At 42.4% G+C, this 72,089-nt stretch overlaps 1 protein-coding gene across 4 annotated transcripts; it reads right to left on the reverse strand.

Annotated features, from left to right (window-relative positions):
* Positions 1–1,051: 1,051 nt before the first annotated feature.
* LOC138442697 (placenta-specific gene 8 protein-like) lies at positions 1,052–37,548 on the reverse strand. Of its 4 annotated transcripts, none has more exons than XM_069594560.1 (6): positions 36,216–37,548; positions 34,603–34,947; positions 13,318–13,446; positions 10,704–10,828; positions 3,426–3,540; positions 1,052–1,263 (listed from the first exon to the last, which is right to left on the reverse strand). In XM_069594560.1, exons 3-5 carry the CDS (start codon positions 13,415–13,417, stop codon positions 3,436–3,438), a joined length of 330 nt encoding a protein of 109 aa, XP_069450661.1. In that variant the 5' UTR covers positions 13,418–13,446; positions 34,603–34,947; positions 36,216–37,548; the 3' UTR covers positions 1,052–1,263; positions 3,426–3,435. The 4 variants fall into 4 exon arrangements, with proteins under 4 accessions (XP_069450661.1, XP_069450663.1, XP_069450660.1 ...); XM_069594562.1 differs by lacking the exon at positions 36,216–37,548 and adding an exon at positions 20,544–20,701 and having other exon boundaries at positions 34,603–34,698; XM_069594559.1 differs by lacking the exon at positions 36,216–37,548 and adding an exon at positions 31,217–31,302 and having other exon boundaries at positions 34,603–34,656.
* Positions 37,549–72,089: the final 34,541 nt, after the last annotated feature.

Here is a 72,089-nt window from a genome sequence, read left to right on the forward strand (position 1 = left end):
ATAAAGTGGAGTCCCTGTGGCTGGTTTGCTACCAGAGACGACTTGGGAGAGGACAGAGATGTGCAATGGGAATTTTAATTAGGTGGTTTGCTGTGGGGTTTATAGCACAAATCCTCCCTGTGTGTATAAGCTCTACAGTAGACTCTGCATTGTTAGGCAATTAATTCCTGGAAATGATTTACTGTGAAGACCTGCCAAGGCCGATGAAACTCCCTGGGGGAGGAAACCACACTTTCCTGGGGTGAGGAGCCTTGCAGGGTAACACCTGGTCTCCGGGTGCAAGGAAAATCCAAAATAACAAAAGCATTTTGACAACACTTAAAACACTTTTTGTACTGGACATTTTCAAACTTGTGTAAAGGTAGAAAAGTAGAATGAAGCATCTGTACATACTCATCATTCAACTTTGACATTTTGACAAACGGCTCATTTTTTAAAAGAAACCTATTGTATGCTACGTGGCAGCCTGGATGACAGGGCAGTCTGGGGGAGAATAGTTACATGTACATGCGTGGGTAAGTCCTTTTGCTGTTCACCTGGTACCATCACAACATTGTTAATCAGCTATGACACGCTCAGTTGCTCAGTTGTGTCTGACCTTGGAGACCCATGGACTGTAGCCCACCAGGCTACATTGTCCATGGGATTATCACAGCAAGAATACTGGAGTGAGTTGCCATTTCCTCCTCCAGAGAATCTTCCCATTCCAGGGATCAAACCTGTGTCTCTTGTATCTCCTAAACTGGTAGGTGGATTCTTTACCATTGAGTCGCATGTGTGCATGCTAAGTCACTTCAGTTGTGTCTGATTCTTTGCAACTCTATGGACTGTAGCCTGCCAGGCTCCTCTGTCCATGGGATTCTCTAGGCAAAAGTACAGGAGTGGGTTGCTGTGCCCTCCTCCAGGGGACCTTCCCAATCCAGGGATCAAACTCATGTCACCTGGGAAGCCCCTAATTGGCTATACCCTAATACAAACAACAACAATAACAACAAAAACAGAAGCATACGGGAATGTTAATTCCATGATGAAGTACTTAAAGACACAAGAATTGTTGAAGAAATTAATTTTTAATGGCAGTCATCTTAGAGAAGAGCACTAGAAATATATTTCTTTCAAAGCAAATCAAAAATTAAAAATGTTTTGAAGCCATTTGAAGCCATATGATTAGCTGAATTAGTTTCTAAGATTTAAGGTGAGATAGCACTGAATAGATGCAGTATTTCATTGCAGCATAATCTTTCACTACCATGTGAATTTGACCTGTAGAAATCAGAAAAAGAAAGACCAAATCAATGAAAGAATTCCATCTTTACATTAACCTTGTTCCAAGTATCAAAACTTTCATCCCACTGCTATCTTATTGCCAAATTGCTACATATTTATTTATTTTAAATATTTATTCATTTGGGCACATGGCATATGGACTCTTGGTTCTCCGACCAGGGATTGAACCCATGCCCTCTGCAATGGAAGTGCAGAGTCTTAACCACTGGACTTCCAGGGAAGCCCCCAAATTGCTACATATTTAAAATCTATATCAAATCATGACCCCTGGTTCAGTACAGTTTACTCAGTTGGTCAAGAAGTTCATTCAGGTTTTTCCATAAGATTTTATGAACATTTTGGTCAACCCAATATTTGAACAAGTCACAACCACTGGCTAAGATTCAATGAGTCGTCTAGGAAGCTTACTATGCTTCCTTGCTTGAAAGTTGCATCTATTTATTCATCCACAATAGTTATTAAGTGACTGCTATGTCAGGTACTGTTGCTACATTGTTAGGTAAACCAACAGAATGCCAGAGATAATTTCTCTTATCAAATGTCAGTGAATCATCATTCACACTAAGGTAAGAGTCTCTAAAAGGCAGAGATCCCAGAACAATCTTTTTCATTAATTGGATGACTGGACCAGTAAATTACCACATTCTATGTAGGGGACTACATACATATTCGTTGGAAGGACTGATGCTGAAGCTGAAGCTCTAATAATTTGGCCACCTGCTGCAAAGAACTGATTCACTAGAAAAGACCCTGATGCTGGGCAAGATTGAAGGCAGGAGGAGAAGGGGACGACAGAGGATGACACGGTGGGATGGCATCACCCACTTGATGGACATGGGTATGAGCAGGCTCTGGGAGTTGGTGATGGACAGGAAGCCTGGCATGCTGCAGTCCATGGGGTCACAGAGTCAGACACGACTGAGCGACTGAACTGAACTGATATAGGGGACTAGGGTTACTTTGGCAAAATTCTGAATTGCATTGGTAACAAATGGCTTTAAAGAAACATCACTGCTTGGGAAGAGAAACAACAGTTGTGTCTCAGGAGGCAGGGGTACAAGGGAGAAAAAGAATAAGAAAACTCACCATCTTGACTCTGCTTGTAAATGGGTTAAGCACATCAGTCATTGAGGAAAGCAGTCAGAAGACAAATACTAAGATACTAAAATGGCACTAAAAGAAATGAGCTAAAACGTTCATGAAGAGGACATAATTTTGTGCTGCATGTGGCAAAAGAGCTGGGAGAGAGACAGATTGCGCCCATGCCAACCGTTCACACAGCTGAATGCAGTATCCTGATCAAATGCTCTCAAAGACCTCTCGGGAGATAGGACTTTTAGAGAACAGCCTTTTCCAGGTGAAAATAAAACTTGGATGATAAATTCCATGGGATTGGCAGTAAGAGATGGAAAGACAGGACTGAGTAAGCCATCGTCCTCTTGCCTAAGAAAAATAGGAAGAACTAAGAAGATTAAAAATGTGACCAGGAGAGCTTAGGAAACTAGGCATATGAGCAGCTGGCCAGCTTTGATGATATCCCCACCAAAAGGCAGTACTCTTCTTCCTAAACGGGAGCTTTGGGCATTTTAGATAACTGGTTGAATTGTCCGCACTTCATTCGTAGAGACTAAGGCAGCTTTCTACCACTTTGGAGAATGAATTACTCTTTTAATATTGTGGTGGTGACAAGAACATGTCACTAGATCCATTACACAGTCACGGTTAGTGTGACGTCTCAGTGGGTTACTGTTGACAGCAGTGGGCCTGAGCTGTGGGCTTTGGGAAATGAATGTTCAGTTGTACACATATCTCTGGTACCTTCAGTCATGCTGTGAAGATACACATGGAGGATATGTGGCATGTTTATCTGGTACATCATATGGCCGCTCCACCTATGGCAGACATCCTAAGAAATCCCAGAATTCTTTCCCATCCAATCAGGGCTAGCCCCTCTCTACCCAGGCTCTCTGGGAAGCTGAGTCCCAACTGATTGGTACAGGCTGGCCATTGAAAGTCATTTGCCCTCCCTTTGTCAAGGGCCATGTCATGGATCTGTGAGATAGAGAACCAAAGAAATCAAAGATACCTTTGAGACTTCCTTTTGCTACTCACAAATCAAAGAAGTCCCGCCAACTTACCAAGCATCTTTTATAAAGCATTCATTGCTTTTCTCTTTTCAATATCTCGCTTGAGTTGACAAAGGGCACAGTGCGGTAAAAATGCCAGACACAGGAAATCCTTGCAAATGGATCCCTGTTAAAAAACAAACAAATGGATCAACAGGTAGCCTGTGTAGTCACACAATTCCCTGCCCTTGTTTCACTTTTCAAACCTCTTTAAAACATACATTTTATGTCACTTGTTTATCATGTTATCTCTATTTTTCTTTTAATAAAAATCATTTATTTATTCATTCATTTATTTTTGGCTGTGCTGGGCCTTTGTCGTTGATCGGGCTTCTCTTTAGTTTCGGTGAGCGGAGGCTACTCTCTAGCTGTGGCGTACAGGCTTCTCATTTCAGTGGCTTCTCTTGTTGCAGAGCCTGGGCTCTAGGTGTGTGCGCTCCAGTAGTTTCGGCTCCTGGGCTCTGGAACACACGCTGAATAGTTGTGACGCACGGGCTTAGTTGCTCCATGGCCTGTGGGATCTTCCAGGATCAGGGATAGAACCCATGTCTCCTGCCTTGGCGTGTGGATTCTTCACTACTGAGCCATCAGGGAAGCGCATCCCTATTTTTTCTATGACCAAGTGAAGTTAACTGACTTGCTAACTAAATCACGTAGACTGGTGGCAGCGACTGGTCTTTCTCCTCTCAAGCCAGTACCCTTTTCATAATAACGTGTTTCAAGTGATCTGCAGGTTACAATCATAGCCACAGTTCTCTGTTATCTGTTCTAGAAGAGCTCTCTATTTCTTTTCCTTTTGAAAAATCTTTTGATTTACTTACTATTTTTTACTGATGTGGAATGGTTCCCATTAAAGCCAGTTGTGTAATGCACCAATTTTTCCAATTGATTGTGAGTGGAGTGCTAGATCACACGCCACCCTGTATCCCTCTAATCTTTTTCATTGACATCCCTCATGTTCTGCAAGGGAGGCAGTCCATAGTGAGAGAGGACATAAACCTTATGGGCAAAAGAAGAAATCAGAGAATGAAGAGTGGCTAGAAAACCTGTAGGATGAGCTGCTTTGCAGAGTTTTGAAGGCCCTCTCCATGGGAGGTCCAGTTGAGTCTTCAATGACGTATGGGTAGAGATGCCCCAGAAGGGACTCTTGCTCTGTATAGTCAGCACTGGCTAATCCGAGGGGTCTAATCTGATGAGCAGGTTATGTGACTGTGTGTCTTGACCGACTGAAATATTTTGCACTCCATTTTTGGATATCACTTATTTTTTAAAATTTAAAAATTAAAATTTTTTTTAAAATTTAGTACAATTCCCAATTTCCAGTGTGAACAGAAAGACACAGAGAGAGCAGGAAAGAGAAAGAGAGTAGATTTAGCCTATAAAGTTTGGGAGTTCCTAAGTGGTGAGAAAAGTGATTTACTTTTCATAACTTTTTTTCCTTGCTGTAGTGATTTTGATTTTTATCTAACGGAGAAAGTGTGTGGGACAAAGACTGGACAATGAGACAACCATGTTAGAAATCTAAAGTCTTGACTCTCATCAGACAGAGGAACGGATACTCAGTTTGAAGACAGTTTGGTCCCTTGGCCATTTCTTTTTCCCTGAAAAATAATCCAAATCCTTTAACCCTTCCTCAAAGTGCTTGATTTTTTTCCATGCTTCAATTCATTATTTATATTTATTCATCTTTTAAGCCTTCATTAAACCAACATTTATTGAATATACATAATATGTTATTAATACAAAAAATAAAATATTCATCAAGGATGTAACTAGTTTTCTGTTCCAGCATGTCTATGCCTGTCTTTATCTCAGGAAGTTTGTAGGAGAAAAAGTCCCACTATTATTTGCTGAGAAACCTAGGGAAACCTTTAGAAAACACACCCTAATTCTAAGTCTGTTTCATAATACAGATATAAAGAATACTGAGAAGAAAAAAATTCCTCTTTCAAATGAGAGGACATGAACTATGGGTATAAACCATGCTGAAGTTAGCAAGGGACATAAATGCCTTGCCCAGAATAGCTTCTTGGGAAATGGTACCAGAAACAAAGATTTTTGCTTTCATCACTCTGTTTGGAAAAGGGAACTGGTGCTTCACTCGTTTGGAAGCTGTTTAAAAAAAAAAAAAGAAATCTGGTCATGAGGACTGGTTACAGAATCGCTGAGCAAATGAATGAGTTGTGGTGCGTGACTCAAGACACATGGACTTGAGAAGACAAGATGGTCAAGTGGGAAGAACCAGGCCTGACTGTAAGTCAGAATAAACATGAGCCCATGGGGTGGGGTGGATTGAGAGAGTGGCATAGACATATATACACTACCGTGTGTAAACTAGCTAGTGGGAAGCTGCTGTACAGCACTGGGAGGTCAGCTCAGTGCCCTGTGATGACCTAGAGGCGTGGGATGAAGCATGGTGGGTGGGAGGTCCAAGAGGGAGGGATTTTTATATATATACATAGAACTGATTCATGTTGCTGTACAGAAATGAACACAACATTGTAAACTTTGTTTATATTTCCATTTTTACAAATAAAGTAACAATTAAAAAAAAAAAAACTTGAGCCCAAATTTCAGTGCTTCCATGTTCTATGACCTTAAGGCTTTCTCATTCCTGCTTTTCATGTCCATGAAGTGGAGATACCACTGCCTGTACCGCAGAGCGTTTGAAGCAGCATATGAGCAAATATATGTCCAGGCAGTATTCCAGCACATAGGAGTTCAATGGGTTGTTTCTTCTCTTTCTCCTCTGCTGTGCAGGTTGTGGCCATGGATAAGGGGATGCTCTCTTGCCTGTCTGTGTCCATGAAGGGAGGGGGAGGTCAGAGAGGCTGCGCTGGGGCAGCCTTATAAATGTTTGCATAGATGTAAAGGGGGAACAAAGCAGAGAACCTGAACTATGCAAATCAGTCCTAGGGTTTATTAGCCATTTTAAAGTTCTGTTCTAAGAAAGAAGCTAGAGATACACTGTCTATAAATACACTTATATAATATACAGCAAGAAAACTTATTATAGAATCCTAGACCCTAGGAAGACCTTAGAAATCACCTTGCACGAATTTCTCATGAAAGATGAGAAAACTGATGCTAACAAATGACTTGTCAGAGAGCCCCAAAGTGAGCTATTTGCTGAGCTGTTTCCAGAAACTTGTCTCCAGAATTCAGCTAAGCTCTCCTTCCTCTACCTGCTTAGGGACCCCTTTGAGAATCTCACTCCCATACTCACAACTACATATATCCATGTACACAACTATGTACACAAGTACATACACCCGACACTTAGCGTATGGTTTTGGGAAGTTTATGGAACAGTCACAAAGTTAAGAACCCTCGTGTTAAGTTCTGCTGCCTTTTGAGGGATGTAAATGAGAGCACAGGGAGTGCTGAGGCAGCTGAGCAAGCCCACGGGAGGAATGCAGGCTGCCTGGAGACAGCTGAGCTAAGAACAAAAATTATAATAGTTACTCACTGAGCACTTACTACTTGCCATACGCTGTGCTAAGTCCTTTCCCTACATTATCTGCTGTGACTCTTACTGATACCTCCACCTTAGGGGAGGTATCATTGTTACCATTTTATCAGAGAGCCAAGGCTTAGGGAGATGAATTGTTATTGGTTACAATGAGTGAGAGGCTAAGTTTTCAGGTCACTTCTGTGTTTAAAAGCATTTTAAATGCTTTCCAGATCACTTAAAATGAAAGCTAGGTGAAGTTGCTCAGTCGTGTCCGACTCGTTGGGACCCCACGGACTGTAGCCTACCAGGGTCTTCCATCCGTGGGATTTTCCAGGCAAGAGTACTGGAGTGGGTTGCCGTTAGGTTACTTAAAATGAAAGCTATATTTCTTAAAATGGTCTGCAAGGTCTTGTTGCGATATCATCTTCTTTTATTACCACTCCCCATCTCCCACCCCACCTCCAGCCTTTCCATCTCTCTGGCTGCTTGCTATGTCTCGGACCTTCCAGGTAAGCTCTACTTCTGGACCTTGGCTCTAGCTCATTCCTCTGCCGGGACCTTTCGCAGATGAGTCATCCTCATCCTTTTAGGTCTTTACTTTCTCCCCCATCCAAGCACTAACCAGGCCCGACACTGTTTAGATACTGAGAAGAGACTGAGCGTATTTAGGGTGGTATAAGCGGAAACAGTGTCAGACTTTATTTTTGGGGGCTCCAAAATTGCTGCAGATGGTGATTGCAGCCATGAAATTAAAAGATGCTTACTCCTTGGAAGAAAAGTTATGACCAACCTATTTAGATAGCATATTCAAAAGCAGAGACATTACTTTCCCAACAAAGGTCCGTCTAGTCGAGACTATGGTTTTCCAGTAGTCATGTGTGGATGTGAGAGTTGGACTGTGAAGAAGGCTGAGCACTGAAGAATTGATGATTTTGAACTGTGATGTTGGAGAAGACTCGAGGGTCCCTTGGACTGCAAGGAGATCCAACCAGTCCATCTTAAAGGAGATCAGTCCTGGGTATACTTTGGAAGGAATGATGCTAAAGCTGAAACTCTAGTACTTTGGCCACCTCATGAGAAGAGTTGACCCATTGGAAAAGATTCTGATGCTGGGAGGGATTGGGGGCAGGAAGAGAAGAGGACAACAGAGGATGAGATGGCTGGATGGCATCATGGACTCAATGGACGTGAGTTTGAGTGAACTCCGGGAGATGGTGATGGACAGGGAGGCCTGGCGTGCTGCGATTCATGGGGTCGCAAAGAGTCGGACACGACTGAGTGACTGAACTGAGGTGTAGACTAGGTCTTTACCTGCTTACTGAGTCTTTCCTGATAATGCGATTTAAAATTAGAACCTTTCAACACTAAATTCCTCTTTCTTGCTTCATTTTCCTCTGTTGTATGTATCACCAACATATACATTATATTCTTACTTATTCTTAGTTACTGGAGAAGGCAATGGCACCCGACTCCAGTACTCTTGCCTGGAAAATCCCATGGACGAGGAGCCTGGTAGGCTGCACTCCATGGGGTCGCTAGGAGCCGGACACAACTGAGTGACTTCACTTTCCCTTTTCACTTTCATGCATTGGAGAAGGAAATGGCAACCCACTCCAGTGTTCTTGCCTGGAGAATCCCAGGGACGGGGGAGCCTGGTGGGCTGCCGTCTATGGGGTCGCACAAAGTCGGACAAGACTGAAGTGACTTAGCAGCAGCAGCAGCAGCAGCATTCTTAGTTATACTGTAACTGTTTTCTTCCATTAGTGTCTAAGCTCTCCCATTGACAACCATCACAGTAATAACTGATGGAGCCAAGAATCTATCACAGATGTTAGAACTAGTGGGTTAAAGTTTGATTTACATCTCTCTACAAGATCCTTATCCATTATAAAGGGGAAAATAGCAACTTTGTGGTGGAGAATCTTGACAGACACTATCTTAATTAAGGAATCAAAGTGAACATTAGACACAGTGAGATAACTTGATGTCATATGGTGTAAGATGACCATAGCATCACTTTTGTAGAGTTGATACCAAAAGTATAACCGAAGTCTTATCATGAGGAAACATTTGACAAACCAAACTGAGTCTACGAAATAACTGATCTGTATTCATTAAAAAAAAAAGACAAAGACTGAGAAAATCTTCCATATTATAGAAGACAAACATTTGTCATTCAGTTCCAGAGGCCCCAGTTCATCTTAACCCTCCCAGCCCCTGCGTGATTGCAACTTTCCATTGACAGAATCACTTGCCAGGTTCTGCCAGCTTCCATCATTAGATCTCCCTTCAGATTATTCCCCACCTACACCCTCTAATACTGTCCATAGGCGCTCTGTGCCTCAAGTGATATGGGCACACACACCCATGTTACCCTATCTTCTTCAAGAGAGGGCAAACAGCTGGCTTAACTCCTCAACATCTCCATCTCATCTCTGCAGCTTTGCCACCACTCCCTTGAGGCAGTTCTAGGGACAGACAGATACCACAGACATCTCCATTCAACCCTCAGGGGCCCTTACTCAGCTCAGCTGAGGGCAGAATTTCACATTTTTGTTGCCCTGAATAGTCAAGAAAGAAAGTAAAGGCCAGGGGCTGGCAGAAGCTGGTCCAGACAACTGATTTTTTTTTTTTCATCTAAAGAAAGTTATTGGGATAATTGGTAAAGTTCAAATAATACCCACGGATTAGCTAATAGTACTGTATCAATGTTAAATTCCTTTTGATAATCACATTGTGATAAAATAAGAGAATGTCCTTGTTTTTAGGAAATACACACTGAAATAGAGATAATAGGGTATCAAGTATATAATTTACTCTCAAATGATTCAGAAAAAAATTAGAATAGGTAAATAGAGACAAGAAAGAGAGAAAATCAATCAAATCTGGTATCTTTTTAAATATTGGGGGAATCTGGGTGAAGAGTGTTTAGGAAGTCTTTGTAACATTTCAGAGACTTTAAGTCTGAAATTATGCTAAAATAAAAATCTCAAAAAAATTGAAGTGAGCTCCAAGAAGACAGGAATTTTTATTTCCTTTGTTCACTGGTGTGTCTTTAGCATCTGTAATAGTCCTTGGTATGTTCTGCATATTCAGGAAATCCCCATTGAATGAGTGAACACTAGCTTATGACTTAACAAGGTTCTAGGTGCTCAATAATATCTTTTGAGTGAATGAACACTGTTTTATGAGTTATCAGTGAGGTAACTGGCTCAAAAATGGGCCAACTCTGGGGGGATCTATATACACCCATTTTTCACCTAAGACTTTCTAAGCAACAGCCACCCACCCTGCAGAGTCCACTGTCTGACTCTGAGTAAAGCCAGGAGAGACTCTGTGCTGACTTGCTCATCTCCAGCAGCTTTTTCAGAGACACATCTATTGGATCAATAAAAAGTTTTATTGTGAATATATCCCAAGGGATAGATAGATAGTCTCTATAAATCATTTAAAAAGTTTAAAATGCAGGGGTAAGGTATAGTTAGGGAGTTCAAGAAAGTCATGTACACACTGCTAACTGTGCAGCACATGGAATTCTGCTCAATGTTATGTGGCAGCCTGGATGGGAGCAGGGTTTGGGAGAGAATGGATACTTTTATATGTATGACTGAGTCCATTCGCTGGACACCTGAAATTGTCACAATATTGTTTATCACCTATACCCCAATACAAAATAAAAAGTTTAGTTTAAAGGGAAAATGTTTAGGATGGCAGTGGAGAAAAGGCTAGGGTCAAGTCATGATGGTGAGGAGGGCAATCATGGAGACGCGCTCAGACTGAAGGAAGGCCTTTGGGCTGTCTGGGTGATTACTTCCTGGTGGACGTGGGTGACTCACCGGGATGCCGTATCGGGTCCGATACATTGTCCTCATGGCGACACTTGATCCGCACAGGCAGAATTCATTCATGTCAGAGGCAATCTGACACGAAAGGCACAGGGGAAAGAAAGCCCCACAGAGACCTGAATACAGGGTGAAATCACAGAAATCAGGCAAGACTGTAAGGAGGGTGACTTAATCATACCTCTTCCACGGGCTTCCCGGGGAGCTCAGTGGTGAAGAACCCACCTGCCAATGCAGGAGACATAAGAGATATGGGTTCAGTCCCTGGGTTGGGAAGATCCCCTGGAGGAGGTCATGGCAACCCACTCCAGTATTCTTGCTGGAGAATCCCATGGACGGAGGAGCCTGGTGGGCTACAGTCAATGGAGTTGCAGGGTCGAACACAACTGAACCCGCAAACACACACACCGCTTTCAAGAAAATACACACTCAGGAAATGGCCCTGATGGACACTTGGTGAAAACAATGGGGTCACCTGGCTCTTTATGCCTTGCTTCTAGATCCTACACACACTGGGGAAACTTGCTCGTCATATGCCAGGTCAGATTTAATGGCAAAAATGCCTGCCTTGCCAGGATGGGAGGGGAGTCTGGGTGAGAATGGATACATGTATACATATGGCTGAGTCCCTTCGCTGTTCACCTGAAAACTATCACAACATTGTTTGTTAATCGGCTATACCCCAATACAAAATAAAAAGTTTAGAAAAAAATTTGCTTTAAAAATAATTGCTAACTTCTCCCCCGACAACCTTAACTCATTAAATCATCAAAATAGTCATCCAAAAAAAAAAAACGTTCCTGCCTTGTTGATCTGAGCATGTCCAAAGTATCTTTCTTCCTTATCTTTTTTTACATACGGAGCATACTGGCATAGGAAGTTTGTGGCGTTGGAATGTCTGAGCGACCCTCTGGAAACTGTGGGAGAATGCTTAGGATCAGAAAGCACTGAGTAAAGAAATAATTGGAAAAATGAGAAAAGCGGTAGGAAACAGATTCTAGATGCTCATTCTGGCAAAGAGGAAAGTTTTATTATTGTCGTGAGGATCGAAGCAAGTAAAAGTTAAGGGATATTGACATAGAAACTTAAAAAACATACTGAAATTTCACTTTTAAGAGTCTGTGTGAGACAAAAAAGGACCGAAGAAAATAGTGACAAATAGGAAACTGTTCTCAAACGTGCCGAGTTCAAGCTTATTTTGAGAAACTCTAGGGCGGAGTTTTGTCGTGGCTCTACCCTAGATGAGATAAGAAAACTCTTATTTTTTGATTGATGGTTTTCAGCAAAAGGCTATCTGCACAGAATTTGGAACTTCCATCATATATACACACACACACAAAAGAGGCTCTTTCTCAAGACAGTGGAAAGACTAGCCACACAGAGAATGCCTACATTCCCTTGGGCAATAGACTCTGAAACAGGAAATTGTCTTACACCAAGGTGTGTTTGGTGCCGTGAAAGAATTTAAGGTTAGGAAAGCTAAAAACCTGAAAGCTTCCTGAAATGGACCGACCACAAGAGTCACAAGAATACTGAAATCTGGAAACACAGACTCAGCCCTGCAGGGAAAAGAGGAAGTAAAGGGAAGAGTGGAGAAACACGGGGAGCTAATGAGGTGGGAGATATAAAGCCAGATGGTCGATCTGGATAAGGATAATAAATTCAAGGCAGGCAGGTAAAACGAATGAATAAAACTGGTTGAAAAAAAGAACACAAACTAGCCAACAGTGGATGATGGACATGAATATGGCAAAGTGTAGAGTGAAGGCCCCTTTGAATAGGGTTAACTAAGCGGGTTAGAAGACTCAAGAGTCCCCTGGACCGCAAGATCAAACCACTCAATCCTAAAGGAAATCAGTCCTGAATATTCATTGGAAGGACTGATGCTGAAGCTGAAGCTCCAGAACTTTGGCCACCTGATGTGAAGAGCTGACTCCTTGTAAATGACCCTGAGGCTGGGAAAGATTGAAGGCAACAGAAGGGGGTTGCAGAGACTGAGATGATTGCATAGCATCACAAACTCAATGGACATGAGTTTGGGCAAACTCCGGGAGATAGTGAAGGACAGGGAAGCCTGGTGTGCTGCAGTTCATGGAGTCCCAAAGAGTCGGACATGACTTTGCGACTGAACAATAAGTCAGCTTGGCAGCAGCTACTTCTGCCAGTAGAGAATGAGGACTCCTCTTTCCAGATTTTCCAAATTTTCAAGAGAAGCTGGAAATCTAGATTAGAAAGCTACAGTTTTGTGTGGAATCTGATCTGAGCGGGGAGGGCACCATGTCCTGTGGCATGCAGGATCTTAGTTCCCTGACCGGGGCCCCCTGTACTGGGAGCAAAGAGCCCTAACCCCTGGACTGCCAAGGAGGTGCCCGGAATCTGACTTTCGTATGGTTTCTACTGTTTTAAAGTTAATACAGCAAGAGGGGTCTTTATGTACAGGACAAACAAAACACACCCAGTAGTAAAGTCTGCCCAGGTGTTCCACCTTGTGACTGCTGATCTCTAGAATAACACATGGATCTCAGTGAGAGGATAAGCAAGCGATTTTTGTTATGGCAGTGACTGCGTGATTGTAGCACAGGAGAAAGCAACAGCTACGTTTACTTACAGATCCCTATGTCATCAAAGCAGTCAAAGGTGCCGGTTTGCCAGTCACTAGACCCCGAGACCGCAGAGCCATATCCTGGCTGCGAAACAACTGGGTTCATTTTCAAGACTGAGTTCAAAAGGGTACTGCCTGTGAAAACAAAACCAAAAAATTATTTAACACTTAACTGTTTTGGTTGGATATAACATTCAGTTCAGAAAGCATTTCCCTCCTCCTTTGGTTGGAGTTAGTCACATTCAACTAACTTAGCATAACATTTCCAGACTATTGCTGATATTTGAGAATTAAAAATATAAAAGATAGAAAAGCAGCATAAAGGAGAAGGGATGAGGATTCCATCCTCAGGTTGTCTGGTTGTGTATGTGTGTGTGTGTGTGTTTTCCCCATTCACGATTCCTCTTTTATCAGCAAGATGATTTGTGTGTGTGTGTGTGCTGTTTTCAAGACAACTATTTTGCATTTGAAGTATTTTCATTTAATGGTCATTATAATCAGTTTTTACAAAGCAAGTTCACAGGCATTCTCTCAGTTGCTCTGTAGGAGAACTCTGTGAGATGAAGTTGTTTACTTCTCCATAAAATTGGTGTTATGAAAGCAGATGTTTCTGGCTAATGTCAGCATTAGCCAACTAATTACTAGTGGTATCCTGACAGCTAAAGTTTACTCAGAAAAAGATGAATTTCTCTTTGTGAATGTTTCTCTGAAAAAAGAGGCTTCAAGTCCCACAGAAAAACCCAGTGGTTGCAAAATCACTAGGAAAGGGTGTCCCCCCTATACTTTTCACATTTCATCCAGTGATCAAGGTAAGTCTTGTGAGCTGTTACCTAGTAAGAGCTCTCAAGAGAGAAAATGTCTTTGATTTCACTAATGACTAACGCTAAAACTTTCTCTTTCTTGTATTGAATCTAACTATGCCGTGCTCTATATTTTAATTTTATTTTTTAGTATTTATTTATTTGGCTGTGTTGGGTTTAGTTGAGGCACACGGGATCTTTGATCTTCGTTGCAGTATACAGAATTTTTAGATGCACATGTGGGATCTAGTTCCCTGACCAGGGATTGAACCTGGGACCCCTGCCTTTGGAGGGAGGAGTTTTAGCCACTGGACCACCAGGGAAGCCTGCGTGCTCTGTGGTTTGGTCCCGGGTCACTGTCAATACTTCCCTTGACTAGTTGGAGGGCAGCCTCTACCCACATTTCCCGCTGCTTTGCTCCCTTCAGTCTTCCTCCCCTATGTTGCTAAGGGAGTCTCCAGTCAAAGATTCTACCACTGTGCTTCCCAGTCCTGACTGTGCACCACATTCATCCCATGCTCGGTTACAGATAGATACAGTAGATATGCAACAGGATATTGCTGAACTAATTAGCAGAGCGGTGATGGTTAAAAGTCATGAGAATGGATAATATTCCCTTGTCTAACTGAGTGAATTTAAATTCATGAAGGGTAAGACACAACTTTTCAGTTTTTATGTAGAAGTGTTTTGTATTTCTCCTTATAAAGGAGTCTTATCAATTAAAATGGGAGAAGGAAATGGCAACCCACTCCAGTATTCTTGCCTAGAAAGTCTCATGGACAGCGGAGCCTGGTGGGCTGCTGTCCGTAGGGTCGCACAAAGTTGGACACGATATTCTACATAGAAGTTATTTTCCACTGGTTTGTTTACAGATATCCTGTCTTAGAAAATCACTGTCACCTTGTTAGCTAACATTTGTGATATAACTTACTTAAATACAATAGAAAACTTGCTTATAATCGACAAAGTTTTCTTTTACTTTTAAAAAATTTACTGTGGGTAAGAACCAGTTGAGGGGGTTTTAAAATTATACATCCCTAGAAATTTGGATTTAACTTAAAAAGTCTAGAAAGGGATTGAGGAATCTATGTATTCAATAAGTACCAAAGCGCTTCTTAAGGGAGAGGGGCTGATAAAAAAAAATGTAAGAGTGATGAAGGGGACCAGCTGTTTTATTGCCTAATCTGACTGCTTTTAAATCTACATCATATTTGTTTGACTGCTTTCCCAACCACTGATTTTTCTGAGAACCAAATCAAAAGAGTATAAGAAAAGAAAAGAATAATTCATTCAAAATCTTTTTATCCAGCAAGTCTGGCCTTGTTTTGGTATTGGGTGTAGGTACAAAGCCAGACGGGAGGTATCAGAACTTTGAATAAGGAGGAGAAACGAAGAAGAGAACTCATCATGTAGGACTCTCCAGTAGTGAAATAAAAGACCTGAAACTGCAGAGATTCTTGCATAGCCCCGGAAGGACAGGTATAATAGTTCACAGAGGAAGTGGTGGCATTTATCGTCAATCAAAACAAGTCTGTTCTAGAAAGAGATTCACAGAATTAGAGAATAAGCGTGTGGTTGCCCAGGGGGTGGGGGTGGGGGCAGGAGGGAAGGTGGGGGAAAGGACAGTTAGGGAGTTGGGATGGACATGTACACACTGTGATATTTAAAATGGGTACAAGTAAGGTCCTACTATATAGCACAGGGAACTCTGCTCAATGTTACGTGGCAACCTGGACAGAGGGGAGTTTGGGGGAGAATGGATACATGTATATGTATGGCTGAGTCCCTTCGCTGTTCGCCTGAAACTATTATAACAAATAAAAGTGGGGGAAAAAAAAGGCAAAAAAAACAAGTCTATTCTGTGAATCTCTTTGATCCCATGGTGGGTGTAAGATAAACATCTGACCCAGGGACCTGAGCTGAAGTCTGAACATATGATTTGGGAACAGGGTTCTTGGTTTTTTGGTTTTTATTTTCATCATTTGTGCTGGAGAAACTTGGGAAGGCTGACTGGAGAGTATGTGATTCTTGTGTAGGCAAGATAATAGACATTCTAGACAGTGAAAATAACGTGAGGACATGCCTAGGGGGCAAAAAGAGTGTGGAAGGCATGAGGAACAGTAAAGACATTTGCTTTTTGGAAGTACTAGGGTACTTCAGGCTCTCTTTCTTACACTCGAAGCAGACATTGCCAATCAATCCTAGAATGTTCCTGCTGGATGTATCTTCACAAGACAGGGTATCAGATGCTCCTACTGTTTGATCAGAGTTGGCACAAGATACGTAAGACATAGTTAACAAGTAAGAGTAAGTTGTATAGGTAATGTGTGGTTCAGCTCTGAATGTTACAGATATACCCCTGGCCTCATGAAAGAATTATCCATTACTTTAAAAATTATTTACTGGGAAAATCAGTATAGTTAACATATACAGAGAGCTGCTTCTGCTACTGGGTGTGCGTATACTATTAAAGAAAGAGCAATGTAACAGTAAGACTATGTTCTTGACGGAGAACTGCTTTATAAAAAAAAACCAATGTTTTGGTTATCAGTATAGGTAACCAAAATCAGTTTAGCCAATATATCAAAAAGGAAAACTGTCCTTAAGTACTTCCCTACAGATCCCAAAGCTAAAAATTACTCCAGGGCAAAAATTGTATCTTAAATATTCTTCTAGTGCTTCATATATTTGTTGTGTTGAGTTGTTTAGGGTAAGGATAAAATTTTCTGTGTTTGCTTAAAAAAAAAGTGAATAATTTCCTAAATAAGAGGTATTTATTAAAAAAAAAACCCCAAAACCTGGAATTGGCAAATGCTGCCATTGCTATATATGAAAACATCTGTCCTGGTATGTATTAAGTATCTATTAATTCCATTCCCAGTCTAACACAAGGACTCATGCCACTTGCTTTAAAATCCCTAAATTCCCTTTCTTAAAGTAAAATTTTTTAAAAAAAGTGAAAGCGTTAGCTTCTTAGTCATGTCCAACTCTTTGCGACCCCATGGACTGTAGCCCACCAGGCTCCTCTGTCCATAGAATTCTCTGGGCAAGAATACTGGAGTGGGTTGCCATACCCTTCTCTAGGGGATTTTCTCAACCCAGGAATCAAATCTGGGTCTCCTGCATTGGAGGCAGATTCTTTACAGTCTGAGCTACCAGGGAAGAGGTGTATTTTAAAAACACCCTACAATATATGTGTGTATGGATGTGTATGTGTGCATATATGTGCTTATTTATAGATTTTGCATTTCTGAATATCAGAGATAGACCTTCACCAAGGGGCAATAGAGATCAGTGATTCTTAAATTATGATGTGCACAGGACTCACCAAGGCGTCCTTTTAGAAAGCAGATCCTTATCCAGTAGATCCAGAGTGAGACCCAAGATTCGCATTTTTAACAAGCTCGTGGGTGGTGTCAATGCTATTGGCATCTGGCCCACACTCTGACTTGCTAGGGCCTCGATCATGGTTAGGAACCGGTGGAGACAAATGAAACTGGATTCAAATCTATTTTCCACCTGCGCTGTGTTCTCAGACAATTAAACTAAATTCTCTGAGCGTCAGTTTTAGCATCTTTAAAATGAGTATAATCTGACTTTCTTCTTTGTCGTGTTAATGTGATGAGACTGTCTATTAAACCCCATGTTCCCTGTGTGTCAGTGACCTGACATTGTCTGTTTTAAACTAAATGCTGCCAAGTAGCAGTGTCCATGCATGACTTATTGATACAGAAAAGCACCTGGGATCAATGGGTTAGAAGTCAGAAAGCTTGGATTTTAGTCATTGCTAGTGTTTGGGAAGCTCAAATAAGAATACATACATGAAGACATTTTGAAAGCTGCAAATCACCATACACATGGGAGAGCATCCCAAGTGCCAATGGACGTTGATGGAAAAAATCTGAACGTGGTGTGTTGTAGATACGACCATGCTACTGCTACTGCTAAGTCACTTCAGTCATAGCTGATGCTTATATAGAGTGCTATGCTTCTCATGTTTGGCTCCTACTTCACATTGGTCTCTATTTAATATTCACAGCAGGCCAGAGCACTCAGGGGATTAGGCTGTTAAGACTCTTTTCACTGCAGACAAGAAAACTGAAGCAAGGAGAGTAAGTGCCAAGGCCAAGGAAAAATCATGATCGCTAGTCAAACTTCTTTAATTTATAGACGAGAAAATGTAGCTTGTCTCAAAGATTGCGTGTTGGCTCCACATGCTGTTCTTAGTCTCTTCAGGGAAAAGATATGGGGAGCATCTTATGGGAAATGTTATAGGAACCAGAAGATGAGAAAGTGGACCGAGAAGCATGATCAAGTGGTTAAGGTCGTGGACTCTGGCCCCAGGCTCCAGCTCTCCCAGTGACTAGCTACATGACCTTGGGTGAGTTACTTCGCCTCTCTGTGCCTCAGTGTCCTCATCTGTGAAATGGGGGATATCAATAGCACCCAGGTTACAAAGTTGTCATGAAGATTAAATGAGTTGATGTTTGAAAAGTCCTTCGAAGGAATTTTGGCAGAGTAAATACTTCATGAATGCTAGTTAAATAAAAACAGTGGTACTGGGCCCTGGAGGAGACAATACTTCCCCCGTCCCATGCTTCTTTTATACTTGTAGGAGTTGTAAAGTGTATGTAGTTTTCCCACAAGGCTGCAGAAGAAAGAGCACTGATAGAGGAAACAGAAAACAAGCCACACAGAAAATAAGCCCTGGTGGTCCAATGGCCAAAAGCATATCCTCCCAAAGTAAGAGACCCAGGTTCGATCCCCAGTTAGGGAACTAGATCCCACACGCTGCAACTAAAAAGATCTCAGGAGCCTCAACTAAGACCCGACACAGCCAAATGAATAAATAAATATTTTAAAAAATTGGTGTAAAAGGGAAAGAAGCCACATGTCCAAAGTGACAGACTGGCAGGGCTGCGATTTGAATTTAGTTCTAAGGGATTCCAGAAACTTCATTCTTCTTCCCACTGACCTCTGTCAATCAGGGACCACTTGAAATGAGCAAACCCTGTTCAGTATTTTCCTAGAGGGTCCCTTCTCAGGTGAATTTTGGGGTCTCAGGAAGCTAGACAGTTTGTGACTAACTGCTTTTTTACTTTTTAATGTGTGCATGTATATATGTATGTATTTTTAATATCTTGAAATCAGTCAATGAAAACTTGACCTGGAGTTTACAATACATGTGTACAGAACTGGTTCTCAACCAGAGATGATTTCAACTCCTGGGGGACATTGGGCAACGTCTGGAGACATTTTGGGTTGTCCCAACTGGGGGACAAGTGTAGAGAGGCCAAGGATATTTCTAAACATCCTGAAAGTACATTTTGTTTTAAGGAAAATGGGGCGAAACATGAGCCTGAAGCCTGTTGAATGCAGTCTCCTAGCAGACAATGACCAGCAGTCCTCATGAGGAATGAGACCTTGCTCCTTGCTTCTGAGTTCAGAAATGTCCAAAGTGAGGACTTCCCTGGTGGTCCAGCACTCCCGTGCAGGAGGCCTGGATTCCATCCGTGGTCTGGGAGCTAGGTCCCATAAGCCGCAACTAAGACCCTGTGCAGCCAAATAAATAAATATTTTTTAAAAAATGTTCAAAATGCACGTGCTGGAACTCAAGGATCAGGACGGGATCTTGGTCCCCTCACAGGTGTGTTTACATCCTATTCAGTAATGCTTCTTCTGTGTGGCAAGTCCTGTTGGGACTTGTCGCCATACCTGCCTCTCGTCTCTTCCTTCTGCTTATTGTTCCTAGTTGACAGTTTAACCTTTCCAGTTCTACTGTTTTCTTTAAATAGCCCTTTAATTGAAATGTAATATAAAGTTGCTCAGTCATGTCCTAATCTTTGTGACCATATGGTTTGTAGCCTGCGAGCCTCCTCCATCCATGAAATTCTCCAGGCCAGAATACTGGAGTAGGTAGCTGTTCCCTTCTCTTTATATACAGTAAAGGATAGAAATTGTAAACATGACTGATGAATTTTCATCAAGTGAATTCTTGAAACCACAGCCTGAATCGAGAACTAGGATATTATAGAACCCCAGAAGCCCTCCTTACTCTTACAGGGAGTCTAGCCCTCCACCCAGAGGCAACCTCTCTCCTTTCTTCTGACATCAGAAGCTCATTCTGCCTGTGTCTGAGCCTTATATTTATTGAACTATAAGCATTATTTACGCTTCTATTTCTGGCTTCTTTTGCTCATTGCTGCATAATATCCCATTTTATAGACGTACCACAATTTCTTGACCCATGCTACCGTTGTACTGTTTCCAGTCTGGACTGTTACCGATAATACAATACTACTACGAACATTCCGTACATATCTTTAGGGGAACAATGTATGCATCTCTGTTATATCTATATCTAGGAGTGCAATTGTTGGGTCCCAAGGTTTGCAAATAGTGCCAAACAGTATTCCAAAGTAGTGGCGCTACCTCCATCAGTAATGAGTTCCAGTATGAGAACTGATTACTCATCAGTAATGAGTAATCAGTATGAGAGTTCCAGTTGCTCCACATCCTAGCCCATATCTGGAAATGCCACTATCTTTCTTTTTACTCACAGGCTTCTAAAGAATCTGGGAAGCAGACACCTAGGTTTAAAATTGAGAAAAACAGAAACTAGGGTTAAATGATTAAATAGAGTCATCACATTTATGAAAACAAAAATACAGATTATTCAGTTAAATTTGAAAATTATGTCCCAAGCAACATTGAACTGTGGTGTTGGAGAAGACTCTTGAGAGTCCCTTGGACTGCAAGGAGATCCAACCAGTCCATCCTAAAGGAGATCAGTCCTGGGTGTTCATTGAAAGGACTGATGTTGAAGCTGAAACTCCAATATTTTGGCCACCTGATGCGAAGAGCTGACTCATTTCAAGATTGAAGGCAGGAGGAGAAGGGGACGACAGAGGATGAGATGGCTAGATGGCATCACCAACTCAATGGACATGAGTTTGAGTAAACTCCGGGAGTTGGTGATGGACAGGGAAGCCTGGCGTGCTGCGATTCACGGGGTCGCAGAGTCGGACACGACTGGGCAACTGAACTGAACTGAACTGAAAAAAAATTATTTGTTATTTGAAATTCAAATTTAACTGGGCATCCTATATTTTATCTGGAGGGTTGGAGAAGGATTTTGGTATGAGGTAATATCGAAAAGACCCTAATGCTGGGAAGGATTTGGGGCAGGAGGAGAAGGGGACGACAGAGGACGAGATGGCTGGATGGCATCACTAACTCAATGGACATGGGTTTGGGTAGACTCCGGGAGTTGGTGATGGACAGGGAGGCCTGGCATGCTGTGAATTCATGGTGTCACAAAGAGTCGGACATGACTGAGCGACTGAACTGAACTGAATACCAGTGTAGGGGCAGTTACTGCTCCCCACACTTACAGGAATGGGAAGTGATGGTGAGGAGGTGAAAACAGTGGGCTTTTCTAGGTTGTGCAGTAGGCCCCTTTCTCCACTACCACCCGCCCCACCCCTGCCGCCCCTGCCATAATGCCCCAAAGGACAATGGTTTATTTGATTTCTAGCTTAATTATTTAAGAGCATTTCCTCTGGGAACATATAATTGTTTATTCATGGATAGAGGAAGGAAAACTGAAATTTATTGAGCAGTTTCTATTGCCAGTTTCCATGTTTGGCAATCTGATGTGTGATATTGGCCTTGCAACAATCTTGCTTCCTGTGTTGAAATCTGATACTTCGAGAAGATAAGTGGCTCAGCCTGGTTCAATGTCAGGCCAGCTAAAGCCAAAGTCAGAGTTCTTCTATTCCATCAAGCCCTCTGTCTCGTGGAAGGAGTTTCATTGACTTGCCTGGGTCTCACATGGGCTCTGTTTCTCTCAGCCAGTCTGATCTGTCTTGATGGGGTTGGGTGATTGTTGCCTATCATTCATTCACTAGGGCTTCCCAGGGCTCTTCATTCCCTTGATTATCCCCTCTTTTCTCCTCTGTCCACCTCCTTCTGGCTTTCAGCTTCCTGCCAGATCATTCCATGGGTTCTATGCCACCCATTTCTGGAACAAGGAAGTTACATAAAGGCAGTTGAGAAGGCCTTGCTTTTGATCACTCTGAGATTCGGCAGCACTTAGCAACCCACAGCAGGCCTGTCTTCTAGTTCCTGGTCTAAGTCTGCATCCCACACCATCCCCCCAGCTCCAATGTGTCTTTAGCAGAATTCTGCAGCCTCCCCGTCACACTGGACCAGTTATAGTGTTAACCAGAAAATGGCATCCCCAAATGCCATTTTGGCCTTGTTAGGATTACAGGAGTGTGTGTGTGTGTGTGTGTGTGTGTGTTGCTCAGTCGTGACTGTGAATTCATGGGGTCACAAAGAGTTGGTCACAAAGAGTCTCTTTGTGACCCTATGGACTGTAGCCCACCAGGCTCCTCTGTCCATGGGATTCTCCAGGCAAGAATAATGGAGTGGGTTGCCAGTTCTTTCTCCAGGGGATCTTCCCTGACCCAGGGCTTGAATATGGGTCTCCCAAACTGCAGGCAGATTACTGAGCCACCAGGGAAGTTATTTTGAGCTGATTATTTTGAGAAACAGCAGACTTGGGAGAAGATAGGAAAGAGAGTAGAAGCCATGCTTTAAGGGAAATGTATATTTAGAAAGAAGATCACCATTTGTAAGGTGGTCTCCCTGCCCTACCAAGAAAAGAAGAATGACTCTAATAAGATATAAATCATAAGAAACTCTTGGATGGACCAGGCCCTTTTCTCCATAACAAACCTTATTCTTGTTGACCTAGCCTCCTCCCCATAACTGGTCCATTCCCAGCTTCTCTTTTGCTTTTAGCAGAAGATGATATTTAAGCCTGAAGTCTAAGCCACTGCTGAGAGTTACAGTTTTCCTTCTTTTCTCCCATGTATATGAGATATAGGAGTTAATCAACTTCTGCTTTTCTCTTTATCTTCTGTTACAGGGCTCCAGCTGAGGAGATAGATGGTTAGAGGGAAAATTATTTTTCTTCCCCTACAGTGTCATTTCTTTTCTTTAAACATTTTTTTTTTTTTTTTTGGCTGTGCTGCAGGGCATGTGGAATTCTAGTTCCCTGACCAAGGATTGAACCTATGCCCCCTGCATCAGAAGCAGAGTCTTAACCACTGGACTGTGATGTTAGGAGACAGAGAAGGAAATGGTCCCTTTTGGTTTATAGACTGGGAGTGAAGAGAGATGATTAGTCTCACATTGCTGTCTGACCTCCAACCCCCTGTAGCCGGCCCCAGAGACCGTCAGCCGCTGCACCTAAGAAGACATCTCCTTTCTTGATCTTTTCCAGCACCCAGCCCCTCATGGCAGGCCCGAATCTGCATCTGGAGCCAATTATCTGGATCTCATAAGAATCCCTGTTGTCTGTATCCTAGAAGGATGCTGCCTAATGTCCTCCCAATTATGTCATTTCTGAAATCTTAGCCAGAACAATGAGAACTCTCAGTCATAAGGTAATTTTAAAATGATTATGCGCAATTGATGGTATGGCATTTTCTAATGGAAGCTAAATCTTTTTATTTTTAAAAGGTCACTGGAAAACATTTCTCCTCATGGTTAAAATGGTGCTCATGCCTGCTAATGCTTAAATGGGGAGCCCTCTTATATTTTTTTGTTAATTGGAGGATAACTGCTTTACAATGTTGCGCTGGTTTCTGCCATACAACAACGTGGGTCAACCTTACGTATACATATGGCCCCTTCCTCTGGAGCCTCCCTCCACTCCTCTCTCTGTCCCACCCACCTCTTGCGTTTTTGATAGTGCAAGACTGGGAAATTTTCGGACACCAGGAAAGTTCAGTTACCCTCCTTTCATCAAGATGGTGAAGGGGACTTGGCTCACTAAAGCCTTTAATTTGGGGACAGGGTAGAGAATAATGATCACTTGATAAACTGGATCCCTCCAGGCCCACACTATCATTCTACCATTAGTAATCTCTTTGGTGACCTAATTCATTAAGCTTCTTCTCTACTTTTATCTAGGTTATGAAGGGCTGTCAGGCATACATGGTTCTAGGGAACGACTGCCTTTTCACAGCCAAACCCCATAAGCCTGCCCTCAGAAGCTCTTTACAGCACAACACACTCTGTTTTCCTAGTCCTTCCCCGACCCTCTCCTTCCCGTATTTGGTCAGCTTCCTCACCACTCTGCAAACTTTCCATCTATGCCATTCCTGCTGTGAGTTTATACCTCCACTTTCTCTATTGACCAGTCAACAAACATCTCATCTCAAACGCTATCTCCTCCAGGAAGCCACTCCAAATCCTCCAAGTTGGGGTTGCCTCTCTCCCTCCTTTGAACTTGCTCAACAACACTTGGGTGGTGTGGTGAAGAGCCCCCTGGACCTGGGGGTCAGGTTGCTGGGCTCTAACCATAGCTTTCACCATTGATACTTGGTTACCTCTGTGCCTTTTCTCTAAATGACAATGATAGTACCTTCACTTCCTTCTCCCCAGAGTCATTAGGAGAGCTACAGTAGCTATAATAACTTCAGATATAAGCCAAATCTAATTATGCATACTCTGAGAACTTCCGTTTTCTTTTTCTTTTTTTTTTTTTTTTGGCTTATTTTTGGCTTTGTTGAGTGTGGTCAGTGGGTTTCAGTGATCCTTGTGTCCCTCAGAGACAGTGGCCTCCACATAGCTTAGAAATTACTAAGTTCTTGGTGGGGTTCAGGACCCAGTACCCTAAAATATGACACCTTGGCATATTGAAGCTGAAGGAGTTTGCAGGCATATTAAGTTGCCTCAGTCACATCTGACTCTTTGCAACCCCATGGACCGTAGCCCAGCAGACTCCTCTGTCCATGGGATTCTCCAGGCAAGAATACTAGAGTGGGTAGCTATTTCCTTCTCCAGGGCATCTTCCTGACCCAGGGATCAAACCTGGGTCTCCTGAGTCTCCTGCATTGGCAGGCGGGTTCTTTCCACTAGCACCACCTTCGGGGAAGCTCCTGAAGGGGTTTGAGAAAATAGCAAAAGCAGGAAGGTCTCTCCCTTCACATGTCTTCCCAGAAAGCAAGAGGTAAGTAAAAGAAAGGTACCTTCTCTGAACCAGAAGGAAGGCAGACATCCTTAGCACCAGAGATGGAATTTAGGGCTAAGAATAAGCAAACCTTGTTACTTTTTCACCATTTAGTACCCCTCGGGCAAACCCTCTTATCTTGTCAACTCCAAAAATTTATGGTTTCTTTGTCTAAAAGTATAAAAATTTCCTGCTCTGGTCACTTCTTTGAGTCTAATTTTCTTGCAAAAGTTCCCATGAACCTGTTAAAATTTAATAACATTTTCCTGGATTTCCCCTGTCAAACTTAGTTTAATTTTCAGACCCAGCCAGGGACCCTAAGAGGGTCAAGGAAAGCTTTCCTTGCCCTACATATTCAGTACTAAGTTTATTGATTCATTTATACCAGTGAGTTTCAGTCAGGGGTGATTTTGCCCACAGGGGACATTTGGCAATGTCTGGTGTTATTTTGGTTGTCACCGCTCAGGGTGACAACAGCTTATTGGCACCTGGTAGGTAGAGGCCAGGGAGGCTCTTCCTCTCTCTCTGCCCCTTCCCTTCTCTTCCACTTTGTATCCATTCCCACAAACAAGAAATTCTTTCACTCACTAGCATGAAGGCTGAGAAATTTTGATTCATAGTCTTGCCCTGTTTTTAAAAAGATTTGAACCATCTACTAAATTACATATAAAACTAGATACAAAAATAAAGAGATCAGGGAAAATAAAGCCAGGAGTAAATGTGGCACTTACTCTAAGGTTCCTGTACAGTGCTTGGTATGGGCTGAAAATTAGTCTCTGAGCTTCCCACTAGGCAAAGCAAAGAGGGAATACAAACATTTAGGAGATTGATCACGCCCATAAAATAAAACGAGATTGAGACCTAGACAGATTTTTCAATTTCCTCAACAAGGAGATGATACATAAAATGCAGTGGCCAAAGCCTATCTCAATAACTCTACAACAGAAAGAGCAGTGACTTTCCCGAACCTATTCCCTAATACACAGTGATAGCACAATTCTGGGGTAGAATCAGTGAAAGCAAGAAGCTAAAATGATCCTATCTGAGTATCTACCTCTCTGATAATCTGTGAGGATTCAAGATTAAAAACCAGATTTTTTTAGATTGTTCAGTGAAAAACATGGATGGATATTCTTGAATATTCCTCCATGAATAGTATTTTCACCACCTGGGGTTTGTTAAGATTTGTGCAGCACTGAGGCTAAATTAGAAGTCTTTGCCAAGAGTCTGAGTTCAGATACCCATCGAGGGCTGCCTATTACACGTAGCAACAGGTATGCAGAAGAAAAGGCATATAAAGCAAATGTAGTGTTATAAAAATTAAAAGATGCAAACAGGACATGCACCTGAATAGAAGTGTGGAGGCGAGTTGATGGCCATCCTAATTCAACATGGAGATAAGCTAAAGGCATACCTGCAGGAAGGAATGTGTTTTCCTTATAAATCCATTCTATTAATAAAACTGCTTTAGCAAGTGACCAGTGGGGAAGCTTAGAAAGGAGACTTGGCCAACATGGGCTACGACTGGCATTTAAACATCCATTTAAAACAAGCTGGTGTTTCATTGAGCAGTGCATCTTCCGCACACACCAATGAATCACATCTGACTGTACAACTGATCAAAGTCCAAGTTCTACACCAGAGAGCTGGAAAACTTTTACACCGGGTGTTACCAAAACCCACCCATTGTGATGACAGAAGAAAGTAGTAAAATGCTCATGGACTCTCATCTTACGTAATATGACTTCCTGGTTGGGCTTCCGTGATGGCTCAGCGGTAAAGAATCCACCGGTCAATGCAGGAGACACAGATTCTATCCCTGGTTTGGGAAGACTACTTGGAGAAGGAAATGACAACCCACCCCAGTACACTTGCTCGAGAAATCCCACAGACAGAGAAGCCTGGCAGGTTACAGTCTATGGGGTCCCAAGAGAGTCAGTGTGACTTAGCGACTAGGCAACAACAATAAACTTCCTGGTCAATGCTATGAAGACAAAAATTACAACATGGACCCTTAGATTATATGATAAGTTGGCCACTTGGCTTCATTCTGATTCTGGCCCCATTGGTCTAAGTGAAGGAGGCTTTGGAATTGATATTTTTAAAGCTTCCTAGGTGACTCCAGGGTACAGGGAGGGCTGAGAATTAAGTTATCATAATTATTATAGGATGTCTATCCAAAATGATGATTTGAGTACTGAAGATACTCAAAGTACACAAAGTACTGAAGTACACAAAGATAAAACACACATTTCCTCTCTAATTTCACATTCCCCTCCCACTTAATTTTTCACCCCAAACATGTATAATTTTTAAAACTTAGTTCAAATAGTACAATCAATGAACATAAATCTAAATATCACAAAAATGTCAAAAGAAAATGTTTCTTTTAAATCCAGCATACAAGGCTAACCACTATTTTTTTTTAGGGGGGGCACATGGCATGTGGGATCTTTAGTTCCCTGACCAGGGATCAAACCTGTATCCTGTCAGTGAAAGCACGGAGTCTTAACCACTGGATTGCCAGGAAAGTCCAAAGATTAACTATTGTTGACATCTGTGATGTATGTCCTTCCATTTAATCCAATAAAAATTTGTTTTGTGTGTGTAGGAACACATTTTAATGAGTTTACTCCCAACTGTGGCAGTAAAACATTTTTCCTACAGGGAAAAGAAGGCTGTTTTCTTTTTTGTTGTAACTGGAGAGTGAGCATTTATCTCTTTTAGAATTGGGATCCAATCATTGGGCTCTAGCTCAGAATTATTAGTTAAAACTTCTACCGTGACTCTTGAGTTGGTGTAAAGGAAAAGAAAGTCTTTCCAAGAAAGAGTTTATGTTCTTCCAGCTCATCCCCCAATTTATTTCTGTCTGCAGAATAAAAGGCTGAAATATTATTGGTTGAGTGAATGAATCCTTGAATTAGAAGTTTTAAGTCATATACAGCTATGAAAACTCTCAACTAAAATCAGATTCCTCCCTTAGGCTATTATTTTCTCAGACTCATGTCTTGCCTTTATTCTATCTGTTGTCTCTTGACTTCTTTCTTGGAAATCTTTGTCTCCAATAGGAACTCAGCAGGGGAGAATCCCAGGAAGAGAAGAGGGGATCACCAGTTCCTGGACTTGCAGAGGGCTTGTCTCCACCCATGTTTGGAATATCTATTATCTGGTCTTATCAGCATAGTAAACCTGTAACTGTCTCAGATTTAATATCTTGGCTAAAAGAACCAGAAGACCTAAGAAGTACAGGACTGTAATTTAAAACTTGCTGCAACTTAAATTAGAACTGGAATCATCAGTCCTTTGAGTCATGTGGGTTGAAGATCACTTACAGCTAATAGCTCCATTCACTTCAGCACAAACATCTTGAAGGGACTTAGCTGACTTTTTAAAAAGTCTTTTTTTGGTCAACAATCAACTTTGCTAAATAATTTTAGATTTTGTGCTATTAGCATGGGATGGGGTTGTGGGGGGAGGCAGCAGGAAGAGCTGCCCACCCCACTCAATGCCCACAAATTGCATTGGTGATGGAAGAAAAGAGGGTTAAGATAGCGCTGGTCATTAGCCGTAAAATCAAAGGCCAAAAGTTACAGAATGGTGAATTTGGGTGGTGTCCGTAATCCAAGGGCTTCCGTGGTGGCTCAGTGGTAAAGAATCTACCTGCCAATGCAGGGGACACAGGTTCAATCCCTGGGTTGGGAAGATCCCCTAGAGAAGGAAATGGCAACCCACTCCAGTATTCTTGCCTGGAAAATCCCATGGGCAGAGGAACCTGATGGGCTACAGTGGGTTTTCCAAAGAGTTGGACACGACTTAGCAGCTAAACAACAGCAGCAACAGCTGTAATCCAAAACTTGAGCAAGTCCTATCCAATACTTTCTACGACGATAACTAAAACCATTTCTGGGTGCTCTAGTCAGTATAAATGGATCTCAAAACTTCAGTGAAAATATGATTAGCTGGTGGCCACGAAACACTTAAATGTTGACAAATTTAACTCAGGAAAAAAAGCAGGAGCCAATACACTTAATTACCAAACTTTTGTTCTCCTAAAAGCCTCTGGACATGTCCTTCCAGAAGATGATCTATGCACTAGGAGGGGCAGCCATTAAACGGACCCACACATTTTTCTGCGTGCACGCGTTTATCTCTGTTCTTACCTCCCTACATATCTGTGCACTAAGAGGGGCAGATGCTAAAAACGCACATGTATGTTTATCTCCATTCTCACTGCCTCCCACCCCACCCCCATAAAACCCAAATGAGTTTAAAAGTAGTGTTAAGTGCTAATTTCTCAATAAAGCTGATGGCTAAACAATGATGCTTGCTCAGTACTCTTGGCTTCCTCTGCATTGTGCTAATACATGGAAGTGCACTTCCGATGGATTGCTTGGATGGCTTCGAAAGAGCTAAACTAAGCATGTCCTCAGGGCTGCAATAAAGTTTGGGCAATAAAGTGAACTAAAATAAAGGAAAAATATTTATTCTCCTTCCTCAAATAAAGGTAATCTTTGAGGGAAATAATCACAATTACACTGGACTTCTTTACATATGGAGGAATGTAGATGAATAGCATACCACACGTTTTTCAGTGTGTTTAAGACCTCATCACTGACTCAGTGGACATGAGTCTGAGCAAACTCCGGGAGATGAAGAAGGACATGGAAGCCTTCAGTTTGGGTGTGCTGTGATCCATGGGGTCGCAGAGTCGGACATTACTGAGTGGCTGAACGACAACAAAAGGCCTCTCAGAGGGCTTCCCTGATGGCTCAGACAGTAAAGAATCTGCCCACAGTGCAGGAGAACTGGGCTCAGTCCCTGGGTGGGGAAGATCCCCTGGAGAAGGGAATGGCAACCCACTTCTGTATTCTTGCCTGGAGAATTCAATTGTCAGAGGAGCCTGGCGGGTTATAGCCCATGAGGTCGTAAACAGTCAGACATGACTGTTTGACTCACACACACACACAAGGCCTCTCGAGGCTTCCCAGGTGCTCAAATGGTAAAGAATCTGCCTGCAAATGCAGGAGAAGCAGGAGATGCAGTTTCGATCCCTGGGTTGGGAAGATGCCCTGCAAAAGGAAATGGCAACCTGCTCCAGTGTTCTTGCCTGGAGAATCCCATGGACAGAGGAGCCTGGCAGGCTGCAGTCCATGGGGCCAAAAAGAGTCAGACACGACTGTGTGGCTGTGTGTGAGCGTCTGACCTGATATTTTAAGATCAGCTGTTTTCAGGTCCCTTGCCTCTACTGGAGTCTGAGCTCTATGGATTCTGGCCACTCATCTTTTTATCCTAACATGATGCCTGGGACAGAGTAGAGGCTCAGTGAACAAATGTATGGATACAGACACAGTAAGTCTCATACGCACAATTTCAAAGTCTCGAGACCAGACATCCATCTAGATGTCATGCCTTTTATCAACCATCTTTAAGAAATTAAAAAAAAAACTTTTCTCCCTGACCCCTTTCTTTAAATCATACACATGAGAAGAATGAATCATTCCCTCAACAGTGAAAATACTAAGATTTGCCTTGGTAATATCGCCCATAAAAACAACACTGCAAATCAGGAAAGGTGACAAATGGCCAGACTGTGATGATCTCAAAAAATTGTTTTTGTTATATAAAAACAGATAGAATTAACGTCAGACAGTAAAGTAATAATAAACTGCAAACTCTAGCAATGGTAATTTCCACAGCAAATCTTGAAACTAATTATAAAATAACAAAGTTTCTCAAAGGAATTTAGAATAATCTGCCTAAACACACCAGTCTTAATTTCTTCTTTATAACTGAGAATATTTTTTTCACTTAAAAAATATCTCTTCATCTTTAGGAAACAGTCTATTCACAGGATCTTATGAATTGCCCCTGTCAAATTTAATTTAAAAGACAATTACATGTTGCAGACATGTGGGTTTTAACAGAAATTCACTTATTATTCAATTCTACCTTATCTTATATTAGTTATATGATAAGAATTTACTGGTTCAATAATTTATTAAAATAATTTTCTTTTGAAAGAGGATGAAAGAGAAAGACAAGAAGTTTGCAACATTAAAGTTATTGCAAAAATACTCACCACACACAGGCTGACTACAGAGGACAGCAGCTCAGATCAGCAGGAAAAACCTTTGGAACACGACTGTTTTGTTGTGCAGCCCAGGGCTGTCATCAGTTAAGGCGGGGTTGGGTGGGAGGGAGGTGTGGAAAGTTAGGAGGTGGGACTGGAGGAAAGAAAGCAAGCCTGTCTTTACTGCTTGGGGTGGGGTGGGGTGGTCAGTGTTTCTCCGTTTAAGAAAGTGGACACTCCGTTCATCTGATTCCATTAATTTTATGTGACATTTGCCTGATGATACTGCTTCCTTAGACAGCAAGATGTATCTATGATTGGGCAAACAACACATCTTATGAAGGTCCAAGTTTTATTTACTTAGAATTTTTAGAATTCATCTATTTCCTAAGGCATTTAAGGGTTTTGACACATGTTTAAAAGTGAGAATTGAGCAGCTGGCCTTACGATTCAAAAATGCTAAAGACATATTTGATTTCCTTCTTGTCAGATTGTTTTCTAAGCTAACGTGCTGTATGGCCAACGAGAGACAAGAGAAGATATTGAAGGTTAGGAGTGCAGGGAGGGACAGTGGCAATTTTGGAGTTACCCGTCTGGTGCTGGTGTGGAGCCTGGATTCTAGAAGGCAAGACTGTCATCGTGGAGATCACTGCAGGGACAATTTCATAGAAAGAGAAGGTGCAGGGTTTCCCTGGTGGCTCAGCAGTAAAGACTGCCTGCACAGCAGGAGACTCGGGTTCCATCCCTGGTCAGGAAGATCCCCTGGAGAACAGCATGGCTACCCACTCTGGTACTCTTGCCTGCGAAATCTCACGGACAGAGGAGCCTGGTGGGCTATAACCCATGGGGTCGCAAAGAGTTGGACACGACTTAGTGACTAAACAACAACAATGAAGAATGCAGAGGACCTCAGCAAGGATGGCAAACAGAAGCATAGCTTTAACGGAAGCCAGCATTCCTATTGTTTAATCACAACAGGAATGGGCAGTTCTTAGAGAACGGGCACAGCGATGAGGGAGCTGAATCACTTCATGAATCAGTAGATAGGTACACAGATACGCAATACTGAATACGAAAACTTCAATTGTTTCCTGGTTGCTGATTTAAAATGTGTTCATTTAGCAGAGGTTAAAACATTATCCTTTTCGATGTGACTCTAAGTTGTAGAGATTTTCCCATGGTGTTTGAATATAAAACTTGAATGAGTTTTATCACTGAAACTACTTTATGTTCTCCTTGGTTAGTTGTATGTACAGAAGTTGTTCCTGGAGGTGGAAAATAAGGGGAAAGGAATACCTGGGCACTCACTGATTTTAGGGAGACCTTCATCGAGTCTACTGACATTCACACATACCACTGAGTAGAAAACCCAGGTATCAGCACAATCATATGACCTTATTGTAGAAGACTGGAGTGTGAGCCAAAACCATAGCACTCAGCCAAAATGGGCTGTGATATCATTCCCGTCCTAGGAGAGTTTATGACCTGGGAGGTGAGACACACCGTATGGCCCATATAGAAAATATCCTTCCCTGGTGGCTCAGTGGTAAAGAATCTGCCTGCCAGTGTAGGAGACACAGGTCCCACCCCTGGATGAGGAAGACTCTGTAGAGGAGGAAATGGCAACCTACTCCAGTATTAAAAAAAAGAAAGAAAGAAAGAAAATATCCTTTTGTTGTTCTTTCAGTTCAGTTCAGTTCAGACGATCAGTCATGTCTGACTCTTTGGGACCCCATGGACTGCAGCACACCAGGCTACCCTGTCCTTCACTATCTCTCAGAGTTTTCTCAAACTCATGTCCATTGAGTTGGTGATGCCATCCAACCATCTTGTCCTCCATCACCCCCTTTCTCCTCCTGCCTTCAATCTTTCCCAGCACCAGGGTCTTTCCCAGTGAGTTGACTCTTCAAATCAGGTGGCCTAAGTAGTAGAATTTCAGCTTCAGCATCACTCCTTCCAATGAATATTCAGGGTTGATTTCCTTTAGAATTGACTAGTTTGATCTCCTTGCTGTCCAAGTGACTCCCAAGAGTCAAAGCAAGAGGTCATCAAGTTCTAGGCCACTTATTCTGTGGATCTTTGGCAAATCTCTTAACAAAAAAGGTTGTAATGTATTAAATCTCCAGCATGTGCTTAAAGCACAAAATCATTTCAACTAATGTGTCATATATCTTCCTCATTTGACATTCATAGCAACTGTCATTGTTACTACTACTACTACCACTAATAAGGAGACTAAGTCCAGAGAAGTCAAGTAGTTTCCAAGGGCCCTACAGCAGCTAATCTGAAAGAGTGGAATGTGAATCCAGGCTTATCTGACATTAAAGTCTGTATTTTTCCACTATGATTCTCAACTACAAAACAGTGGTGAAAACATCCACATCTCAGGACCCTGGTGAAGATTAAATAAGATAATATGGGAGAGCCTGGATACATGAATGATATGCAATAGAGTTGCGTTTCCCTCCCCTCTCACCCCTACCCTTTCCCAAGATGAGGCCCTTTTTTAAGGTTCTTTCAAAGCCATCTGTGTACCCCTCTCCTCCACAGTAGGACATCTCACCTGCCCCATTCTCCAGCTGGACACTGAGCCCTTTGAAGGACAGGGGGAGGCCTCTGTCACTGGCATGAGTGAAATTCAGGGACCCTTGGGATCACATTGAAATGTCTTTAGAGTTATGGTCCGAGCCAGCCACAGGTGTCACAGTAGTAGAGAATCCACCTGCCAATTCAGGAGACGTGGGTTCAATCCCTGCGTCAGGAAGATCCCCTAGCGGAGGAGATGGCAACCGACTCCATCATTCTTGCCTGGAAAATCCCAGGGACAGAGGAGCCTGGTGGGCTACAGTCCATGGGGTCACAGAGGTGGACATGACTGAGCATTGACGCACTCACTCACTGAGCCAGTCACACAGAAATAGGAAAAGAACCACCCAGGGATTAATTGAATTCCATCAAGTGGGGAAGGATCCAGGATTTGGGAACTTCATGCGTTCTGCTCAGTTATACCAATTGAACACTTTAAAAAGGGACCTACCAGGTCATCTGTGATTGGAGTTAAATCAAGCCCCCCAGGTTCTATATTCTAGTCTCTGATTCTTTTTTATTCATTCACGCAACAAACATATACATATATGCTGAGTCCTTGCTATACAACAGGACTGTGTGAGGTACCAGCGATATAAGAGCAACAAACAGAGTTCCTGCTCTCAAGATGCCCCTTTGGGTTTATCCTACTAAGGGAGGAAGAGGAAAGAAAAACACACGCAAACACAAACAAACCCCAAGCCAACATCCAAGTGAATAAAACGGTTGCCTATTGTTCTAAGGGTTGTAAAGGCAGTCATCAAGGGGCTGTGGTTCTGAAAGAGGGAGTCGGGGAAGGCAGGACCTACCTCAGACAGGATGGGCAGGGGAGGCCTCCCTGGAGCAGACACCCAAGGAGGATCGGGAGGTGGCTGTGTGGATGGGTGGGAGGAGCATTCCAAGAGAGGGCAAAAGTCCCGGCGTGAGCTCAGTGGATTTGAGGAAGTGAAAGGAGCATCTGTAGAAGTAGGAAGTGTTCAGATGGTCTACGTGAGGAGTCCTGGAATGGCAGAAGGGAGAGGTTTATAGGACTATTCAGGAAAGGCTCCACAGGAACTTCTGTGATGGTCCAGTGGTCAAGACGCCGAGTTTCCACTGCAGGGGGTGTGGGTTCTATCCCTGGTCAGGGGTCCTACGCGCTGTGTGGCCAAACACTAAAAAAAATAAGAACAAAAACAACAGAAAAGACTCCATGAAGAACTATATATATATTAAAACGTGTTTATTTATTTATGGCTCTGCTGGGTCTTCATTACTGTGTCGGCTTTCTCTAGTTGCAGCAAGCAGGGGCTACTCCCTAGCTGTGGTGCACGGCTTCTCATTGCATTGGCTTCTCTTGTTGCACAGCATGGGATATCGGGTGCTTGGGTTTCAGTATTTGCAATGTACAGCTTAGTTGACCTGCAGCATGTGGAATCTTCCCGGACCAGGACTTGAACCCATGTCCCCTGCATTGACAGAAAGCTTCTTAAGCACTGGACAACCAGGGAAGTCCAAGAAATATATTTTCAAGGAGACAGACTTGTGAACAGGTGTGTCTGTGTGTGTGTGTGTGTGTGTGTATGTGTGAACTCCTGCTGAGAAAATCACCAGGCCATTTTTTTTTTTTTTTTGGTCTTTCTTTGATCAAAAGATGTGGCATGGCCACAACCTGGCTGGTGTTACTCTTTTCTTTGCAAACAGGCTCCACAAGCTCTGGGGCTGAGAATGTGGAGATTTAGTGGTTGATAACAAATTCTCTGAGAAAAGTGATCAGGTTGGGTATTGACTAGACTGCTTTGGAGAGTCATTGCCATTTTCAAAAAGGACTAAGTAGCCGCTGGCCTGCGTCATATGGGCACTGCCTGGGGTGGAGTTCTATAACTATTGCTTCTGCGGTTAGTCACTGAGTAAATGTTTATCAAGACAGTCTGGCATACGGGTGCCCAGTATGGCTTCTGGAGTTAGAATCACTGCTGGCTCACTGTGTGACCTCGGTCTAGCTAGTCACCATCTCTGCTTCAAATTCTTCAAATTCTTCATAGGGTTACTGTTGGGATTAAATACTGAACGTGTCCTAGCAGTCTGAGCTTCCCTGGTGGCTCAGTGGTAAAGAATCTGCTTGCCAATGCAGGAGACTTGGGTTCAATCCTTGAGTCAGATCCCTGGAGAAGGAAATGGCAACCCACTACAGTATTCTTGCTGGGAAATCCTATGGACAGAGGAGCCTGGTGGGCTACAGTCTGAAGGGTCACAAGGGTCAGACTTGACTTTGTGACTAAAGTCATGTAGTCATACCGCCACTACATAGCAATCTATAAGTATGTCTATAGTTCAGTTCAGTTCAGTCGCTCAGTCGTGTCCAACTCTTTGCGACCCCATGAATCGCAGCACGCCAGGCCTCCCTGTCCATCACCATCTCCCGGAGTTCACTCAGACTTACATCCATCGAGTCCGTGATGCCATCCAGCCATCTCATCCTGGGTCGTCCCCTTCTTCTGCCCCCAACCTCTCCCAGCATCAGAGTCTTTTCTAATGAGTCAACTCTTCGCATGAGGTGGCCAAAGTACTGGAGCTTCAGCTTTAGCATCATTCCTTCCAAAGAAATCCCAGGGTTGATCTCCTTCAGAATGGACTGGTTGGATCTCCTTGCAGTCCAAGGGACTTTCAAGAGTCTTCTCCAACACCACGGTTCAAAAGCATCAATTCTTCGGCGCTCAGCCTTCTTCACAGTCCAACTCTCACATCCATACATGACCACAGGAAAAACCATAGCCTTGACTAGATGGACCTTAGTCGGCAAAGTAATCTCTCTGCTTTTGAATATACTCTCTAGGTTGGTCATAACTTTTCTTCCAAGGAGTAAGCGTCTTTTAATTTCATGGCTGCAGTCACCATCTGCAGTGATTTTGGAGCCCCCAAAAATAAAGTCTGACATTGTTTCTACTGTTTCCCCATCTATTTCCCATGAAGTGATGGGACCAGATGCCATGATCTTCGTTTTCTGAATGTTGAGCTTTAAGCCAACTTTTTCACTCTCCTCTTTCACTTTCATCAAGAGGCTTTTTAGTTCTCTTCACTTTCTGCCATAAGGGTGGTGTCATCTGCATATCTGAGGTTATTGATATTTCTCCCGGCAATCTTGATTCCAGCTTGTGTTTCTTCTAGTCCAGCGTTTCTCATGATGTACTCTGCATAGAAGTTAAATAAGCATGGTGACAATATACAGCCTTGACATACTCCTTTTCCTATTTGGAACCAGTCTGTTGTTCCATGTCCAGTTCTAACTCTTGCTTCCTGACCTGCATACAGATTTCTCAAAAGGCAGGTTAGTATTCAGCAAATACTGCTTTTCCCCCCCCCCCGTCCCTTGAATTAAGGAAGTGGGGAAAAGGAATCATAACGAAAAGAAATTTAAGAAGTAGAATCCGCAGACTTGCTATATGGAATGTGGACAGTGAGACAGCAAAATTGAAATGGATCTCAAGTTTCTATCCTGGGACACTGCTTGGCAGTTGTATTGTTTAAGACTCTTTCTGACTCCAGTCACAGAATATTAACTGTAAATATTAAGTGTCAGTCATGGGCTTCCCTCATAGCTCAGTTGGTAAAGAATCTGCTTGCAATGCAGGAGACCCAGAGTTGATTTCTGGGTCAGGAAGATCCCCTGGAGAAGGAAATTGCAACCCGCTCCAGTATTCTTGCCTGGAGAATCCCATGGACAGAGGAGCCTGGCGGGCTACAGTTCATGGAGTCACAAAAGTCCAACATGAGGTGGATTCTTTACTGTCTGAGCCACCAAGAGCCCAAGAATCCTGGAGTGGGTAGCCTGTCCCTTCTCCAGGGGATCTTCCTGACCCTGGGATTGAACCGGGGTCTCCTGAATTGCAGGTAGATTCTTTATGCCCGAGCTACCAGAGAAGACCATATTAAGCAAAAAAGGAAATTTATTGCCTCATATCTGAAAAATCTTGGGTGCAACCAGTTTTGGGACCAACTTGCTCCAGGTCCAACCATGTGATCAAGGCTCAGTGGTCTTAGCTCTGCTCTGCTTCATGCCAACTTCATTCCTTCTCAAACATCACATGGAGGTACAGGGGCCACCAACAGCTCCAGACTTGTCCTCTCAGATCGTCTATAATAAATAGGTAAATAATAACAGTAGTTAACACCCACATTTGCTTACACCAAAAAGAGCAGGCAACTACTCTTTTTATATATATTGACACTTGTAATTTTCACAAGAATGATGTAGGTAGAAAAAACTCTCTAGAAACCAATGAAAAAGATTCCACTATTATTGAGATTAATAGGACCCTGAAACAGTACTAAAAGGAACATTTAGAGCTCTAAAATGCCTTCATAATTTAAAAGTAAAACCAAAAAAAAGGAACTAAATATTCATCTTAAGAAAGATAGAAAAAGAAAACACAAAACTGAAATCAATCAACAAAGGTAAAAGTTGAAATTAATGATATAGAAAAATAATAGATTAAAATAGTATTAGTAAGAAGGACGAATTAGAATCTGCTGGAAATAACTCCAAAAGTTAGTGAATAGACTAATAAACTGTATATAAAACAGACCAAAATAATGCGCAAAGTTGACGAGGTCAAAAAAGAGAAGGAAATAAAAGAGGGTAGGAATGAGAAAAAAAGGCATGACCATAGGTATGTGAGAAATTTAAAAATTTGAGAGACTCGTTATAGGCAACTCTACAGCAATGCTTATGAAAGCCTACAGAAATGTGTGATTTCCTGGCAAAACACAAGCTATTTAAAACAGACCCAAGAAGACAGAGAAAACAAAAGCAGAACAACAATAATGTGCTTGGAGGTCAATACTGAAAAGATTCTAGGGCCCGATGGCCTCAGAGTTGGGCTTTAATCTACCTCTAAATGCCGACAATTCCAGTGCCAAGTAATTTAGACCCTTGCTCCTCAAAGTGTGTTCATGGACTGGTAGTATTAGTATCACCTGGGAGCTGGTTAGAAATGGAAATTCAGCCACTCCTCCAAGCCATAGAAAAGTCTTTTAAAATGATGTTTTGAAGCCAATGTAATTTTAACACCAAAATTTAAGAAAGAAAAAAATGTATAGATTATTTTTAAGTACTAATTATAATTATAGATTAATATCACTGATGATTTAGAGAGGAAAATTATAGAAGACTTCTTTATACATTATATCAAAAGAATAAAAGGCAATAAATAAGCAAGGTTTATTCCACAACTGCATGAGTGGGTCAGTCTCTAAATCCATCACCATAATTTATTACACTGATAAACTAAGAGAAAACATCAGCAGATATTCTAACAACACTTGCTTAAATTCAACAACCATTCAATCTGAATAAAAATTCGAAGCAGGTAGGTATAAAAGAAAATTATTTAAACAGGCAAAAGACTATATTCCAAACCAATAACAAATATTATCTTAAGAGAATATGATAAGATGGATGGATACTAGATGAACATACAGAAATCAAAAGGTCTTTTTCAGCTCTAATCGGTTTAGTTCAGTCACTCAGTCATGTCCGACTCTTTGCAACCCCATGAGTCGCAGCACACCAGGCCTCCCTGTCCATCACCAACCCCCGGAGTTCACCCAAACTCATGTCCATTGAGTTGGTGATGCCACCCAGCCATCTCATCCTCTGTCGTCCCCTTCTTCTCCTGCCCCCAATCCCTCCCAGCATCAGGGTCTTTTCCAATGAGTCAGCTCTTCGCATGAGGTGGCCAAAGTATTGGAGTTTCAGCTTCAGCATCAGTACTTCCAATGAACACCCAGGACTGATCTCCTTTAGGTTTCTGCTCTAACAAGAACCAGCAAAAAGTAAAAATGGGAACGTATTTTTTCCATTTATAATAACGATGAAAACTATAAACTACTTAGGAATAATTCTAATAAGAATGTAAGAGAAAATATAGAGAACAAAATCTTACTGTCTTGTTAAATCAACAACAAAAAAATCTGAATAGCTGGAAAATTTTCATGTTTTTGGATGAGAAATCTTATAATAAAGTCAATTCTTTTAAAATTGATTTCATGCAGTTCCATTAGAATGAAAACAAGGGTTTTTTTTTTCTTTCTTTGAATTAGATAAAATAATCATATAGTTCATTGGGGAAGATAAGTCCAATATTAGGTTAAGAAAACTATAAAAAAGGGAAATAGTATCTAAAGCTGAAGCTCCAGTACTTTGGCTACCTGATGTGAAGAGCCAACTCATTGGAAAAGACCCTGATGCTAGGAAAGATTGAAGGCAGGAGGAGAAGGGGACGACAGGATGAGATGGTTGGATGGCATCACTGTCTCAATGGACATGAGTTTGAGGAAATTCCAGGAGACAGTGAAGGACAGGGAAGCCTGGAATGCTGCAGTCCATGGAATCACGGAGTCAGACATGACTTAGCAACTGAACAACAACAAATAGGTTTTGATGTTTTATTTAAGTGACATTTTTTGGGGGATGCCCATGTAGAAATATCCAGCTGCTAACGTGAGAAAATGCGATTTTCATTCTCTGGTAGGACCAGAGAAGTGGGTCTGAGAACTTTCTGTTGAGATCTTATGAATGGCTGAGTTACCAAGGAAGAGAAAATGATATTCCCAGGAGTTATGGTTGGAGACCTGAGGCCAGTCCAGTTGTTACTCCAGTGCTACCTCTAGACCATGTCATTCTGGGTACACCATTCAATGGCTTTAATGAACCTTGTCTGTGTACTCAGTTACACGAAGAGCTATTAATATTAACATCTGCCCTCCACTCCACAGAACATAAGCGTGATGTCTGAGTGGTTGTGGTCGTGGTTGTAAACCAGCAAGCATGATGCAAATTAAAGATGTGGGTGAGAGTGGTGCTGCCTGACACTGAGCACTGGGGTTCTGGCCTCACCCTTTCACCTGGTCCACAGACACCTACCCATCCTTCAGATCTCAGACCCAGCGGTCTTCCCTGATCGCCCCTTGGCCCAGTGCCCCATCATGAACTGCCATTGCAAGCCCACCTTTGTTTCCTGTGTTGATTTGATTCATACCTGTCTCTCTGGTCTCAGGGGCACCCCCTAGGGAGCAGGCTGTACATCCATTTTGCTCCCTCTTGGGAGCACATTGCAGCCCCTCTGGAAATATTCACTGAGTGAATAGAGGAGAAAACCAAGTGAGAAAGATAACAGGAGGGATAGAGCCAGAGGAGGAGGAGGAAACCCCCTCCAGAAAAAAACAACAACAACAACAAACCGCAGCTGGAGACAAGTTGTAGAGAACAGTTTTGTAAAGGAGGCAGGGCAATGATGCTGTATGCTTTAAGAAGCAAAACTGAGAGAGGAATGCGAGAAAGCCCTGGATTAACTGTAAATTGCTCTGGTTACAGTGTGGCTGCCACTGAAACAATTGTGTAACTATGAAAAGTGGCAAAGCTGATGGATGAAAGTCTTTGGGTTTCTAAAGAAGGGAAATGCAAGCACTGAAACTTTTCCTATTTCCGTTAGCTCTAGGTAACCTTGCTCTGTGAAGCTAGAAGACAAAAGGCATGCAAATTCAGCAGAGTAACTTGAATGGAGATGTTGAATAGTAACGCTGGAAAACCAGGTGTGTGTATTCTACCCCACAGGTCAGTTGTTGCTAGAGAAGTTTCCAATTAACCAACTTTTGTTCAAAACCCTAACACTGTTAATACTGTGTGACACACTTCAAAGCTGTTAAGAGAGTAGATCTTATATGTTTTCAGCACAGAAAAGAAGCTGTAATTGTGTGACTTGATGGAAGTGTTAGCAGCAGGTGGTAATCTTTGCCAATAGGTAAGTGTATCAGCTCAACAGTTTGCAAACCTTATACTCACTGAATGTTATATGTCAGTGATATGTCAATAAGGCTGGGGAAAATCCCATGTGTTATTGAAGGAGGAAACAGACAGAACAGGTTCCATCTTGAAAGCAGGACTCCATCTTGGGCCGGACTGTGGACTTTGAGCTATATGCCCGGTATCTATGGAAACGAGATACTAACTGGAAAACCAGATCCCCCGATGAAGGAGCCTCAGGACTTGTACCTAGACTCTCCTTCGCCTAAAAGAATGTGCTAATTATCTCTGTAACAGAACAAAGTCGTAAATCCCATTATGCTTATGGGGTATGACCACAGGCCTATTGATAAATGTCCACTGTTTAACTATCTAGGCTTATGACACATGAATCATGGGTTAACTTTGATTGTATCTCTCTTTTACTTTGTCCAGACTAGTTTCAAGGAATTTGGGGAGGTGGGTCTGAGCACATACACTTAGGGTATATAAGGTTTTCACAAAAACTGGTCAGGGTCCTTGCTTAAGAGGAGACTCTGCCTTGGGCCCACCGGTGTAATAAACTGCACTCCACTATCTGCATTGTCCTTCTGAGTGAGTGTTTCCGGAACGCATGGCTATAACATTATAGCTAATTTGGGTCCATGTATTTTGTGCATTTAATAACTTTCACACGCTGTTTTATAGGGTGGACACTAATTTTCCTAAGCTCCATTTTTGTCTAGGAATGTGAAATATTTGGATGATGTTTTATTCCCGGTTGACCCTACAGATCGATGTTTCTCTGTAGCTATAAAAATTCCAGGAGGTGATAAGAACACCTAAGCTTTAAATATAATCTGTCATAAAATAAAATGTAGTATCCTTATTCCTTGGAGGTCTCATCCTTTTTCTTGAGTGTATGGTGGAGACTTCCAATGATTACATTTTTAAATACTGTGGTAAAAATATGCATAACATAAAACTTACTGATTTTTCATGGTCCAGGCACTGGTTGGAAAAGAATTTCCAGACATAGACAGAATGAGAGGGAAATAAAGTTTATTAGAGTGGGAGACACTGTTAGAGCAGCGGGCCAGCTCAAGGGAGAGCTGACGTTGAACAGGGGTTCTTAGTAAACTCTTAGTGAACAGGGTCCACTTTTATAGCCATGTACAAGGAGTGGGATAAGAGTCTTGTGGGTCATTTGCTGATTGGATGAGGCATGTATCCTGGGTAGGGGAAAGAGTAAAGAATAAAGAGTAAAAAATACCTTCTCCCTATGGGGTAGCAGGGGAGACAGGTTATACTGCTCAGGAGGACCTGAAATCTATTAATAGTTACAACATGGGGGAGGGAAAGATGATAAGGGTCTGGTTTTTCCATTCCTGCATTCCAAGACCCTCCTGGGTTTTATCTGCTCTTTTGTCCTTGGGTCACCACGCTGATCACCTTTTTTTAAGTGCACAATTCAGTAAAACTAAATATACTCACATTTTTGTTCCACCAATCTCCAGAATTTTTCATCTTGCAACACTGAAACTCTATATTCATTAAACAAAAACTCCCTATTTCCTTCCCCATCCCACCCCTGGCAATCACTCTGATGGTAACTTTTCTTTTTGGGTCGATTTCCTGGAAGTTCTGCCTGGGTGGGTGTCCTTATGACATCCCTGGGAAACCAGAATTGGTAGGTACCCATAGAAATTAGTGTGTCATTTGATTAATCCAGAGGATTAGTGACTAGGTACAATTCTACGCCAAGAGGAAACAAAATTCAGGGGTGGATTCATAGACACTAAAATCCGTGTGGGATCTTAGTTCCCTGACCAGGGATCAAACCCAAGTCCCCTGCATTGAGAGGCGGACTCTCAAGCACTGGGCTACCAGGGAAGTCTCTGTAATTTTTAAGTCACTCATTTTCTACCATCTTTTATAGCATCCACACTGATATATTCACCACTTAACTAAATTTGGCTGATATACTTGGAATGTCTACTAAGTATTTACAAGTCCATCATCATATTAACTCCTTAGAAATGCCCCAGAGGAGGATGTTATTATTACCATCTTTATTTTGCAGATGAAAAAATGAAGTTCAGAAAGCCTGGGTGAATTTTCCAGAGTCACAAAACTAGAAAAGGTAGAGTCAAGATGGCCTCAGTGGCTCTGAATAAAGGCGGAGCTCTCTTGATTTCCGCGTATGTTAACCACAGCTAGAAAGTGGGCAGTCAATGGGTCGTGCATCTGTGCTAAGTCACTCAGTTGTGTCTGACTCTTTTGCAGCCCCATGGACTGTAGCCTGCCAGACTCCTCTGTCCATGGGACTTTTCAGGCAAGAATACTGGAGTGGGTTGCCATTACCTCCTCCAGGGGATCTTCCCTGACCCAGGGATTGAACCTGAATCTCCTGAATTGGCAGGCAGATTCTTGATCATGGAGCCACCTGGGAAGACCCGGTCGATTGGTCATCAACACACTTATTTGTTGAGCACTTACTCTGCCAGGCATCCAGGACCCAGTAGTAAATGAGATCCCAGTAAACCAGTCCTTTGCTAGCCAAGGTTGCACTGCAAGAAGATGGAAAATCACAGAAGATCACAAATGCATTGCAAAAGGGGGCTTTGGGAGAGTAAAACAAGGGAAACCCACCTGGGCTGAAGTGAGGTAGGGGGTGGAAGAATCATAGTAGGAAGGGAATCACAAACAAGCATTTTCCTTCTGAAAACAAAGCTTCAGGACCCAGCCCTTAATTTCTATTGCCTACACAGCCAAATGCATTCATGCTTGTTTTGCCTTGTGGGATGATTCAGTTACTGCACAGGTGGGTTCAATCGAATTGTGGGTAGAAGGTTCAACCCCACCCAGACCAGTGAAGCTGGTTTGGGTTTTCACATCCTGTGAAATACACACTCTATGAAAAATTTTGTTTAAATACACTATTTTGGAGCAAAAACTAAAATTAGATCCTGGGTGAGAAAGTAGCACGTGGCTCATCACCTACTCTACTCCAAGCAAGGGAGGAGCCTCTCATCTTTGTGGGGATGAAAAGTGTTGTTTGACTTGATACAAATTTTGAAAAAGAGACTGCTGCATTGCTCTCTTCCTCCAAGTTGACACAATCATGGAAAAAGTTGACAGGAAAGTGCTTTCAAGACACAATTGCAAAAATTAACAGTAACATTTGAAAGAACTCACTTCTGCTTAAAAGAAAAAAAAAAGAACATGTTTCTTCAGTTACTTGCATTCTTGTAATTAACATTCATTTTAACACACTGTATGAACTTAACCACTGCCATTGAATGTTGCAGAGCTCTGAATACACTAGGCTCAACAAACTGAGCGGATCATTGCGTTGGTCCCTGGGTTATAAAGATGCACCAAAGACTTTATTCTTGCTGCTCTTCTATAGATTATAGTCTACGACTACAGGAATCTTGCTTTCCGGACTTTCTGGACCTGTCCCAATTTCAGATTATTCAGTTCCTGGTCCAACCACAGCTCCTTGGAGACAAGGGACTCCCTTGTCTTATCTGTTATTGTGTATCTGTTTCCAATAGAGTGTTTGCATACTACACAAGATCAATGGATTACTTGTGTAGGAGAGGAAATATTTTCCTCTACCCTTCTAGGTTCTTGTGGCTGGTCTGTTAATGAAATTGACATAAGATAATTAACAGGAGAAAAACAAAGCTAGTTATGTTTGTACAGGAGCCCCACAAAGACAATGAGATCCAAGGACAAGTTAGGTAATTATGGCCAAGGAATGGGATGGCCCTGGGACTTCAAAAAGAGGTGGTGATTTATGGAATGGTAAGAAAAGCAGATATTCTTGTTATTAGGTGTCTGTCCTGCCACGCAGTTCAAATAAGAATTATCTCTTGGGCTTCCTGGTGGCTTAGTGGTAAAGAATCCACCTGCCAATGCAGGAGACGTAAGTTTGATCCCTGGGTCAGGAAGATCTCCTGGAGAAGAAAATGGCAATGCACTCCAGTATTCTTGCTTGGGAAATCCCATGGACAGAGGAAGCTACAGTCCATCAGGTCACAAAAGAGTCGGACATGACTTTACAACTAAACAACAAAAATTCTGAACACAGAAATCACAGCTGGGAATTTACAGCTGACAAGTAGTCTGAGGAGGTCAATAGTAAATTGTGAGGTTGTAAGGGAAGACATTATGGGTAGGGGGATTCTTGCTAAACTGACTTAATAAGGTTCTTGCTAAATGACTGAATAAGATTCTTGCTGAAGACAGACCAGAGTGATGAGATAACTGTGGGGGAGGAGGGGGAGGAGGAATTTGATCAGATATAAAAGTCAGGGAGGAATTCCCTGGTAGTCCAGTGGTTAAGATTCTGAGCCTCCACTGCAAGGGGCATGGGTTCAATCCCTGGTCAGAGAACTAAAATCTCACATGCCGCACAGTGTAGTCAAAAGTCATATAGATATTAAGGGTGAGGAATTCTCTCTAAACGGACTTAGCAAGATTCTTGCTGCATTGGCCTCAGCAAGGACAGGTCAGGGACAACAAGGTTGAGACCTGGTGGGGAAGATGTCTCAGAGGAGCCTTACAGAACTGAGTCTTCATCAGGCTTCCCTGGTGGCTCAGAGGTTAAAGTGTCTGTCTGCAATGTGGGAGACCTGGGTTCAATCCCTGGGTTGGGAAGATCCGCTGGAGAAGGAAATGGCAACCCATCAGCTACTTGGGCTCTTGAACTAGAATAACTGGACTTGAATTCTCATTCTGTATCGTCTTGAACAATTTGCTCTATCTCTCTGTGCCAGTTATACATTGATGATGGTAATAATACCTACCTCTTCAGGATACTGTGAGAAGCGATTAAATATATAAGGCGCTTAGAACTGGCACCAAGTAAGTGGTCAATAAATGTTAGCTGCTGATGCTGGTGTTGCTTCTTCTTACCACTCTGATTAACTCCTTTGACCGTAGAACAAACATTCATAAAGCACAGGAAGTGAAGTGTAGTCAAAGGCCTTGTTTGAGTCTCAGCAGGGCCATTCACCAAGGTTATCCAAGGGAACTTGCCTGACCTATATTGAGTCTTTTGTTTCCTCATTTTTCACTGAGATCAATGAGTCATGCACTCTCTCTGAAAGGTTCCTGCAAGAGTCAATGGAGATAACCGGTGTGAAGTTGTAAAGCTCTGTTCAGACGGAAGGGATTCTAAAACGCCCTACTCTTACCCTTGTTCCACTTCCGAGCCCAGGCTGTGTTTCACAGGCTTCTCAGAAACCTCTCATCAGCATTCCCCCCACCCACTTCCTTCAACCTTTGGACTTTGCTGGAATCCACTTAATACTCACTTTACAAGGCTTCACTCTACTGTCCTACCCACACCTACCTGCTGTTCACGTGTCCCCATCAGTCACAACCCAATCTAGACATCACGTTATGCTGAGCTTGTCCTCTTACATTTCTTTAAAATTTTGAGGAACTCTGACTGAAGGAGCATTGCCAGGAGCATTGCCAGATAAAATACAGGGTCCCGGGACTTCCCTGGTGATCCAGTAGATAAGAATCTGCCCTTTAATGCATGGGACATGGATTTGATCCCTGGTCTGGGAACTAGGGGCTTCCCTGATAGTTCAGTTGGTAAAGAATCCACCTGCAATGCAGGAGACCCCAGTTTGATTCCTGGGTCAGGAAGATCTCCTGGAGAAGGGATAGGCTACCCATTCCAGGATTCTTGGGCCCTTGTGGCTTGGCTGGTGAAGAATCTGCCTGCAATGTGGGAGACCTGGGTTCAATCCCTGGGTTGGGAAGATCCCCCTGAGAAGGGAAACACTAGCCATTCCAGTATTCTGGCCTGGAGAATTCCATGGACTGTATAGTCCATGGGGTTGCTTGGACATGCCTGAGCAACTTGCACTTCACTTCACTGGGAACTAAGATCCCACATGAGGTGGGGTAACTAAGCCTATATGCTGCAACAAGAGAAACCCTTGTTCTGCGACTACTGAACCCATGTGCTCTGGAGCCCCCCGTGTGCCATAACTTGAGAAGCCCGTGTACTGCAATGAAGACTCCCTGCAACAATGAAGACCCAGCATAGCCAAAAAAATAAAAACATAAAGTGAGAAGAATAAAACAAATACAGGGTCCCTAATTTTAGATAAACAATGAATACACTTTTAGTAAAAGTGTGTCCCATATATTGCATGAGACATACTTACACTATAAATTATGTTTTGTATATCTGAAATTCAAATTTAACTAGGTGTCCTGTATTTTTATTTGCTAAATCTAGCAACTCTACACCCCTTCAAAAGGGGAACAGGTAAAAATATACAGGAGGAAATGGGACCGGGAGGGCAAGTGAGAAGGGAGTGAGAGAACTGTGTGAAAACACCCTAAGTACTACCTTCCTCATCTCACAAAATCCCAGGCCCTCAGGTCTGTGTTGTGCTTAGTCACTCAGTCACGTCAGACTCTTTGCAATTCCGACTCCATGGATGGTAGCCCATCAGGCTCCTCTGTCCATGGGATTCTCCAGGCCAGAATACTGGAGTGGGCTGCCATGTCCTCCTCCAGGAATCTTCCCAACTCAGGGATCGAACCCAGGTCTCCCACATTGCAGGCAGAGTCTTTACCGTCTGAGCCACCAGGGAAGTCCAAGAATACTGGAGTCAGTAGCCTATCCCTTCTCCAGGAGATCTTTCTGGCCCAGGAATCTAACTGGGGTCTCCTGCATTGCAGGCAGATTCTTTACCAGCTGAATTACCAGAGATGCCTCCTTTAGGTCAATCACGGTGCAACTTTTCCTGAACTACTCCAAGGAAAAAGATAATGACAACATGAACTCTTTCTTTTACCTTGCCCAGAGTGTTCTTTCTAGATCAAAGATTTGATCCCTTCCCTGCTTTAATCATTGATTTTGTAGGGATCTGCAAACTCTGACCAAGGCAAAATCCAGCTGCCTTCTTGTTTTTGTAAATCAAGTTTCTGGAATACAACCACGTTCATTCATTTTCATTTGGACTTTGCTTTCGTGCTGCCGTAGCAGAGTTCAGTAGCTGCAGCAGAAATTGTCTGGCCTGCAGAGCCTAAAATGTTTACTCTCTGGCATTTTATTAAATTAAAAAAAATTCTTCCTCCTCATTTTTCCCTTGTAAAACCCTGCTCTAATGTGAGATGGCTCTCTATTTACACCCTATAATCCCTGCTTCTCTGTGCTCCCATAGTATTTACCCATCGCAGCACTTTTAAAAAAAGCCTCTTGTAATTACAAGTTTGGTATCTATCTCTTCTACTGGCCGTGGTTTTCTTGGGTTCCAGGAATCATATTTTGTTTTTCTTTGTAGCTTTCTGAGTGCCTAGTACAGGGAAACGCATACTAGGTATCTGTTGAATAAATAAGAGAGAGAAGAGTCTAGGTGTTAGACCCAAAAAGACCTATTTTCAGATCCAATCTCTTCCTCCTACTGTCTACTTATTCAGCATTGATTGAGCAAATTACTAAAGCTTTGTGAGCTTCAGTTCTCTCAGCTATAAAATGAGGATAGTAATACTTAGTGGGATATCAGTGAGGTAATGCCTATAAAACACGTGGTATATTATTCACTCTTTCTCTCATCCTGTTTGAATGAGAGGAGAGAGGAGAGAAGAAAGGTGAACAGTGATTTCTAAAGAAGAGGTGGATAGAGGAAGTGATAAGGATACCAGATGGATAATTTACCAGCATCAGAAACCATTGACGACTATGACTTGTTTGATGTGCCTGTCTCCAGACTGTCTCTCTGCCTATGGTTGATTCTCTCTGAGTGTGGGAACAAAATTAGGTACCAACACAGCTGTGTTGGGCTCTGGGAATAGCCACTGTACCACAAACCAAAGATTTGTCTGGACAGAGCCAGAAATACACACATAATGTCAAGATGCTCAACAAACCACATGGTCTCCATGGCTGGTTCTAATGACCCTTCCCCAGACTGTAGGCATCTCAGTGCCTGAGTCTTCCAAGTCCGTGCCACATGTAAGCAGAGCTCTGCCCTGCCTTGTTCCTGATTTCACTCAGATAGAAAATTTCCCCCATAAAACTAGGAAGTTAGCACTGAACCAATGGGTCAAAGAGTAAATCACAAGAGATACTAGGAAATATATTGAGACAAATGAAAACGAAGCACAGCATTGCAAAGCCTATGGGATGCAGCTAACACAACTGAGAGGGAAATGCCTATCTGCTAAAAATGAAGTGAAGGTGAAAGTCACTCAGTCGTGTCCGACTCTTTGCAACCCCATGGACTATACAGCCCATGGAATTCTCCAGGCCAGAATACTGGAGTGGGTAGCCTTTCCCTTCTCCAGGGGATCTTCCTAACCCAGGGATCGAACCCAGGTCTCCCACATTGCAGGCAGATTCTTTACCAGCTGAGCCATAAGGGAAGCCCAAGAATACTGGCATGGGTAGAAAAATCTCAAATCAAAAACCTAAATTTATACCTCAAGAAACTAGAATAATAAGAAAGAGCAAAACCCCAAATTACCAGAAGGAATGACTAATAAAGACTAGAGCAAAAATAAATGAAATAGAAAATAGAAAAACAAAAGAAAAAAATGACAAAATTAAGAGTTGGGTTTTTTTTTAAGCCCATTAAATTGTCAAACCTTTAGTTAGACTAAGAGAAAAAAGAGAAGACTCAAAACACAAGAATCAGAAATGGAAAAGGAGACACTATAACTGGTATCACAGAAATAAAATGGATTATATGAGACTACTTGCAACAATTATATGCTAACAAATTGGATAATCTAAGAAAAGAGATCAACTTCTGGAAACATACAACCCAGCAAGACTGAATCATGAAGAAATAAAAAATCTAAACAGACTTATAATTAGTATGAGAATTGAATTAGCAATCATAAACCTCCCAACAAAGAAAAGCTCAGGACTAAATGGCGGGAGAATGCTACCGAATATTTAAAGAAGAATTAACACTAGTTTTCAAATTCTTCCTCAAAAGAAAGAGAAGGGAACCCTTCCAAATTCACCTTATGAGTTTAGCATTACCCAGATGCCAAAATTGAACAAACATACTAAAAGAAAAAAAAAAATTACAGACTGATATCTCTGATGAATATTGAGGTAAGAATTCTCAGCAACATACCAGCAAACTGAATTAAACAGCACACTGAAAGGATTATACACCATGTCTAAGTGAGATTTATCTCTGGAATGCAAGGATAGTTAAAATTACACAAATCAGTCAATCCAATACACCATATTAACAGAAGAAGGAAAAACTCACAAGATTACCTCAACTGATGCAGGAAAAGTATTTGACAAAATCCAATACCTTTTCGGGAGAAGGAAATGACAACCCATTCCAGTATTCTTGCCAGGAGAATCCCATGGATGGAGGAGCCTGGTGGGCTACAGTCCATGGGGTCGCAAAGAGTCAGACACGACTGAGCGACTTCACTTTCACTTTTCACTTTCGTGCACTGGAGAATGAAATGGCGGCTCCAGTATTCTTGCCTGGAGAATCCCAGGAACAGGGGAGCCTGGTGGGCTGCCATCTATGGGGTTGCACAGAGTTGAGCATGACTGAAGTGGCTTAGCATCAGCAGCAGCAGTAGCAATACCATTTCATGAACTCAACAAATCAGCCTTAGAAGGAAATTACCTGAACATAATAAAGGCTATATGTGGAAAGTCCGTAGCTAATATCACACCCCAATGGTGAAAAACTGAAAGCCTTTCCTCTAAAATCAGAAACAAGGCAAAAATGCCCATTCTAACCATTTCTATTTAAAATAATACTGGATGTCCTAGCCAGACAATTAAGCAAGATAAAGAAATAAAAGGCATTCAAATTGGAAAGGAAGAAATAAAACATTTCTATTTATAGTCATTATCTTATATGTAGAAAACTCTAAAGACTCCACCAGGGAGGGGATATATGTATACATATATTCACTTCACTGTGAATGTGAAGTGAATCACTTCACTGTACAATGGAAACTAACACAACATTGTAAAGCAACTATATTCCAACAACAAAAAAAAAAACCAGAGTTGTGGCATACAAAATTAACACACAAATATCAGTTGCATTTCTATGCACCAACAATGAACAATCTGAAAATGAAATTTATAAAGGAATTCCACTGAAATATTAATAGCATCAAAAATATTAAAATACTTGGAAATAAATTTAACTAAGGAGTCAAAATTTAACTAGGGCTCCAAAATCACTGCTGATAATGACTGCAGACATGAAATTAAAAGATGCTTGCTCCTTGGAAGAAAAGCTGTGACAAACCTAGACAGCATATTAAAAAGCAGACACATTACTTTGCCAACAAAAGTCCATCTAGTCAAAGCTATGGTTTTTCCAGTAGTCATGTATGGAGGTAAGAGCTGGAACATAAAGAAGGCTGAGCTCTAAAGAATTGATGCCTTTGAACTGTGGTGTTGGAGAAGACTCTTGAGAGTCCCTTGGACGGCAAGGAGATCAAACTAGTCCATCCTAAAGGAGATCAGTCCTGAATATTCATTGGAAGGACTAATGCTGAAGCTGAAGCTCCAATCTTTGGCCACCTGATGTGAAGAACCGACTCATTGGAAAAGCCCCTGATGCTGGGCAAGATTGCAGGCAGGAGGAGCAGGGGATGACAGAGCATGAGATGGTTGGATGGCATCACCGACTCGATGGACATGGGTTTGAGCAAACTCAGGGAGTCAGTGAAGGACAGGGAAGCCTGGCATGCTACAGCCCATGGGTTCGCAAAGAGTCAGACAGGACTGAGTGACTGAACTGAACTGAACTGAAGCGGTCAAAAGACATGCACTGTAAACTACAAAACACTGTGAAACAAACTTAAAAATACATAAGTAAATAAAAAGATATCCCATGTTCTTAGACTGGAAGACTTAACATTGTTAAAACTGAACACTGCCCAAATCAATCCACAGATTTAATGTAATCCTCATCAAAATCCCAATGGTAGAAATAGAAAAGTCCATCCTAAAATTCATGTAAAATCTCAACACCTTGTATTCAAAACATTCTTGAGAAAGAAAAATAAAGCTTTAGGCCTTATACTTTCTGATTTCAAAATATATTACAAAGCTATATTAAACAAAATCATATAGTACTGGCATAAAAATAGACACATAGACCAGTGGAATAGAATAGACAGCCCAGAAATAAACCATCATATATACTATATGGTCAAATTATCTTCAAAACCACAATGGGAAAAGGAGAGTCTCTTCAGTAAATGATACTGAGAAAACTGGGTACCCACAGGCACAAAAATGAAATTGGACCCTAACATTATGCTATATACAAAAAGTAACTCAAAATGTATTAAAGACCTAGATATAAGACTTAAAGCTATAAATATCCTAGAAGAAAACCTGTCACACATTATGATATTGTATTTCAGAATGATTTCCGGGTATGATGCCAAAAGCACCGGCAACAAAAGTAAAAATAGACAAATGCAAATACGTCAAGTGTTAAAATGTCTGTTCGGTTCTGTTCAGCAGAGACAACAATCAGCAGAGTTAAAAGTCAACATACAGGGTTGGGAGAAAACATTTGCAAATCATATATCTGATAAGGGGTTAATATTTAGAATATTAAGACTCAACAACAAAATAGAACTGCCTTATGACCCAGCAATCCCACTGCTGGGCATACACACCGAGGAAACCAGAATTGAAAGAGACAAATGTACCCCAATGTTCATCGCAGCACTGTTTGTAATAGCCAGGACATGGAAGCAACCTAGATGTCCATCAGCAGATGAATGGATAAGAAAGCTGTGGTACATATACACAATGGAGTATTATTCAGCCATGAAAAAGAATACATTTGAATCAGTCCTAATGAGGTGGATGAAACTGGAGCCTATTATACAGAGTGAAGTAAGCCAGAAAGAAAAACACCAATACAGTATACCAACGCAAGTATATGGAATTTAGAAAAATGGTAACGATAACCCTGTATGTGAGACAGCAAAAAAGACACAGATGTATAGAACAGTCTTTTGGACTCTGTGGGAGAGGGAGAGGGATGATTTGGGAGAATGGCATTGAAACATGTATAATATCATATATGAAATGAAACACCAGTCCAGGTTCGATGCAGGATACAGGATGCTTGGGGCTGGTGACCCAGAGGGATGGTACAAGGAGGGAAGTGGGAGGGGGGTTCAGGATGGGGAACACGTGTATACCCATGGTGGATTCATGTTGATGTATGGCAAAACCAATACAATATTGTAAAGTAAAATAAATAAATAAATAAAAACAGGGAAAAAAAAAAGACTCAACAACAACAACAACAACCCCCACAAAACCCAATTCAAAAATGGGCAAAGGACTTCAATAGACATGTCTCCAAAGAAGATGTATGGACAGCCAACAAGCGTATGAAAAGATACTCAAGATTACTAACCATCATGGAAACGCAAATATAAACCACGATGAGATATCACCTCTCATCTATTAGGAGGGCCACCACCAAAAGAAAAAAAAATAAAAATAAAGGACATAACAAGTGCTGGCCAGGATGTAGAGAAATTGGAATCCTTGCATGTTGTTGATGGGAATCTAAAGTGATCCAGCCACTATGGAAACCAGTATGAAAGTTCCTCAAAAAATTAAAAATAGAATTACTATGTAACTCAGCAATTCTACTTCTGTGCCAGCCACTATGGAAACCAGTATGAAAGTTCCTCAAAAAATTAAAAATAGAATTACTATGTAACTCAGCAATTCTACTTCTGTGCCAGCCACTATGGAAACCAGTATGAAAGTTCCTCAAAAAATTAAAAATAGAATTACTATGTAACTCAGCAATTCTGCTTCTGTGTATATATATATATCAAAAAAAAACTGAAAACAGGAACTCAAAGAGATATTTACACATGCATGTTCATTGTGGAGTATTTACAATAGCCAAGAAGTGGAAGGAGAAGCAGTCCCAATGTCCTCTGAGGGGTGAAGACGTAAAGAAAATATGTCATATATGTAAAATGAAATATTACTCAGCCTTAAAAAAAAGTAACTTCTGTCATATGATACAGTGTGGATGAGCCTTAAAGATATTATGCTAAGTGAAATAGACCAGCCACAAAAAGACAAATCCTGTGTCATTCTACTTTTTTGTTGTTGTTCCGTTGCTAAGTCACGTCTGACTCTTTGTGACCCCATTGACTGCACACGCCAGGCTTCCCTGTCCTTCGCTATCTCCCAGAGTTTGGTCAAACTCATGTCCATTGAGTCGATGAGGTATCTAATGTGGCCAGATCCACAGAGACAGAAAGTAGAATGGAGGTCGCCAGGGGCTTGGGAAATTATCGTTTAATGGGTACAGAATTTCCGTCTAGGAAGATGGACAATTCTGAGAGATAGATGGTAAGGATGGTAAGGATGGATATACTTAATGCCACTGAACCGTGCACTTAAAAATGGTGACAGTGATGAATTTTATGTGTATTTAAACAATGCACACACAAACAGAAATACATATTTGAAAAATTAGATATCCCTAAATATCATCCTGAGAAATCCTTGTTCAGTAAATCCAGGGCCCAGGAATACACATTTTGAACATGCAACTGTGGTGATTTGATACATGTTAACAACCAAGGCACCCCACTCCAGTGCTCTTGCCTGGAGAATCCCAGGGACGGGGGAGCCTGGTGGGCGGCAGTCCATGGGGTCGCTAAGAGTTGGACACGACTGAGCGACTTCACTTTCGCTTTTCACTTTCATGCATTGGAGAAGGAAATGGCAACCCACTCCAGTGTTCTTGCCTGGAGAATCCCAGGGACAGGGGAGCCTGGTGGGCTGCCGTCTATGGGGTCGCACAGAGTTGGACATGACTGAAGCTACTTAGCAGCAACTTAGCAGCAGCAACAAGCTGCTGGGATTCCCAGGTGGCGCTGGCAGTAAAGAACACTCCTGCCACTGCAGGTTAGATGTAAGAGACACGGGTTCAATCCCTGGGTCGGGAAGATCCCCTGGGAGGAGGACATGGCAACCCTCTCCTGTATTCTTGCCTGGAGAATCCCTTGGACAGAGGAGCCTAGTGGGCTGCAGTCCATACGGTCTTATAGAGTCAGACACGACTGAAGCAACTTAGCACAGACAAACACAAACAGGTAAGGTACAGGAAAATCAACACTTATTCCAATTCTGGGAAGCCTCTCAGGTGAGCTGCGGGTGGAGCCCTGCATGGCTGAGACGCTTCCTGCTGCTGGACTGTTCCTTTCCCCTTTGCTGAGAAACTGGTTGAACACCTCCAGTGTGTGTGGTGCTGTGCTAGGATTTGGGTGTAGAATATGAAATCCAGTTTCAGACTCAGGGAAGACTGTCAGACACAGGCGAAGTACAAAGAAATAGAGATCCTTGGCAACTTGCAGCCCTGTGACTCTTCCCGTCCTCTTCTGAGCAGTGAGGCAATGATGCCCAGCTCACAGAGTTGCTCTGGAGACAGAAATGAAATAAAAGGTGTGTGAGTGTTTTTCATTTTTGTAACCATTTATTCACTGTTTACTTTTAGGGCGAGTGCTTGCATCTTGGCTCCATAAAGTGCCAGAGCAGAAATTCTTAATCCTAGGCATTACCATTACCTGGGAAGTTTTTTTACATTTTTTTCTTTTTATTATTTTTTTTATTGGAGTATAATTGCTTTACGATGTTGCTTTAGTTCCTGCTGAACAACAAAGTGAATCAGCTATATGTATGCATATGTTCCCTCCTTCTTGAGCCTCCCTCCCACCACCACCCCCCACTTCCCTATCCCACCCCTCCAAGTCATCAGAAAGCAGCAAGCCTTGGTCCGTGTGCTATACGCCAGGTGCCCACTAGCTAGCTGGTTTACACATGGTACTCTCTCAACTCGTCCCGCACTCCCCTTCCCACACTGCATCACATACCCACTCTCTACATCTGCATCGCTGTTCCTGGGGAATTTTTTTTAAACATCCCTACCGACTTTCCCTCTACCGGGCTTCTCATTCAGTTGGTCTGGGGAGTGGCCCGAACAGGGGCATTTGTTTTAAAAGTCCTCAGGTTTTTCAGCCACCCGCCAGCTGGAGAGCTACTGCGCCATGAAACACACAGAAGGGGATGCTGAGTTCAAACCAGTAGGATGGGAGAGGCTCACAGAGCTGGTCATTTTGTGCTGGACCTTCGGAGGCTGTGTGAGATTGGGGGATCATCTTAGGAGTAGTTATGTACACATGAAATAAAATTCAAAAGTTTAAAAGGATCTCTCTTGACAGGCTTATCTTCCTTTTCCTCCTGGCCCCTCCCCTGTCCTCCTCTCTGGGGCAAAGACTCTTAGCAGTTCTTGTTTATACCACCGGAGATAGTCCACACAGTTGTCGATAAGGAACTTGTTGGTTTGGTAAGTGGGAAGGAGAAGAGAGGTGCAGGTGTTGTGTTCTTTCCTTTTTTGGGGGGGGGGGGGGCGTCTAGCCACATGGCATACAAGATCTAAGTTCCCCAACCAGGGATTGAACCCACACTCCTTGCCTTGGAAGCATGGCGTCTTAACCACTAGACTGTCTTAACCACTGGACTCTGGGGAAGCCCAGATGTCATTTTCTGTTGCACAGGTTTCCACCTGGCGGAGAATGGCATCTATGTGTAGCTTGATTGAGGAAGACCATCTAACAAAATAACACAAAGGTGATTTTTCAGAACGGTTTTCTTTTCTTTTTTCTTTTCTTTTTTTTTTTTTTTTTTGAGGAGTGGAGATTGTTCTTTCTTCCTGTCACAGTACATTCTGAGAAGCTTGGTGTTTTTAATCACACTTTTTATTTTGAGATAACTGTTGATTCACATCAGTTGTAGGAAATAATACAGAGAGATCCCATGTACCCTTTGCCTGCGTGGTTTAATTTTAATTCCAGTATTAATCAAGGTACTTCAAATCCAATTCTCTTATGGTTTTGAAAAAACTGTACCCAGGAAATGAGAGCAAGCTTGCAGGGGACAGGTGGTGAGAAGAGAGGAACAAAGTATTTTCAGTTTGCCCTCTTGGTGGCTGGGAAATTGAAACTTAACATCTAAATGTGCTTTCTTCTCCGTGGTGACTCACACCCCTTCTTGATCAGAGTGAATGCTGGTGAATCAGGGCCACATCAGGTGAGAACACCAGGTGGAACAGAGACTGCGTTAGTGCAGCCCAGCGATTTCTAGACCAGGTTGTCTAGGTTGGAACTTGCAAGAGCACTGGGACTGCTTCTTTCAAAACTCACCTTCCTGGTTTTCAGATCCCAAGAGTGAACACACGGAGAACCATTCCTGACTTTCTCTCGGGTTTCCAGTATCCTCTGTTAAAGGACTTTTACAAACAGATGACATGATAACAGTGTAGCTGCGGTCCTTTCCTGGCCTCTTCCTCTCTGAACTGCAATGGCAGGGAGGAACGGCTAGTTGGCAAAATTGCGGGTGCTAAGTTGCTACAGTCATGTCCGACTCTTTGAGACCCTATGGACTGTACCTGCCAGGCTCCTCTGTCCATGGGGTTCTCCAGGCAAGGATACTGGAGTGGGTTGGAAAGACTTATCTTCCCTCAATTCTCCTTCCACTATTTACCCATGTCCTGCATAGCAGGAGTTCTACTGATTGAAAATGCAGATTGTCAGGCTTGAGATTCTGTCAGCAAGAAGCTTCTGAGTTATACATCCTCACCCAATGGAAGAACCAAAGGCCCAGCTTTTGGTTCTTACACTGATGTCATTTGTATTCACACTTCTGGGTGCAATAATACTTCGTTTTATTAATACATGGCCTTCTTGGTGCAGGAGCAGGTACAGACATTGGTCTTCATCACATATGTTTCTTAAGATATTTAAAGAATATAACAGGTGGAAACAGTGGATCACAATCATTAATAAACATGACCTGGGGCTTTGTAATTATGTGAAACAGAAGACTACGCATGTGTGTGAGATTTAGACACATTGTTTTCTATACTGATAATAGCTATCATTTATTGGATCTTAATATATTGGAGAAGACTCTTGACAGTCTTTTGGACTACAGGAGATCCAATTAGTCTATCCTAAAGGAGATCAGTCTCGGGTGTTCATTGGAAGGACTGATGTTGACGTTGAAACTCCAATACTTTGGCCACCTGATGCAAAGAACTGACTCATTTGAAAAGACCCTGATGCTGGGAAAGATTGAAGGCAGGAGGAGAAGGGGATGACAGGATGAGATGTTTGGATGGCATCACTGACTCAATGGACATGAGTTTGGGTGGACTCCGGAAGTTGGTGGTGGACAGGGAGGCCTGGCATGCTGCGGTTCACGGGGTTGAAGAGTCAGACATGACCGAGCGACTGAACTGAACTGAACTGAGTATACCCAAGCAGAATGTTAATGTTTTATATGTAGGATCTCATTTAATCCCTACAGCATGTCTGTGATACTTACTATTACTGTGTGCCTGCTAAGTCGCTTCAGTCATGTCTAACTCTTTGTGACCCTATGGGTGGTAGCCCACCAGACTCCTCTGTCCATGGGATTCTTCAGGCAAAAATACTGGAGTGGGTTGCCATGCCCTCCTCCAAGGGATTTTCCCAACCCAGGGATTGAACCTATGTCTCTTACATCTCCTGTGTTGGTGGGAAGATTCTTTACCACTACCACCACCTGGGAAGCCTACACTATTATTATCTTTATCTTATTGTTGGATCAACCAATGCTTGCAAAGGTGAAATAATTGCCGAAGGTCTGCATGGCTGGTAGGTGAGGCAGGGATTGAACCCTGATCTGTCTGGCATTAGAGTAGGATCTCTTAGCCTATATACATGCTACATATAGCTGGAGAAGGCTTTGGACCCTTTCTTAGAGTAACGATTTTAATGCTAAAAATAAAACACACTGAATTACAAAGAAAAACAATTGCGTTGAAATATAGTTATCAATTATGCTAGGTTCAAGGGCTTCCCTGCTGACTCAGATGGTAAAGAATCTGCCTGCAATGCAGGAGACCCAGGGTTTGATCCCTGAGTGGGGAAGATCCCCTGGAGAAGAAAGTGGCAACCCACTCCAGTATTCTTGCCTAGACAGTTCCATGGACAGAGGTGCCTGGTGGGCTATAGTCCACAGAGTCGCCAAGAGTTGGACATGACTGAGCAGCTCACTTTCACTCTCATAGTTATCAATTATGGTAGCTTTCCGTTAGGGCAATCCTCAATGATCCTGCCCTTGGTATTTCATGCCCCCTCCCCTTATGTTTAGGGTGGACCTAGTGACACCCTTATGGCAGAAAGTGAAGAGGAACTAAAAAGCCTCTTGATGAAAGTGAAAGAGGAGAGTGAAAAAGTTGGCTTAAAGGTCAACATTCAGAAAACAAAGATCATGGCATCCGGTCCCATCACTTCATGGCAAATAGATGGGGAAACAGTGGAAACAGTGTCAGACTTTATTTTTGGGGGTTCCAAAATCACTGCAGATGGTGACTAGAGCCATGAGATTAAAAGATGCTTACTCCTTGGAAGGAAAGTTATGACCAACCTGCTGCTGCTGCTGCTAAGTCGCTTCATTCGTGTCCGACTCTGTGCGACCTCATAGATGGCAGCCCACCAGGCTCCACCATCCCTGGGATTCTCCAGGCAAGAACACTGGAGTGGGTTGCCATTCTCTGGAGAAGGCAATGGCACCCTACTCCAGTACTCTTGCCTGGAAAATCCTATGGACGGAGGAGCCTGGTAGGCTACAGTCCATGGGGTCGCTAAGAGTCGGATACGACTGAGCGACTTCCCTTTCACTTTTCACTTTCATGCATTGGAGAAGGAGATGGCAACCCACTCCAGTGTTCTTGCCTGGAGAATCCCAGGGTCGGGGGAGCCTGGTGGGCTGCTGTCTATGGGGTCACACAGAGTCAGATACGACTGAAGTGACTTAACAGCAGCAGCAGAAATGATATCAAATAACATTTAAGGCCTTTCATAGTGGTTTTTAAAATTTGCTATATTTATAAAAGAAAAATACAAATTTTCAGTTGAACTTAAAATCCTAAGGCAAACTAAGTTCTTAGACTCAACTTTAGTAAATTAACTATTAATTTTATAAACAGATGTAGGGACTTCCCTGGCAGTTCAGTGGTTAATACTCTGAGCTTCTAATGCAAGGGTTGCTGGTTCGATCCCACGTGTGGCATGGCGATAAATAAATGAAGATCACCATAGATCACGCATATTAAAAAAAAATGTAACCTCTGAATTTTTTTTAACACACAAAAAACAACCTCAAGAGCATCTACAGACTCACTGACAACTTATAGTTTGACTCTGTGATCCCTGGATATCGTGCACAGCACGTCCTCTAGAATCAGAAGGACCAGTATATTGGGGTAAATTGCACTCAGGGGTCAGAAAAACACGGCATTCTTCTTTTCTATAACTATTTTCTCTCGTTCTGAGAGATGGTGTGATGGAATGAGGGTAGATCACCAAACACCAGCTCTCCATTTAAAGGGAACCAGAGGCAACTTTGTGTTCATCCAGTCTCTTTTGGGTAAGAGCTCAGGTTTTCAATCATGTTCCTCTTTCCCTCTTCCCCTAGCCAAAATGGTGCTTGGGAGAAGGAAGCTGTATGCATCCACATAGCATTGAGTGGAGTGGTGATAGGCCCACAGCAAGCTTCTGTCTGGTCCAGTGGGCCCTTCCTGGGCTCTGGTTGCAGAGTCTTGTCCCACTTAGCTCAGGACATGGGCATCTGCTCACACTGAATCCTCCTGGCCTCCAGCGGCATTTTTGCATTGACCTTACTAGCCTATTAGGTCTTCCGTACTATTCCTGACTCATCCAAGGCACAAGGAGGCACCTTACCCAAGGATACATTTCATGGTCTCAGGGAGCTTTTCCAGGCTCTGCTTCCGAACTGCTCTGTCTGTCCTGCTTGTCTTCTACTCAAGACCTCTCCCTTAGGATCAAGTTCTGGTCTCCTTGGACTAGGCCCTTTATGTCAAACTGAAAGCTGCCTTATGTGGTGAGGGACTTAATTCTTCCTTGGCTCCCCTGCTGTAGCCCTGGGTCAGCCCTTCTCGTTTCCAGCTGTCCTGGGCCCTGAGAGTCTGGACTGGGTCTGCAGCTGGGCCCCTGTTTCTCAAGAAGTTGAAGTGAAAGACATCCAATCTGGGAATGTCCTGGATTGCTTAAGAATTCACACAATAGCTTTTGAAAATGATGCAATAAGAATTGTTAGGAACATGAAAGTTACAGGTACTAATTCTTTCAAAATAAAAATTTCTTCCTAATAAAAATTTTTTCTAATAAAAGTTTAAATTTGAAATAATTTGAAAGAAAATGTAATCATAGATCAGAGCTACTATTAGCCAAATGATACTTTTATGAAAATTAGAGAGAAGTTCTTTCTTCTACAGAGGGGTATGGCCCTAAGCAGGACTCCTCTTGGCAAAGTAAGCAGCTGCTGCAGCTAAGTCGGTCGCTTCAGTCGTGTCCGACTCTGTGTGACCTCATAGACGGCAGCCCACCAGGCTCTGCCGTCCCTGGGATTCTCCAGGCAAGAACACTGGAGTGGGTTGCCATCTCCTTCTCCAATGCATGAAAGTGAAAAGTGAAAGGGAAGTAGCTCAGTCATGTCCAACTCTTAGCAACCCCATGGACTGCAGCCCACCAGGCTCCTCCATCCATGGGATTCTCCAGGCAAGAGTACAGGAGTGGGTTGCCATTGCACAGGCTAAATTCAGCCCCTATCCATCCAGCAGCTGGTTGCTTTCATGAAATGAACATCCTGTCCAACAGTACAGGAGATGAGAGAGATGCTATTTCAATGCAGAGTTTTATTAACTGCCTGACTTGGGCAAACACATCAGTCCTTAAAAGCTTGGATGTCTCATATAACACATGAATGGGTCATTACTGATCTATAAGGTCCTTTTTATCTAAGAATGCCATGCTCCAGGGGCCACCAATTGTTTTCAAGTGGGAGTTTTCTCAGAGAGTAGAGGAAGTAAGTATCAAATGCTTGCCACCAGAAAGAGCTAGGCGGAGAAGTGGAAGTGATACGAATTCATGGGAAGAGAATGACCAAGTTATCTAGAGTTCATGATAGTCAGGGAGAGTTGGATGTGGTCAGATAGATAGTCTAGACTTTGGTAAGGCAGATCTAAAGTGTTTTTGATAAATGGTAGGACTTCTTGGATAGAGACCCCCAAAAGGAAGATGACAAATGTTTGGGAGAAGTACTTTGACATCCAATTCCAAATCTTGCAAACACAGATGATCTTGGATAGGAAGAAAAGGGAGAGTTATCTAAAGAGACAAACCTGGTAGTCTAGTAAATTCTCTACAAAAATATGAGTTTAATTCAGATATCAAAGGACATGCACAAAAGAGGGAAGAGGATTAAATTTAAAGTGTGGCCTTTTTGAAAGCCACGTTTCAGGAAGCTCAATCTTCAGAATGATATGATACTTGTGAAAATTTCCAAAGGCAATGGAAAGGAGTTAAAATCAAATTTATTGAGACACTACATACAAAAAAAAGCATATTATTTAATTGGACAGCTTGATGAACTTCAACAAATGTACACACCTGTCAAGATATAGAATATTTTCAACAACCTCAGAAGCATCCTTGTGCCCCATTGCAGTCAGTCATCCTCGACCCTGCCTTAGGTGCCCATGGATCTGATTTTTATTATAGATTCATTTTGCCGATTCTAGAATTCAATATACATAGAATCAAACAGTCTGAAATGGTATAGGTCATCTTATTTGCAAAGCAGAAATAAAGACATAGATGTAGTGAACAAACACATGGATACCAAGGAGGAAAGGGGGGTGGAAGGAGCTGGGAGGTTCTCTATTCATACTGAGATAAAATAGATAACTAATAAGAATGTACTGTATAGCACAGGAAATTCTACTTAATGCACTGGGGTGACTGGAATGGAAGGAAGTCCAAAAGGGAGAGGATATATGTATATGTATGGGTGATTCATTTTGTTGTACAGTAGAGACTAACAGTATTGTGAAGCAACGATACTCCAATAAAAAATTAATTAAAAAAACCCAGTCTGCATGCATCCCTGTGTTTTCTTAGAATAATGTAAAAGAGCTACGAGCAAAGAAAGAGCAGAGTTTGCCCCTTGAGCTGAAGGATCCTGAGTAAATCAATAATGAGTGAATGTGGAATTCCTCTGTGATAGGCTAGAATGCTCTGCAATGAATGTTGACTTTTGGAACCATGTGGGCAAAGCCCATAGACCTTAAAACTGGTGATCAGTGTGTTCAACCTCTTAACACATCATCAGCCTATGGTCTCTGCTCCATAAACTTCATGATAAAGGGGAGGGAGGGGGAAGTAAGAGATTATTTATATAAAAAACAGGGTGGAACTTCTAAAGTTGGCATTGGAGGGTTGGTTCGAGAGCTTTGGCTATAGAAGGAAGATGGCTGCCTAAGATTCACCAGACTTCAAGATCTGACTTGTTCTGTTTTCCTTTTTCGTCTACACTACTTGACCAAATCAACTGCAATTGAATGTGGACATTATTTTGCTATGAGTGTGTTCTAAGAAGTTGGAAAGAAATCTTGTATTATGTCCCCTGCTCTGAGAGTAAGGACACTTAGAGTTGAGGAAACCAAGGTATAATCAGCCCTGGTGATGCTGGCTGAGGTAGCTAAAGACCTTGGACCTCCCTAATAGACTTCAAAGATTGTCAATGTGAGATTCAGCAAAAATAACTGCTATTGTCCTGTGCGGGGAGCAGGGACCCTCCATGGGACAGCTGGCTCTGATCTCAGGACCAAAGGCCTCATAAAGGATTTGCTATCAAAAAAGTCAAAATATCTTCAAGTACAAGATTCAGGAATTTCCAAATATTCTATCCAAGTTATAGCATATCAATGAGAGGACTCTCCTTGAAGGAGAAAAATAAACAGACACCGAGCAGAAATTCGTAAAAGTGTCACTGCTGTTAAGTGTCTTGAGTCTATTTTGAGATCAGGAGACATGATTTTCTTATCTCACTGTCCCCTCTGACTTGAAGCCTGTGGTTAATGTATCAATGAGGACACGATGAACCATCTTGAGTGATGTGAGTATCCTGCCATCATAGGAACCCAGACCTACCTCTGGACTAAGCATTGCAAGGAAACGGTAAGAGAATAATAACTGGGGATCAGGAATCTCTGAGGTGTCCTTTGATAGAAAGAATTTCTCCTCCAATAAGTACTCATATGTGTGTAAGTGTGCTTCAGTTCAGTTCAGTCGCTCAGTTGTGTCCGACTCTTTGTGACCCCATGAATCGCAGCACGCCAGGCCTCCCTGTCCATCACCATCTCCTGGAGTTCACTCAGACTCACGCCCATTGAGTCAGTGATGCCATCCAGCCATCTCATCCTCAGTTGTCCCCTTCTCCTCCTGCCCCCAATCCTTCCCAGCATCAGAGTCTTTTCCAATGAGTCAACTCTTCGCATGAGGTGGCCAAAGTACTGGAGTTTCAGCTTTAGCATCATTCCCTCCAAAGAAATTCCAGGGCTGATCTCCTTTAGAATGGACTGGTTGGATCTCCTTGCAGCCCAAGGGACTCTCAAGAATCATCTCCAACACCACAGTTCAAAAGCATCAGTTCTTCAGTGCCCAGCCTTCTTCACAGTCCAACTGTCACATCCATACATGACCACTGGAAAAACCATAGCCTTGACTAGACAGACCTTAGTCAGCAAAGTAATGTCTCTGCTTTTGAATATGCTATCTAGGTTGGTCATAACTCTTCTTCCAAGGAGTAAGCGTCACCATGTGACTGCATGGCTGCAGTCACCATCTGCAGTGATTTTGGAGCCCAAAAAAATAAAGTCTGACACCATTTCCACTGTTTCCCCATCTATTTGCCATGAAGTGATGGGACCAGATGCCATAATCTTTGTTTTCTGAATGTTGAGCTTTAAGCCAACTTTTTCACTCTCCTCTTTCACTTTCATCAAGAGGCTTTTTAGTTCCTCTTCACTTTCTGCCATAAGGGTGGTGTCATCTGCATATCTGAGGTTATTGAGATTTCTCCCAGCAATCTTGATTCCAGCTTGTGTTTCTTCCAGTCCAGCGTTTCTCATGATGCACTCTGCATAGAAGTTAAATAAGCAGGGTGACAATATACAGCCTTGACATACTCCTTTTCCTATTTGGAACCTGTCTGTTGTTCCATGTCCAGTTCTAACTCTTGCTTCCTGACCTGCATACAGATTTCTCAAGGCTTAGCATGGATGAAACTATTTTTCTGTCACTCCAATTCTTTAGCATTCAAGTCTTTCTTAGAAGCAAGGTGGGGATTTTACTATCTTACTGAGAACTATCTTATTTTATGATACCACCAAAGATTACCCCAAAGATTAGTTTGTCTTTTAATTTTGCCATTAAGACCTCTACATCGGGGACTTCCCTGGTAGTCCAGTGGTTAAGAATCTACCTCCCAACACAGGGGATGCAGATTCAACCCCTGGTTAGGGAACTCCGCATGTTGGGCAAACTAAAAGCCTTTGAGCCACAACTAGAGAGCCCGCGTGCCACAACAAAGAGCAGCACCACCCCGGCCCCCAAAGACCTTGGTCTCATCTCCTTTCCTTCCAGTAAATGCCAGTAAAATGTGGAATTTTTATACAATTTGCCATCTCCCAAGCATACAAATCTTGAAGGAAAAAAAAAGCTTCCTCTTAATTCTCCTCAGAAAAAAAAAGAAAAAGAAGAAAATCTGGATGATGGCACAATGACAGGTAAGATATAAAACATAAATATAACTGTTGTTGTCCCCAGGGAGTTCATATACCTCGAATAGTAATACATATGGAAACAGTTTATCAGGTTAAGAACTGATATACTAACTGACAGAAGTATAATATTACTCACTTCCTTTCAAAATTATAAGTACTGAACATTTTAACCAATCCCTAGATTCTATTTACTACTTCTAGGGAAGCACTGCCAATCTTACATGAATTTATCCTAATACCAATCTTAAGTACTGGATAATGTTGATTTGGTAATGATCAGAAGAGATTGGGATCAAGCATTTATTAAGTAAATTAGCACCTACACTACTGGAAATGATGTGAATGGAAAGATCCAATGAGATGAAGGGGCTACTGGGACTTCCTTGATGGTCCAGTGGCTAAGACTCAGTGCTCCCAATGCAAGAGGCCCAGGTTCGATCACTGGTCAGGGAACTAGATTCCACATGCGGCAGCTAAGAGTTTGCATGCTGCAACTAGGAGATCCTGCTAGCCGAAACTAAGACCTAAGGCAGGCAGAAAAATCAATAAGTATTAAGGAAATATTTATTTTTTAAAACTAAGGAACTATTTTTAAAAGTATATGCACTTGACACAAACTGAGATTAACATAAGTAACCTATGTCTCTTCCATCTTTATCCTCCCTCCACTCCCATCTTGGAGTGGGTAATCATCTAAAATTAAGCTATTTGCATACAGTTTGGGGGGGGGCGGGCAATGTAACACTAACAGAGGCAATTCTTTTTCCTCTCATTTTAGAAGCACAAAATCTGAAGAAGCCCGATGAGATAAATCTAAAGCAAACTACTAAATCTTAGAAAATAATAGACTTTGTCTCAGGTAGCTTGAGACAATTGAAACATCCTTGAAATGTGTACCAAAATGTTTAAATTCATAGGTAGGTCTGCTTCAAAAGAGATATATTTATAGAAACATCATTATTGACTTATTTTTCAGTTCAGTTCAGTTCAGTCGCTCAGTCATGTCCGACTCTTTGCGACCCCATGAATTGCAGCAAGCCAGGCCTCCCTGTTCATCACCATCTCCCAGAGTTCACTCAGACTCACGTCCATCGAGTCAGTGATGCCATCCAGCCATCTCATCCTTGGTCGTCCCCTTCTCCTCCTGCCCCCAATCCCTCCCAGCATCAGAGTCTTTTCCAATGAGTCAACTCTTTGCATGAGGTGGCCAAAGTACTGGAGCTTCAGCTTTAGCATCATTCCTTCCAAAGAAATCCCAGGGCTGATCTCCTTCAGAATGGGCTGGTTGGATCTCCTTGCAGTCCAAGGGACTCTCAAGAGTCTTCTCCAGCACCACAGTTCAAAAGCATCAATTCTTCGGCGCTCAGCCTTCTTCACAGTCCAACTCTCACATCCATACATGACCACAGGAAAAACCATAGCCTTGACTAGACGGACCTTAGTCGGCAAAGTAATCTCTCTGCTTTTGAATATGCTATCTAGGTTGGTCATAACTTTTCTTCCAAGGAGTAAGCGTCTTTTAATTTCATGGCTGCAGTCACCATCTGCAGTGATTCTGGAGCCCAAAAAAATAAAGTCTGACACTGTTTCCACTGTTTCCCCATCTATTTCCCATGAAGTAATGGGACTGGATGCCATGATCTTCGTTTTCTGAATGTTAAGCTTTAGGCCAACTTTTTCATTCTCCTCTTTCACTTTCATCTAGAGGCTTTTTAGTTCCTCTTCACTTTCTGCCATAAGGGTGGTGTCATCTGCATATCTAAGGTTATTGAGATTTCTCCCGGCAATCTTGATTCCAGCTTGTGTTTCTTCCAGCCCAGCGTTTCTCATGATGTACTCTGCATATAAGTTAAATAAGCAGGGTGACAATATACAGCCTTGATGTACTCCTTTTCCTATTTGGAACCAGTCTGTTGTTCCATGTCCAGTTCTAACTGTTGCTTCCTGACCTGCATACAGATTTCTCAAGTGGCAGGTCAGGTGGTCTGATATTCCCATCTCTTTCAGAATTTTCCAGTTTATTGTGATCCACACAGTCAAAGGCTTTGGCATAGTCAATAAAGCAGAAATAGATGTTTTTCTGAAACTCTCTTGGTTTTTTCATGATCCAGCGGATGTCAGCAATTTGATCTCTGGCTCCTCCGCCTTTTCTAAAACCAGCTTGAACATCAGGGAGTTCACGGTGCACGTATTGCTGAAGCCTGGCTTGGAGAATTTTGAGCATTACTTTACTAGCATGTGAGATGAGTACAATTGTGTGGTAGTTTGAGCATTCTTTGGCATTGCCTTTCTTTGGGATTGGAATGAAAACTGACTTTTTCCAGTCCTGTGGCCACTGCTGAGTTTTCCAAATTTGCTGGCATATTGAGTACAGCACCTTCACAGCATCATCTTTCAGGATTTGAAACAGCTCAATTGGAATTCCATCACCTCCACTAGCTTTGTTCGTAGTGATGCTTTCTAAGGCCCACTTGACTTCACATTCCAAGATGTCTGGCTCTAGATTAGTGATCACATCATCATGACTATCTGGGTCAGGAAGATCTTTTTTGTACAGTTCTTCCATGTATTCTTGCCACCTCTGCTTAATATCTTCTGCTTCTGTTAGGTCCATACCATTTCTGTCCTTTATCGAGCCCATCTTTGCATGAAATGCTCCCTTGGTATCTCTAATTTTCTTGAAGAGATTAGCATATGATATTTAGTTCTTTCCTAGAACTTCATATCTGTTTTCATTTTCTTGAGTGTTAAAGGCATTCCACAACTATTTTTTGTAAATATTTATTTATTGGCTGTGCTGGGACTTAGTTTTGGCATACAGAATCTTTAGTTGCAGCTTGTGGGATCTATTTCCCTGACCAGGGGTCAAACCCTGACTTCCTGCATTGGAAGCATGGAGTCTTAGCTGTTGAACCACCAGGGAAGTCTCTCCACAACTACTAAATGGTCAACTAGTCTAAGTTTAGTGAATACCTGATTTAAGTTAAATATTCACTAAAAGCAATTATGATGCTTGGTATCTGCAGAGCATATGCAGGGACTATCTCCAGACAGAGAAATGAATTAGAGGACTATTCAAACCCAACAAGGTAATTTAAAACCAGCTCTTGGGACTTGGGTTCAGAGGCAAGTACCCAGGTCGGGATGTCTTATTGTAAATAAAAATTGCAGTCTCGGAATGAAATGATTGTTGGATTCCCACCTCCATGGTTGACTCATTTCTTTAGCTGTTACTCAGAATGAGGAAGCCAGATAAGCAAAAGGGATGAACCGTATGTAGTCTGCCAGGAGTTGGTATACTGGGACAATGCAGGGGACAGTTTTAGTTTCAAAAGCCTCTAAACATTCTGTTTCGAGTCCATCATTGTCGTTAAGGTGAATTACCTATCTCCAGACCCGATTTTTAGACGAAGCAGTCTGCTGTGGAACATGCTGGACAAAATGTAAGTTCAGTAAGAAGTTCTCTGGAGAAGACTGGCAAATTCATTCAAAAGAAATACTTTGACTTTGCTGTTACCTGAAATTATCACATTGTTTGTATAACAAACAATATTTGTGTTACCACGATGTTTGTGTTAACACAATGTTATCACAACATTGTTTAGTTTGTATTGGGGTATAATTTTGTATTGGGGTTGTGCGTGTGTGCTCAACTGTGCCTGACTCTTTGTGACCCCATGGACTATAGCTTGTGAGGCTTCTCTGTCTATGGAATTTTCCAGGCAAGAATACTGGAGTAGGTTGCCATTTCCGTCTCCAGGGATGGGGATTATACACCAATGCAAAATAAATAAGTGAAAGTAAGTGAAAGTCGCTCAGTTGTATCCCACTCTTTCCCACCCCATGGGCTGGAGTGGGTAGCCTTTCCCTTCTCCAGGGGATCTCCCCAACCCAGGGCGCTGGAGCAGCAGCTAGGCAGTGCTGGGGTGGCTATGAGGAGATACCCCACATCCAGGGGCAAAGGAGAAGCCCCAGCAAGAAGGCAGGAGGGGCGAATTTGCATTTAGAATCAAACCCCATTCCCAACAGAGATGCTCGGAGGGCTCAAACAAGCCTTGTGCACACCAGGACCCAGGGACCCCACAGAGACAGCCAGAACTGTGTTTGAGTGTCTCCTGCGGAAGTACAGTGCTGCGGGGCAGGGACTCTGGGTGTGGATATGGCGTAAGTCCTCCTGGAGGAGGTCGTTGTTAACCCCACCATAGAGCTTTCAGCACTTACACAGGACTGAGGAAACAGACTCTTGGCAGGTTTGCTGCAGGGTTGGGCACACTGAGTGTAGCAGTACATGCATGGGATCTTTTGAAGGAGGTCGCCATTATCTTCACCACCTCCACCATAGTTTGGCCCAGGTAAATAGCAGGGAGGGAACACAGCTCCACCCATCAACAGAAAATTGGATTAAAGATTTACTGAGCATGGCCCCACCTATCAGAACAAGACCCAGTTTCCCCCTCAGTCAGTCTCTCACATCAGGAAGCTTCCATAAGCCTCTTATCCTTCTCCATCAGAGGGCAGACAGACAGAAAACCACAATCACAGAAAACTAACCAATCTCATCACATGGACGACAGTTCAGTTCAGTCGTTCAGTCGTGTCCGACTCTTTGCGACCCCATGAATCGCAGCACGCCAGGCCTCCCTGTTCATCACCATCTCCCGGAGTTCACTCAGACTCATGTCCATCAAGCCAGTAATGCCATCCAGCCATCTCATCCTCAGTCGTCCCCTTCTCCTCCTGCCCCCAATCCCTCCCAACATCAGAGTTTTTTCCAATGAGCTAACTCTTCGCATGAGGTGGCCAAAGTATTGGAGTTTCAGCTTTAGCATCATTCCTTCCAAGGAAATCCCAGGGCTGATCTCCTTCAGAATGGACTGGTTGGATCTCCTTGCAGTCCAAGGGACTCTTAAGAGTCTTCTCCAACACCACAGTTCAAAAGCACCAATTCTTCGGCGCTCAGCCTTCTTCACAGTCCAACTCTCACATCCATACATGACCACAGGAAAAACCATAGCCTTGACTAGACGGACCTTAGTCAGCAAAGTAATGTCTCTGCTTTTGAATATGCTATCTAGGTTGGTCATAACTTTTCTTCCAAGGAGTAAGTGTCTTTTAATTTCATGGCTGAAGTCACCATCTGCAGTGATTCTGGAGCCCAAAAAAATAAAGTCTGAGACCATTTCCACTGTTTCCCCATCTATTTCCCACGAAGTGATGGGACCGGATGCCATGATCTTCGTTTTCTGAATGTTGAGCTTTAGGCCAACTTTTTCATTCTCCTCTTTCACTTTCATCAAGAGGCTTTTTAGTTCCTCCTCACTTTCTGCCATAAGGGCGGTGTCATCTGCATATCTGAGGTTATTGATATTTCTCCCGGCAATCTTGATTGCAGCTTGTGTTTCTTCCAGTCCAACGGTTCTTATGATGTACTCTGCATAGAAGTTAAATAAGCAGGGTGACAATATACACAGCCTTGTCTAACTCAATGAAACTATGAGCCATGCCCTGTAAGGCCACCCAAGACAGATGGGTCATGGTGGAGTGTTCTGATAAAATGTGGTCCACCGGAGAATAGAATGGCAAACCACCTCAATATTCTTGCCTATGAAAAGGCAAAAAGATAGGACACGGAAAGATGAACTCCCCAGGTTGGTTGGTGCCCAAAATGCTACTGCAGATCAGTGGAGAAATAACTCCAGAAAGACTGAAGAGACGGAGCCAAAGCAGTAACAACACCCAGCTGTGGAGGTGACGGGTGATAGAAGCAAAGTCTGATGCTGTAAAGAGCAATATTGCA

The sequence above is a fragment of the Ovis canadensis genome, chromosome 6 (genome assembly GCF_042477335.2).
Source record: "Ovis canadensis isolate MfBH-ARS-UI-01 breed Bighorn chromosome 6, ARS-UI_OviCan_v2, whole genome shotgun sequence".
Taxonomy (NCBI): Eukaryota; Metazoa; Chordata; class Mammalia; order Artiodactyla; family Bovidae; genus Ovis; species Ovis canadensis.

Excerpts from the sequence above, each read along its gene's own strand:
- LOC138442697 (XM_069594560.1), bottom strand. The coding sequence starts at position 13,417 with ATGAACCCAGTTGTTTCGCAGCCAGGATATGGCTCTGCGGTCTCGGGG. Across the intron at positions 10,829-13,317 it reads CTTTGATGACATAGGGATCT|GTCTCTGTGGGGCTTTCTTT; the intron begins GTAAGTAAACGT and ends CCCTGTATTCAG. Across the intron at positions 3,541-10,703 it reads GGACCCGATACGGCATCCCG|GGATCCATTTGCAAGGATTT; the intron begins GTGAGTCACCCA and ends GTTTTTTAACAG.